General features: G+C 32.8%; 6 protein-coding genes across 9 annotated transcripts in view; 4 read left to right on the forward strand and 2 right to left on the reverse strand.

The window, feature by feature from the left end:
- Positions 1–6,157: 6,157 nt before the first annotated feature.
- Positions 6,158–12,839, reverse strand: LOC131622660 (uncharacterized). The gene is made up of 6 exons (XM_058893695.1): positions 12,320–12,839; positions 11,547–11,620; positions 10,767–10,916; positions 10,242–10,527; positions 7,073–7,306; positions 6,158–6,925 (listed from the first exon to the last, which is right to left on the reverse strand). Exons 1-6 carry the CDS (start codon positions 12,473–12,475, stop codon positions 6,560–6,562), a joined length of 1,266 nt encoding a protein of 421 aa, XP_058749678.1. The 5' UTR covers positions 12,476–12,839; the 3' UTR covers positions 6,158–6,559.
- A 9,949-nt stretch (positions 12,840–22,788) lies between these two features.
- On the forward strand, positions 22,789–28,327 carry LOC131622661 (DEAD-box ATP-dependent RNA helicase 3, chloroplastic-like). Of its 2 annotated transcripts, XM_058893697.1 has the most exons (11): positions 22,789–23,317; positions 23,395–23,540; positions 23,762–24,167; positions 24,445–24,543; positions 25,040–25,264; positions 25,842–26,219; positions 26,775–26,918; positions 27,049–27,144; positions 27,312–27,486; positions 27,529–27,676; positions 27,798–28,327. In XM_058893697.1, the coding sequence occupies exons 1-11, from the start codon at positions 22,898–22,900 to the stop codon at positions 27,880–27,882; spliced, it is 2,322 nt and encodes a 773-aa protein (XP_058749680.1). In that variant the 5' UTR covers positions 22,789–22,897; the 3' UTR covers positions 27,883–28,327. The 2 variants fall into 2 exon arrangements, with proteins under 2 accessions (XP_058749680.1, XP_058749679.1); XM_058893696.1 differs by having other exon boundaries at positions 22,790–23,317; positions 27,312–27,676.
- A 1,227-nt stretch (positions 28,328–29,554) lies between these two features.
- Positions 29,555–31,670, forward strand: LOC131622656 (pentatricopeptide repeat-containing protein At5g08305-like). The gene has a single exon (XM_058893690.1). It carries the CDS (start codon positions 29,866–29,868, stop codon positions 31,147–31,149), a length of 1,284 nt encoding a protein of 427 aa, XP_058749673.1. The 5' UTR covers positions 29,555–29,865; the 3' UTR covers positions 31,150–31,670.
- Positions 31,671–35,272: 3,602 nt separating this feature from the next.
- LOC131622658 (anaphase-promoting complex subunit 13) lies at positions 35,273–37,460 on the forward strand. 3 transcript variants are annotated; one of them, XM_058893691.1, is made up of 4 exons: positions 35,273–35,371; positions 35,675–35,779; positions 36,483–36,536; positions 37,040–37,460. In XM_058893691.1, exons 2-4 carry the CDS (start codon positions 35,704–35,706, stop codon positions 37,099–37,101), a joined length of 192 nt encoding a protein of 63 aa, XP_058749674.1. In that variant the 5' UTR covers positions 35,273–35,371; positions 35,675–35,703; the 3' UTR covers positions 37,102–37,460. The 3 variants fall into 3 exon arrangements, with proteins under 3 accessions (XP_058749674.1, XP_058749675.1, XP_058749676.1); XM_058893692.1 differs by having other exon boundaries at positions 35,298–35,371; positions 35,668–35,779; XM_058893693.1 differs by having other exon boundaries at positions 35,309–35,335.
- A 2,788-nt stretch (positions 37,461–40,248) lies between these two features.
- LOC131622662 (uncharacterized) lies at positions 40,249–55,475 on the reverse strand. The gene is made up of 21 exons (XM_058893699.1): positions 54,898–55,475; positions 54,740–54,824; positions 53,810–53,849; positions 53,482–53,724; positions 51,520–51,619; positions 51,379–51,453; positions 50,908–51,006; positions 50,485–50,601; positions 50,276–50,391; positions 50,058–50,157; positions 49,343–49,701; positions 48,522–48,846; positions 47,709–47,923; positions 45,503–45,721; positions 44,333–44,519; positions 43,443–43,690; positions 42,410–42,502; positions 42,222–42,323; positions 41,749–42,127; positions 41,142–41,279; positions 40,249–41,067 (listed from the first exon to the last, which is right to left on the reverse strand). Exons 1-21 carry the CDS (start codon positions 55,027–55,029, stop codon positions 40,450–40,452), a joined length of 3,990 nt encoding a protein of 1,329 aa, XP_058749682.1. The 5' UTR covers positions 55,030–55,475; the 3' UTR covers positions 40,249–40,449.
- Positions 55,476–68,980: 13,505 nt separating this feature from the next.
- LOC131622663 (cathepsin B-like protease 2) overlaps positions 68,981–72,089 on the forward strand; it is a 4,315-nt gene continuing 1,206 nt past the window's right edge. The window contains exons 1-8 of the mRNA XM_058893700.1: positions 68,981–69,130; positions 69,251–69,310; positions 69,445–69,525; positions 70,654–70,810; positions 70,941–70,945; positions 71,056–71,130; positions 71,502–71,627; positions 71,713–71,931. Coding sequence (XP_058749683.1) covers positions 69,068–69,130; positions 69,251–69,310; positions 69,445–69,525; positions 70,654–70,810; positions 70,941–70,945; positions 71,056–71,130; positions 71,502–71,627; positions 71,713–71,931 — 786 coding nt within the window. The 5' untranslated portion in view covers positions 68,981–69,067. The remainder of the gene's footprint in view (positions 69,131–69,250; positions 69,311–69,444; positions 69,526–70,653; positions 70,811–70,940; positions 70,946–71,055; positions 71,131–71,501; positions 71,628–71,712; positions 71,932–72,089) is intronic.

Below are 72,089 nucleotides of genomic sequence, written 5' to 3' on the forward strand. Positions count from 1 at the left end.
TCTTCATATTCCTAGAAATCTTCCCAACTTCCAAGATTTCATCTAACATATCTCAACCATTGTTCAACATACAAATATATTTTGTCATATTGTCAAGCTTGGAATTTAACAGAGTAACTTATTCTTCCAGACTATTGATGATTGAAACAAATTTCTATTTTTCCTGATATAGAGCACTTATAGTTCTATTATGTTTATCTCTTTCCATGCAAGCTTCCTTCCATTTACTGTACAAAATTTTGTATGTTTCAACTAACTCTTCATCATTGATTTCTTCAACATCACTACCAGAATCATATTTTCCAATGAAAGCCATCACCTTATTAGTTGTTTCTTATTCACTTTCACCATTAGAATCGGACTAAGTGATTGACATTCCCTTTTTCTACTTCTTTAAAAACGTAGTACATTCAGCTTTAATGTGGATAAAACTTTCGCATTCATAACATTGAGCTCATTTGCCTTTATTTGGTTTGTATTCATATTTTCTTTTACGTTGATGACCAATGTCTGACACTTTGTCTTGTACATTTGTCCTCCATCTTCTATAACGTTTCTACAAGGATTTGGTATACTTTCTACCAAGAAGAGCTATAACATTTGATAAACTATCTTCACTCACACCTTGATCATCGTCCTTTTTAGAATTGAATACAAAGGCTATACTCTTGTTCTTTTTTTCAGACCTCGCATTTATAGCCACCTCAAAGGTTTGTAGAGAACCAATGAGTTCATCTTTGATACTGCTTTAGTTTAGGCTTCTTCAATAGTTGTGACCTTCATATCAAACTTCGTATAAAATATTTGAAAAATGTCTTGAAATTATGCCAGGTGACTTAGGAGATGTGAAAATGGCTAGAGAGAAAATTTTGTCTTGTCTAATTGACTATGACTTTGATATAATCGATTAGATCTACTCAAACTTATTCCCTAATTCATTTAGACTGAACCATAAATATATGCAACTGCTCTATATCAAAACCTTCCTTTTTGGGCATCTCAACGGTCATATTTAGAGTAATTAATTAGGCTAATCAATTAGATAATTAATTTGGTCCATGGATCTTTTCATATTTGGTTGATCCCAACTACTTTATAAAGGGAGGTCTCCCCCACTTGAAACCACGCCACTTTCCAACAATTTTCTATTTCTTTGGTATTTTTCTCTCTCCTAATATTTTTCTATTTCATTGTTGGTTGCCTAAGTGCTATTGAGCGAAACTCTATCTATGAGGAGAATATTTTTGTAAGTGGTTGTGGTGATCATTTATAGTCTTAAGGGTGTGATACCTTTAAGAGATTCAGTATTGGTTCTTGAGATCGACCATAAATCTCTGTTATTGATCTATTAAGCTTTTCCATAAAAATATTTGCTTTGATTAAAGAGATCAACCATAAATATTTGATTGTCTCGATAAAATAAGTCGGGGTAAAAGTCGTCTTTAGGTTGGGGATAAGCATGTTCACAATCTCAATATCAAATTATATTAAGGTTTGTGGGCATAACCTTTGAAATCTCAAAAGTCTATAGTAAAAAATTTCAAAAAGACCTCTTGGGGACAAGACTAGGCCACCGTTCGGTCAAACCTGGATAACTCTTTGGTGCAATATTTCTATCCTTATCCTCTTTATTTTCAGCAATATACTTTCTTATACTTTACTTCTACAACGCTTACTCACTTATAAACTTACTAACGTGATCTTAATTAAGAAAGGTTAAAATTAATCATGTTTTTAAATAGCACAATTCACCCCCTCTTCTGGGGTTTCCCATCCTCCCACACAACCTCGTTGCGGACAATATCCTAACTTGGAACCTTGTTATGCTTAACGGGGGCACCATCCTGCTCAGTAGGAATGAACGCCTCTTGACAAGTGGTGATCGTCCTTGAGGACCTTGCACCTTCTTCGTCCATGACGTAGCCACCCCGGACCATCTTGAATAAATCAAGTCACTCATGTCCATGTTGGGATAGAAGAAGGCCACATGTTCTTTTTCCCTCTCAAAGCATCGGTCGGAAGTGTCCACCAACTCATCCTTGTAGAAGGACAAGTCCTCCTCCCATTTCTTTTTGAAAATGAGGTCAACCTCAAGATATTTCTTCATACTAGTTTTCAGTAAAGGGAGGTTTGGCGCTTGTCTTCCTCTTTTTAATGCTTCCTTGAGTTTTGTTTCAAAGCGCTTCAACACATTAAGCGTTTTAATCAAATTATTTACTGACTTCTGCTCCTGAGCCAATGCCCCCTTAGTGGTGATCTATTTGGCCTGCCGATTATTAGCATACTTGTCTTCCTGATCATGAGCCTCGAACAGCATGTGCTCCAACATAAGTCCCCTCAAATGGTGACTTTACAACATGTTAGAAAAGTACTCGGCTCCTGTCCGACTGATGACCTAATACTCATTGAAGAAGTCTTCAGCACGGAACATTTTGTCCCATAGTGAAGATGGCACAGAACTCTCCGAGAGGACCTGAGGGGCCTCATCTTTTATGGGAGATCCAGTACGGTCATCACCCCATCTTTGTCTTCTAGATGGACTGTAACTTTTTTTACTTATGGTCGAGTTTTTCTCTTATAAGCTAGAATAGATGACATACTTTCTGTAAACAAAATAAAAAGAAGATGGTGTAGTAAGTGATGGGTAATTAAAAGAGTCCTAACCAAGAAAGCTTAAAGAAGTTAAACTTATGAAGATAATCATCAATTTTGTTATCCTCTCTCGATCAGTTCCACCATCTCTCTAGAGCTCATGATGGAAAACTCGTCCAGGAGGTCAATCAATTCCCTTTCAGTAATAGTGAGGTAATCATAATTAATTTAATAATAGTTAATAAGAACGGGTGGAGTAATTCAATTGACATGTGTTAGTTTAATTCATATGTGTAAGATATAATTACTTCAGGAGTCCTTTAAGTTATTTTATTGTAACAGGTTGGTCCTTTAAGTTTTTTTTGTATTAAGTTGGTCCTTTGAGTTTTTTTTTTTTTTGTTGAATTAGCTAGGATCTGACTTTATATTTTTTTTATGCTACTTTATGTATTTAGGATGCTAATATATGCATTTTGTTGCAACTTTATATATTTTGGGTGATTGGTTTAATCAACGATTGAAAAAAAAAGTAAAAAAGGTAACCTCAGACATATTTATCCCTATGTGTAAATTGAGTTAAATAGATCTGGAAATATTAATTTAAAATTTAATTGATAAACAAATTAATTTATTCAATAAATTTGTAAAATAATATAAGATAGATATAAAATTAATAAAATGCAATGTTTATTAAGCATAATAATTTGTTTTCTCATCAAATATTAATTGAAAATTTGAAATGGAAAAAATATTCTATGTCCTATTTTTCTTTAGACTTCCCTTCCTCTAAACTTATCAAAACAACACATGGCAACTAATAAACGAATGTTTATATGAGACAAGTTTCTGTTCACAAGAGTGATGGCAAATCTCAAAGTCCATACAATAGAATAGCATTCATCTAAACAAAGACTACAATTTGAGGCAAATAATACCAAATTACCATTAACAATATCACTTTTACAACTAAGTGCTCAAATCATAAAATAAAAAAATGACAAAATAAATAAATCTTTCACAATTCTCTCACGAGATATGAGAGATGGTGAGTAACAAACCTACCCTAACACTAACACATACACACTTTCAATTGAGTATCCAATGTAACCGATAAATGTGAATACATTCTATCGACATTTCCTTAACATAAACACGAGGAGTAGTTGCTTTTGATATACTTGTTCCTATATCTTCGGTTATAGAAACCACATTTGATACTCTTGAGTTTCTTAGCAGATCGTAATACAACTCTCTTGACACGAATCAAACACCTTTTGATTCTCTCGGGAAAGCTCTTTTTTCGTGTGAATTGATAGCTTCTAAGAAACAGTTGCCTCTTCTCCATCAATGTGTAGTTTTGCTGCTCGTGAGGGTTGCAGCAGTAATGAGAATAATAGCCAAACGAATCACTCTTAAACAACGGATTAATACTCATATTCATGTTGCTGTTGCTGTTGATGCTGTTGTTGTTGTTGTTGCTACGCTTCTTGTTCTGAATTAGAGTAATTTTCATGGCGTGAGAGTGAGACACTGCTATAAAGATATAACAGAAATAAAAATTTATGAGTGTAATTATGAAATTGAATGGTATTAAATAGTGGTAGATAGAAGAAACGGTTTGGTGAGAGATGAAGTGTTGCATGAGATGTTATAGAATGGAAGAGGAGAAAGGGGAATGAACATTATTATAAGTTATGCATATACACGAACCTTAATGTTACGTATTCTTGTTTTGGTTTGTTTCATACGCGACCAGACCTGTGTTGTGCTGTGCGCCGCCGCAATGGCTAAGACATTGTCCTGTTTCTTTTTATGGTTTCTCTACTCTATTGTACACTGTATTTATCGCTTAAATATATTGTTGCAGAAAAAACACTAAAGTAATGAAACTGATTAGTAATAAATTATAAATAAAATAAGTAGTTAATATATATTTGTGTGGTTAATTATGTAATGAGGTTGATTAATGATTTAATCTTATACTCCTATTATAAAATAATTATTTATATTTTTTGAAAAAATATTTTTCTTATAAATAATTTTTTTTTTTGAAAAAAAATACTTTTAACCGTATAAATAATATTCTGTAAATATTTGGTGTAAAATGTTGTCTCATTTTAGTAATAATAATTCTAACATTTTCCCTACACATGCAATATTTCACTAATCACTATTTTCTATTACTTTTATTATTATTGCCATCCATAGGAGTAATTTTTTTCTCTATGCATAAGTATAACCATGGTTTCATGCGTGAGTGCTCATTAAGACAATCACATGGTTGTAACATTTTTTTTGTTGCCTTTTCATGATTTCCGAATGGTTTGGTTTGGTAGTGTTATTGTCCAAAGGGGTATGGTATTGTTTCTCTCATCCTGTGGGGTCAAATTGCTTTTGTAATGTTAGAAACGGTCTAACCTTAACCAAACTCGTGTTACAATAAATACAATCAAGACAAATGTGTATATCCATGATGTTTGTAACGAAATAGCTTTAAAAATAATGCCTTTGATTATACTCAATTGCATTGATGATCAGTGTATTGTTATAGAAAGAACAATGATAATTTATTTTGTAAGTAAGCGAGGTACGCAACTTGGGTGGCGTATGAATATAACGGTGTGCTTGTGCAAAAAGTTAGATAATCAAATTTGAGATCAGTTATCTCTTTGGATTGGATTGGTTACATAGGTACAGCTAACTTTCTACATTAACTGCAACTTCAAGCATTCTTATGAACCTCTCCATTCGGCTCTTTCCTCCATATTTATAAAATATCAAATTGTTGGTTTCAAGTTTTATGAGGTGCCGTTTTTTATCAGTCTTATTTATACAACTTAAGTCTTTTTTTCTAAACATAAACTTAAGTCATAAACATTCATTTACGGTTTCAACATCAAACTAAAATTAAATTTGTATTAATTTTACTATTGAAATGTCAACCTAATGAGATCTTTTCATAGCAATATCAATAAAATCACAAAATTTTACTTATACTTATCTCTCTTTTCTCACTCATTTATATATGGTGAACATAATGGTACTTTTGAATTTAGTTGAATAGAAATCCACCATCAAATCAAAAGTTCTTTTTTTAACTTAGTTGAATAGAAACCCATCATCCAACCAAAACACGCCTTTACACTAAAAAATATGGATATAGGTCAATTTTGCTTGTCCTAGTTCGAGTATGCTCTTCGGAGCATAAAAGTAATCTGGTTCGTAACATGGAGATTGAAACCTAACATTTAAACACAAACTTATCGGCGCCTTAGATTAAATTTGAAAAACAGAAGTTAACTAAATAATGGGCAAATTAGAGGATTGTAGCATGTGTACCAAGTATGGCAAACAAAGCTGGCTTTTGTCTTGGCAGTTTATAGTTTTCAAAAGTCATCTTTCAGGAGAAGAAAATTGCCAAAATATGATGAAAAACTGTAAGAGTTAGAGCACAAATATTAGTAATAATGTGCTTGAGAGGGGGGTTATCAATAATATATGTAAATATCAAAACATAAATACAACAAGATGCCAAAGGTGTAAATAACGACAGGAACCCTATTAATAACACATAGAAGAAAAGAATCAATAAATTAATACTAAGTCAAATCTCTTGAGAATCAGTCGAGTTTGCAATTCTTGTATGTCAACAAACAAGTTCTGTATCTACAATTGCACATAGGTGATAGGACACAACCAACACAGACAATTACAGAATGAAGACCAATACCAATAACAAGGACTATTTTGTTTGCTTGGGAATGGATCTGACAACGGATTTTTTAATATAGATGGACACGCCCGTGTATGGTGGCAAACGGTCTGCTTAAATCCTTTCCTGGAATGTAAAAAACCACACTAGGATCATAGTTCACTCCGGGTCAAAAAAAATTGTTGGATGCACATACCCTCTCTATTGCAATAACATTTACCCAACCAACTTAGTTCTCAATGTTCCTTATGATCATCACCTAGCATCAGCTTTATCAGCTGCAGGAACTTTTTCAGGGTAACTAGATACATCCAAGTCAATAAGTGTCAGATCATATGGTATGGACCCAGAACTGGAGACGTCCAGTAGCAGGGAAGATTTGAGTACATCGGTGTTTGAAGCATCAGGCAATGAGACAGAATTTGAGGGAGTACTACTAGCAGAAGATAAGCTCACCAGCTGTATGTCATCTACCTTATTGCCAATTATATGCTTATTTTTTCTCACATTATCCATCTCTGGGCCAATTGGAACAAATGTTCTTGACCTGTACTTCCTTGTTCCTTCCTCCCCCCCTTCACTGTGGTTATAGAGAACATAATCATGATATGTTGGTGCGAACTGCCACAAAGTTGAGTGATATCAGATTATTAATTGGAAGAGAAAAACAAGGTCACAACTTTCAACAACTCAAGGCACTATAAATGTGTTGCTAACAACTCTACAAAATATGGACAGAAGTCACAGAACATAGGAAGTGAGACTCACCTGGTGGACTGTGTCGTGGTAAAAGTCATTCAACTTCACAGCATGCCCAAGGCTAGCAGAAAAACCACGGGATCCCCCTATGTTAGCCCCGGCGTATTCTTTGTACGGAAATGCATAAAAGTGGCCCACAGCAGCAATAAGCATCTCAACACAAATGATAAAATTTTGAAGTAGAGCAGCTTCATCAGCATCCTTGATGAATCCCGACTTTGCAGCAAGAAAGAATAGCACCCCCTAAGAAATGAAAAACAAAGAGTCATGTTACTTCAAACCTCTAGTGTAAAAAGCAAATACAATAAAATAAGCAACAAGCTAACACATAGGCCATCTTCAAAATTTTAAATTAGATCCCATCACATATGAAGGTCAACTTTCCTTTTATTATTTACTACTATGACTCTAAATAAGCTTAGAATTTTAAATAAAATTAGGAAAGTAAAAAATCTTGAAAGTGTTGATGACAATAGTTGAGATGATAAAACTCACATGATCAAAGTGTGTCAATCATCTGTGTAGTGCTCTGGCTAGTGTGTAAGAAGAAATGGTAAAAAAGGTCATTGAAAAATTCAGAGTTGGCCAACTAATGAGAATGATATAATCCAAATCTGAGGGAGCGAAGAGATTTGACGAATGCCACGGTTTTAACTTTTGAACTACTTATAAGTGTAACAATATGTGAAGTTTTAATGGAAGATAAGTTTGATAGAGGAAGGACGCCAACAAAATGATCTTAGGATACAAGAGTCCAAAACCCAAGATCTAGAAATTTAAAAAAAAAAAAAAAGAATAAACAAAATGAGGATTTACTATAGTGGGACATTGAGTAAGAGACACTACTTCAGCAGGCAGCCTTTAACTTGAGGTACTAATACTCATTATTGAAAATTTTATTTTCTTGATGAATATCATCATTCTTTTTGACATCCAACGCTTGAGTTAACATGTTTGTATGTTTTCCTATAAAACCATGCAAGGATTACATCAATATTGAATGTGTCCTATTCTTTTGCAAAAAAAAAAAGGATTGTGGCTGATTACCAACCATGAACACCCCCCATTTCCATGTCCACGGTGTCCTCATCCTTCATCTACATAAAACTACTTAAGAGGCAGACTTGGCAGATTTTTTAGTCAATAGAACTCAAAAAAAACAGTCAGGCAGCTCCTCCACTGTATTAAAATTCAGTTTGCCAAGAACTTGATTTCTCACATTTTTTAAATCCTTATGCATGCCATGAAAAAGAAGGAAAAAAAAAACAAAACAAAAAAACATGTGCATTTGATCTAACTTATTCGACACCTTTCAAGGGTCATTCGTCAATCATAATCATCTTCACTTGCTGGACGGCAAACAAAGCTTTGTTCAACCAGGAGATTTGAATCATGACAGTGCATTTGAAGAATTTTCTAATTAGTAATTATGGACAGCATCAGAGGTTGGACATCATTAGCATAAATATTCTTATCCTTTCTCCGATGTTCATAAGATTCTATGAAGCACAGACACCTCTAGAAGTAGGCGTGTCACGGTGTCTGACACTTGTATGACACGCGTACGACACATGTCGGAAAAGTCAAATAAGTGTCCCCAAAAATTGGGTTTTTTTCTTTGTTTCGACACATTTTGAATCGGTGTCTGACACCCATATGACACTCATACAACGCATGTCCAATAATTCAGACAAGTTTTCTTTAAAAAGATTGTGTTTTTCTTTTCCCCAACACACTATCAATTTCTAGACAAATCTCACGCTCAATTAAAAGGGTTAAACATGTATTTAATCAATGTTATCAATGAAGAATTAAAGATATTAATTTTGATTAGAATATTTTTAACTCTTTTTGATATTAGATGAGTAAATGAAACTCAAATACTATGACATATATAGCGGTGGCGGTGTCCTATGTTTTTGACATATGTCGGAGTGTCTGTGTCTATGTCATGTCGCGTGTCCGTGTCGGAGTTTGTGCTTCATAGATAAGATTAATAAGAACAGTGGTGAACCAAGAGAGATGGATCAATACATGCCAAAAGAATGTTATAAAGTGACGATCAACTTATTGCCACACCCTTTAATGAGGCCGGGGTTGTCAAATGATAAAATTTACAGACCCGGCAATCAGGCTTTTATATCAGAGCACGGGTTCATAATAATTAATTTCCATTTAGCCTTTTAGATGCAACAGAAAGAGATAGGACCCTTTTTACTCCTATCAGACCATCCCATGAAAAAGGGACTAGACAAAAAGTTGCACATAATAGGGGAGTAGCATCAAAATACTAAGACCCACTGCTCAAACCAGAGAAACATGAGACCCAAAACAGACCCAAAGGCAGACAAGTGATGGGATGGCAATAGATGGTATTCACACCGTGACTTCTGAAAACTTCTATAAATTGAGAGGCACTCCTAAGTAATGATGGTCTATTAACGGTTGAAAAATCACTGGATGGAAGTAGACAGCAGGAAGAAAATAGATATACTGGAATGCGGACAAAGGAACACAACTGAGGCTTTGCCTTATCAGAGATAGGTAGAGAGATTTAGAACAGAGGCCAGCCTTGATGAGGCTGAACTTTACAACATAAGTGAAAATGAGATGCAGGATCAAACCCACTTTTGAGCGTTGAAATGAAAACAGTCAGCTGAAAGATATTTATATACAAAAATTAAAAATTAAAAAAATAATCACAAAAAAAGTAGATATGCCAACTCAAATTCCTAGCATACAATGATTTCTAGCAATACTTGGATAGTGGAATAATAATTCATATATAGTATTTATAACAGTTCCAAACAAGATACTGATCATCTTAAGATCAAATAAAACATAAATAAAAAAATACAATTCACATGAAAAGTAAATAAGCTAACTCCAATTCCTAACATACAATGATTTCCAACACTACTTAGATAGTGGAAAAATAATTCATATATTCTATTTCCAACAGCTCCGAATAAGTTATTGATCATCTTAAGATCAAATAAGTCATCCTCATAGAAGAGTAGTATTCATTTTACATGACATTAACATTAAGATCATTTTCTATGTTAACACTAATATCCTTTTCCTGTTCATCTAGCATCACATTACAACCAGTAACAAGATAGTGCCGTAAATATGAGAAAAGAATAGACCATAAAAATTAAAGATGTATATAAATTACCTGCCAATAAGTCAAGAATACAACAGACTTTATGATAACAAACTTTGGTACTGGATTGAATGGCTGAAGAAGATCCTTGCATGCCACGTAAAACAGTGCAAGAGCATAGAGGGCCATTGTATACGAGAACGTATAGATGATTGTAAGATACAAGTATGACTGCTTTGGATTGAAAATTCCATCCTTGTATTTCCCTTTCGCATAAAGAATAAGTGTAACAACAACCAGAATGGGCTTCAAGATCACAAACTGCAAACACCCTTGCTTGCATTTACGAATGAAACGCCTACAATAGAAGTTGAAGAAATGAAAAACTAGAATTAGTTATGATATGACGATCATGCCAATATGCTACAAGTATGTATCACAATATGTTGTGTAGGTGATTTTCCAATAATCTATAAAAACAAATTTCCATGTTGTGGGCCACATATGTCATTCTAACCTCTTACCGTTTTTGTAAACAAAAAAAAGGTTATCCAAAAAACCTGCGTAAAAAGACCAAAGGGTCAAATGTAAACTCACCCATCCAATGGTATGGGAGGAAAGCAACAAGTCATCAGACAAACTGATGGTTTCATAGCCCGGCCACTCAAACTAATAACAACTGATCCAGGACCACCAACCCATGCTAGACAAAGTGACAGGAAATTGTAAATGACCCAAGCTTCATAGCTGAAACAGTGAACAAGAGAAAATGCTTAACAAATTGAACTTGGTTAATCAATATAGATATCTGGGAATTCATAATTTTTAAATCTAGGACAAACAGTTAGCATGGTGAACTTAGATTTCAGAACTAAAAGTAAGCCGATTAGCAGAAGAAGATACAGAAGAGTGGAATCATATTAAATAGGAAATGAAGGGAGGAATCGCATTTCCATTCTTGTGATAGCTTCTTGCAACTCTAGCATAGCATAACATCTACTCACTATAAAGGTAAACATAAACATACCCATATTATAAATTTTCAGATATACTCCATGAAAAAACAATGAACTTGAAAGAGCATGGTACCAGACTACAGTGTTCAACATATACACTTCAAGGGATTTCTCAACAGAAAGAGACATCAAGAACCTTAAATATTCATGAAGTCGTGTGTTTTATAAGATGAAAATACAATCACTATATGATATATCACCGGTAATGGTAATCATTTAATCATCTAAATCACAACCAACGTACTAAGTGTTAACCATGAAACAGAAAGGAACAAAATATAATAGTCTGAAAGAATTATTCAGTCTAAATATCGTCAACAACGAAAGTAAACTGATAAATACGGAAACACAGAAAACTTACACTTCCCGGATTGAATTAAAATAGATTGAACTCCCCGGTAAAACAAGGGACATAAATGACATCAGCGCATAAACCTGCCAAAGAAAATTATATTAATGCTTAGTATACCTATTTGAAATGAATCATAAAAAGAAATGTCACAGAACAAAAAAAACTAAGAATATTCCCATTAATATTTATTTCAAGAACACTACGATATGAAAATGAAGACAAAAACAAAAGACCTAAAAGGAGAAATCAAAGAACAATGGAGAAACACACAAACCATACATGTGTGGGCATTTACATTCCATGAAGCACGGACACCAAAAACACACACCGCCACTGATGTCGGTAATAATTTGAAAAATGAATAAATTAAATGTAATCAGAAGTTACTGTCTCGATTTCGGACACGGAGACTGACACGGACACACCATTTTTAAGCATAGGTAAAACCTAGGTAAGTCACTCAATAAGCTTACAAAAAGTTCCATAATTAACAACTTTCTATTTTAAAATAAAAAACTCTGATCCAAATTCCTTCACCTCCTCTCGAGCTCTCAAGTTTACATATAAGAAGAAGTTTAAAAGCCTCAAAACTAAGTGAAAATAATGAAACTAACTTTACATTTCAACTGTGACACGTCTAGGGTCTAGGGTTAGCTTAATATCCAATTATCTTAATCACTCCAACTAATAGCATGCACCAATACAATTAGTCTTGTACAATTCGTTAAAAACATGAACAATTCAGAGTAAATGCGTGAGAAACGAAATCCCTAAAAACTCACCGGAACCATGAAAACGATCCGAACAATATACCGTTGGTAAGTAGGTTCAGTGTAATTGAGAAGATGCTTGTAAATATGAAGAATCGCCAAACCAACGGCTCCAACGGTGCAAAGGAAAGCGATAACATAGAAGAAAACCGGAACCAGTACCCCCATTCCGGCCACCAGATTTGAGATCAGCAAAACGCGTAAACCCTAGCCAGAAAAAGGGATGGCGAAAAATGGAGTAGATCCGGGAAAATTGAATGTGTGGATGGTGAGAGAAGAGAGAAGAGAGGTTGGGTGGTTGAGTGGCAAGAATAATGGCGAGTGATGGCTTCGGAGACAAGGAAGGGGAAATGGGGGTACAGTGCCAACGATGCCCTGAAATTGAAAATTGGTGCCTTTGTGTAACAGCTGTTGTTGGCTTCTACTTTTCGGAAACCACCACACGCTTGGTTTAAACGTGTGTGTTTTTGCAACTTCCACCCAATTTCACAATTTTTCTTTACATTCTTCTTATTCTTACCACTAACTTGGAATCCAAATAGGTTCTCGCCTCTTTCTTTTTCTTTTTCTTTTTTTTCTAAGATGTGGACTCCTTTAAAAAAAAAAAATATTAGTAGTATTGAATAAGGGCCAAACCATTAGTTGAGGAGAAATTCTCATTCTCATTCACATTTCATTTCTCTATTCTCTTTACAATTCAATTCTCTCTTAAATACATATATTTCTAAAGTTGAAATTTCTAAAGGATTTTTCTACACTTTTTATGGAATGGTCCTTTTCTAAAAAAAAACTAAACAAAACTTTATTAAGAGAAAATAGCTATAAAGGCTTTTAGTCAGTAATGTTAGCCGGACAAATTTATAGGCTTGAAGGTTATGAATTTGTTTATCATCGGTTTCATCCATAATTACACTTTGATGGAAAAGAGTGGAATGTAATGGAGCGGAATGGTATTAACTTATGTTCCATTGTTTGGATTGATTACAAACGGATGGAAGGGAGCGGAGTCGGATGGAATGCATTTCATCTCATTCCATCATTTTGCACCATTTTTTTATACCCTCTGATTTGGGAGGAATGACAAAATATTTATATTCCGTCATGAAATACCGAAACAATGGAACGCCATCTTTATTCCATTCTGCTCCACTCCATTCCGCTCCGTTCATTTTAGTCAATCCAAACAAAACCTAAAGGGAGAGTTGGAGGTTTAAAACGTCATACATTCATTCATTTCTCTCATTCCCTTCCCCCCTTTATCTTTATCTTTTTTTTCTTCATTCTTCTTCTCACAACAGAAGAAAAAACAAAAAAGATGGCTTCCATAACTGTAATTGGCGCTTCCTCCACATGCAAACTCCCCTCTCTTGAACTATACAAAAAGTATAAACTAACTTCCATTTCCACAGTTAAACTCCACTCTTTCAACGGTATCAAATCCCGCCACGTCACCAACAACCTCCTCCTTAGACATAACCGTCTCGCTAATTTCAATTCCTCCAATAGGTTTCTTCCTTCCGCTGTCGCGACTCCGAATTCCTCCTCCTCTTCTCTTCTTAGCGATGAAGCATTCCAAGGATTAGGCTCTGATTTCGACGGCGAAGAAGACGATAATTTTCCTTTCCGGACTGCTTCTCTTAACGCTGATGAACTTGACATTTCGAAACTTGATTTGCCTTCGCAACTTGTTAATTCGCTCCGTGAGAGAGGGATTACGCAACTTTTTCCTATTCAGGTGCGTCGATGAAACCTAGCATGCTAATTTGCTTAATATTAGTTTCGTAAATAGTTACTGATTTTTGTTTATTTGTTGTGTAATCTGAGAGCGGTGTTAGTGTCTGCACTTCAAGGTAGAGATACCATTGCTTGTGCAAAGACTGGAACAGCGAAGACATTTGCTTTTGGAATTCCTATTATTAATGGTCTCGATGATGGCGAGGATTCAGATCGTTACAGTAACAGGTAGTCGACACTTGTGATTATATTTAATTTATTCATTTATTCAAATTATTACTAGTGTTGATGTGTCAGTATCAATGTCGTGTTTGTACTTCATAGTAGATAAATTCAAATAAGCCAATACATTGATATTAATTTTATGTCATGTGCAATAGCTAGCGATACTAGTCTACTAGTTTTTTATTATATTTATCTATGATTCATATGTATGTAGTTGTTTCTTTGTTGGCAGGCGTCTTCCTAGAGCTTTGGTACTTGCACCTACCAGGGAGTTAGCGAAGCAAGTGGATAAGGAGTAAAAGAATATGCACCTTATCTCAAAATGGCATGTGCTTTGAAGCTCCTCTTTGCTCAATGTCGTGAGATCCTTTGATTCCTCAATCGCCACCACAATACTGTCAAATCTTGTCTTCATAGAATTCAAGATCTTCGACACAACATTCTGCTCAATAACAGTTTCTCTGCCTTGATTTGGTTCGTCAATCGAGTAATTCACATCACGTAATCATTGACTGTATCATTTTCTTCATTTTGAATCAATGAAAGCTAACGTTTGTGAGTTTGTAACCTCACCACCTTTGCTTTGTCAACTTCAGCATATGCCTTTTCCAAAATTTTCCATGTTCGCTTCGACGATTCGCAATCACCAACCTTTTCGAAGTTGTCACTGACCACACATTGGTGAATCAATAATAGCACCTTGAAGTCTTTCTTCTTCTCTTCCTTATGTGTTGCTCATTGTGCATCTGTTGCACCTTCGCTAAGGGACTTCACCATGTTATTGATCACTTCAAGAACATCCTAGTAGCCAAATAACACCTTCATTTTTTTTGCAACATTTGTCGTTGTTCTTCGCATCAAGGGTTGGTAGGTTTTTAGGGACTATGTCATTGGAGACAAAATTCATGTTCCACGCTATGAGTTTGGTGGATAGAATCAGGCTCTTGACGCCAAATGTTAGAACATTCAATCACAAGATTGGTAAATAATGGAGGATTTGAGTGTGTAGAGAAAGAGAAAGTGGGAGAGAAGAGAGTTAGAGAGAGATAATTGAGGGTGAGAATTTTCTATTTCATTCATTATCAAGTGTAGTATATAAGAGAAAAGGCAAAAAAATCGGTCTTATAACCGATTACACAAAACCTGTAACCGGTTACCGCTAACAAATACAGAAAAAACACTATCAGGAGTAGCTGGTTACTACGAATGTATAACCAGTTACAACAACTCCAAAAATATTTTTTCCAACTTATTTGATTTATTTTGATACCTATAACCGGTTACATGGTTGTGTTAACCAGTTAGAGCACTTAAGAAACTTTATGTCTCGGACCTCATCATAGAAAATAGTAAAAAGGTGAACATGATTGTGTTAACCAGTTGGAGCACTTAAGAAACTTTATGTCTCAGACCTCATCATAGAAAATAGTAAAAAGTTGAACGCTCACTTAATCAATATTATCGTTGATCTAATAAGTGCTGGTAAAATAACTAACACATCACTTTTTTTTACTTAGTTATAATTAACTAACACGTTTAAAAAGTTGAACCTTCTAGAGAGTAATCAGTAAGAAGTTCTTAACAAGAGATTATTTGCAATCTTATTGATACGAGTTTCTAAGATGGCTTATAACTAGCCATTCGTCTAAAATATATGTGTGCCTCCAAAAATCAAGAATATGATTATGTGAATTTGTAAAATTTCATTCCTACTCGTTATAGGTTACAATATAAAGGGGATAGTTTGCCAAGTAGAGCAAGACATCGATTAGTAGAATCAAGTGTAGTATATATATTTTTTTTCACATACCAATAATAAATAATACTTTTTTCACATACCAATAATAAACTACATTTAATTCTTAAAATATACCTTTAAAACACATGTTAGCATTTCTCATTAATCAATACACACATCACCCATGTACAAATAATCTCAATCAAAATTTCTCAACAAAATTTGCATATATATTTTGAAAACACCACTATAAAAATATAGACATTATTATGTCGCAAACACAGCATGCCTTATTTTCACAACTCAAACCATTATTAAAAAGGAAATTACTCTTTCCATCCTTATATGTGCTTATCAAACCATTGAAAACTCAAAATTGCCCCCCATGTATCCGGAGATGCATCTTTAGACGCACCAAAATTTCAACAAAATGTATTATTCTGAGGTCCGCCCCTTTTTGAACCAACATGGTCCGAAGATGTATCTTCAAATGTTATTTGGGTGTATCCGGAGATGCATATCTGAAATATTCTCTAAAGTCCTTTAAAAGGTGTTTGAAGAGTTATTTATTTTAGAAATGCATCTCCGAAAATTCCTCTAAATCATTTCATAGCAATTCCATTGTCCCAACCTCGTAATTTGTTGTGGCCAACTTATATTATAGTGAAATCAAAGTAAATCCAATGTAGAAAGTAGTTAAATGAGGAATAAAAAATCTTACATTAATCAAAATATAATCCAATACATAAAATTTGTCCGAAAATACAAAAAAAAGTAAAACATCCAAACATAAACTAACTATTAGGTATGTCTACCCCCTGCCTCCTCTGCCGCCTGTACTGTACAACATTCTGTAACTCGACAACCATGGTTTCCACGAGCAGTGGCGGAGCTAGGGAGTGACAAAGGAAGGCCACGGCCACCCCATTGTTCTTTTTTAAAAGTAAAATTCATATCTTCCTACAGTTGTCAGCTGGAAAATATAATGCATTAATTTTACACAAGTAGTACATTAAAAGTATTAATTAGTAAACACTGAATATTGAGATGTACTATCAGTTCTAATTATGTGTTATGGTCTCACACCATACACTATACTCACACACACACACATATATATATATATATATATATATATATATATATATATATATATATATATATATATATATATATATATATATATATATAAATAATACTTTTTTCACATACCAATAATAAACTACATTTAATTCTTAAAATATACCTTTAAAACACATGTTAGCATTTCTCATTAATCAATACACACATCACCCATGTACAAATAATCTCAATCAAAATTTCTCAACAAAATTTGCATATATATTTTGAAAACACCACTATAAAAATATAGACATTATTATGTCGCAAACACAGCATGCCTTATTTTCACAACTCAAACCATTATTAAAAAGGAAATTACTCTTTCCATCCTTATATGTGCTTATCAAACCATTGAAAACTCAAAATTGCCCTCCATGTATCCGGAGATGCATCTTCAGACACACCAAAATCTCAACAAAATGTATTATTCTGAGGTCCGCCCCTTTTTGAACCAACATGGTCCGAAGATGTATCTTCAAATGTTATTTGGATGTATCCGGAGATGCATATCTGAAATATTCTCTAAAGTCCTTTAAAAGGTGTTTGAAGAGTTATTTATTTTAGAAATGCATCTCCGAAAATTCCTCTAAATCATTTCATAGCAATTCCATTGTCCCAACCTCGTAATTTGTTGTGGCCAACTTATATTATAGTGAAATCAAAGTAAATCCAATGTAGAAAGTAGTTAAATGAGGAATAAAAAATCTTACATTAATCAAAATATAATCCAATACATAAAATTTGTCCGAAAATACAAAAAAAAGTAAAACATCCAAACATAAACTAACTATTAGGTATGTCTACCCCCTGCCTCCTCTGCCGCCTGTACTGTACAACATTCTGTAACTCGACAACCATGGTTTCCACGAGCAGTGGCGGAGCTAGGGAGTGACAAAGGAAGGCCACGGCCACCCCATTGTTCATTTTTAAAAGTAAAATTCATATCTTCCTACAGTTGTCAGCTGAAAAATATAATGCATTAATTTTACACGAGTAGTACATTAAAAGTATTAATTAGTAAACACTGAGTATTGAGATGTACTATCAGTTCTAATTAGGTGTTATGGTCTCACACCATACATTATACTCACACTCAAATATATATATATATATATATATATATATATATATATATATATATATATATATATATATATATATATATATATATATATATATATTTGACTCTATAAGTTACAACTCCACTCCCCATGTCAAAACTAACTATTATTATCATTATTAATTATTCAACTGAATTAATTATTTAAATTATTATTAATATTTTGCATTATTTTTTATAAGCTATATTTTGTCTAAAAAATATCTCAAATGCTCTATATAATTGGATTTTTTTTCATATCTTTCTCAATATTACGGTTTTGTAACAGGAATTACAAAATAATAATAATAATAATAATAATAATAATAATAATAATAATAAAAATAATAATAATAATTATTATTATTATAATAGTTGTGTATTATGTTAAAATACATTTTAATAATTATATAAAAAATTTAAATTCGTCTAAATATTTGATATGAAATTGAGACAAAATTTTATAAAAATAACTAAAATAAATAATAATTGCGTATTTTGTGAATTTTCATTTTAAAGACTCTTTGTAATTTTGTCTCAAATTCGTCTTAATATTTTACACAGATTTGAGATGAAATAGAAAAAATAATAAAATAAATAACAATTTTGCATTATGTCTAAAATTCATTTCAAATTCTATATATACAATGAGATTCTGTTTAAAATCCGTCTCAATATTTCACACGAATTTTAGATAAAATTTCTTTAAAAACTAATAAACAATTATGTATTTTCTATAAAATCTATCTTAAAAATCTCTATAATCGAAATTTGTCTCAAATCAGTCTTATTATATAGTTATGTTTATTAAATATATTATTAAATTTAATTATAATTTAAATGTTTTATATATTATCCTTTTCATATTTATTTATAATTTTTAGTTTACCTTAGCGGTCATCCCAAATTTTTTATTCTGGCTCCGCAACTGTCCACGAGGGTCAACTGAGGAATGCCATCCCTAAAGAGTCATGCCTCTATGGCTCCTCTATTCATCTCCGCAACATGTCGAGCTACCAGCTGCTCTTCTTGAACCTCAAATACTTTCAAGTTAGTTGGCCTAAGTGTGAGGATGACAAAAATATTCATATCCACATATATCAACGGATAAAATTTGTCACGGGTACGGGGCAGTAGTTTAATAGATATCTGCAGATAAAATAAAATGGATATTTAAGTACCTGTTAATTAATGGATATGGATGAGGTTTAATGTTACTCGTGCCCGCGAGTATCCATATCCGTTAATAAATTATAAAAATGACTTAAATATTATTAGTTTATTATACTATATCTTTTCATCTTGGGTTAATAGTAGTTTACCCTCCTGTAATATGAGCGTGTTACGGTTTACCCCCCACCGTTGCCAAAAGCAGGTTTTGGCAACAATTTTTTTGAAAAAACCATTGTCAAAAGGTTGGGAGGGGTGAAAAGCAAAATTCGCTAACATTACAGGGGGTGAACTACTATTAACCCTTTCATCTTCTAAAAAACTAAAAAACTAGTCTCCTACAAATCTTTATATTCCATACAAATCTTATCAGTCATTTCATATTTAACCTTCTTATATACTCCATATCTCATTCCAACAATTTCACCGTCCAACCAACCAGCATCGCTCTTTTCCCGTCCAACTAGTGTTATCTATTCTACTCCCCCATCATCCACCCCTCCACCATAACTCACAGTCATAATATCATTCTTTATTTTTTTGTTAACAATAAAATGTATGAATATTATGCTTTTGTGAAAATGAAGAAAATTAATGTGATGAAATTTTTGTTATTAAAATAAGAGAGGTTTGTATGAATGTTATGTAATAATAACATCCTGTGTCTTAAAAAGAAGCTGAAAATAATTTTTTCAAAACATAGTTTTAGAAAAATAGTGTTAACCATAAATATCTGTAAATATTTGCGGATACCTTAAAACCCGCAGGTGACCCGTTTAGCGGATATCCACTCAGATATGGGGCGAATATGAATATCATATATATACAATGGGACAGACAAAAATATCATACTATCCATCTTCATGGATATTCATTTACATCCCTATCTAGATGGTCCTCTAGGAGCGTTTGATGTCCTGATAAAGTGTGACACCGTATATAACCATGTCATGTAGCACTTAACATAAGCTCAGTGTACATGACGGGCTCTATATATAATCAAGATAGACTCTAAATGGCTCGTCAATGCCATTCCCTCTATAAAGAACAAATATGGTTGCACGTGGTCGGCCATTATCGTAGTGTGGCTCAACTTCCCACCCGGTGATGCAAGGAAAGTGGAAGATGATCCATCTTTGATATGGTTCAGATGCAATAATAATAATAACAATTGTAAGAAATGAATTATGAAAATATTAGTAATAATAAATTATTATAAGCACTGTGCAACTCCCTATCATCTGTTTTGTCTTGCAAAGACAATTCTCGCTCAGCTTCAAGTGTAGGTAGACCAAACAGGCGTCTCCTCAGTTCTATTCGTGAATCGTAGTAAGGTCAGTGAAGTACTTAAGGTAGATCACATCGACATAGATTTCACTTTTGTCCACAAACATGAACGTGCCAACCAGGAACAAGATGTAACACGTTAATGCGTAATGCAGGTGGTACTCAACCCGTACATCATTGCCTACGGCATCCAAGGCCCAATGCACATGGTTTCTATAAAGCTTTACCAGAAAATTAGACCTAGAATGAGTACCTATAGTGTTATGCGTCTCCTGTGCCACCTCAATTGGTTCAACCCCCAATTGGGTGACCATCAAGTTGGCACATTCCTTTCGACTGATCCTCTTGTGGTCCAGTAATCTCCCCTTGATTGGAAGATGTATGATGAAAGAGACGTCATCCAAGGCGATGGTCATCTCGCCTATAGATAGGTGGAAAAATGACATATTTGAGTACCACCTCTTTGGAAAAGTCGTCTGCATGTCGTGATTTATGGTCATGAATGCAACAACATATAAATCGGCAAGACCGAAATAATGAATAATTTCAACGAACCAAGCAACACTAAACTGTATTAACTCCAAAATCTTCTTGTTGTGGTCAATCATTTTCAAACAATCACACTCCTATAAAAAGAAAATACCATCATTATGGATTTAATTAATTGACAACATATGTATTGCAAAAGAAAAGAAACATACCTCTCCATACCAGACATGTCTAGCAGCATGCTATGCATAATGATGAAACAAAGAGGTGTCAAATGGTCCTCGTGGGTAACTCTCTAATGGGGCATCCGGATCGACAACGACTTCCTCCTAAGCTTTAGGGGCTTTAGGAATCTCAGATTCTGCTGCATCATATGCTTGAGATGCTTGATAAGGCCGACTACGAGAATCAGACGGTTGGGGCTGCCAAGTAGATGCACCATCAAATGAGTTATCAGTAACTTGTGGCCTATTGGTCCTCGCCGCAACACTCTCTCATTGTACCGACACCTTTTAAAACACACACCCAAGCCTAATTCGACCAACATTATTATCAACCATTGCACATGCGTTAGAAATAGAGGCATGTATAAACAACATGTCCAGATATATTCACAATTTCTACAAAAATATCCAATTTTTTCGTGAGTATAATCCGGAGATGTATCTCCAAAAATAATGTAGAGTAAATTCGAAGTTGCATCTCTGGACAAAACTGCAATTTTGCTCCGGCATAAACCCATTTTCTGCTCTACTATTCCGAAAAAAGCTTAATGCATGTTCTTCTAGCCAGCCTATTTCATTTACACTACTACCTAATGTACCTAAAACAACTAATGCAACTTAAAAACTAAATATAAATAAAAACTTAAAAAGAGACAAAATTTTGAAAAATTTACCAAATGATATTGATTGATGAGAAGGACAAGCTTGAATGTTATGAGATGTTAGAAAGAGTTCTAATGATATAAGTTTGATTGAATGAATGCTGATGTAAAATCGTTGTAGAGCTTAAATGATTATTTTTAGAACTTTTTAGAAAATGAATGAGGAAGAGAAAAAGGTCTCACGCGAGATATGTATCAAAAGTGTTTGGAGATACACTTCCAAACCATCCACAACTATCTACAACTGTTTGAATAAATGATGTTTATGGTGATACATATTCGGACATACTTTTAACATATACCGAATTGTATCTCCAAATTAAATTTTAACGTGAAAAAATATCTCTTCAATTTGGTCTAAAAAATGCTAAAAATAAATGTATCCAGAGTTGCATTCCTTCAAATTAAAAATATAAAAAAACTTTTGTTAGCCGAGTGATATAAGACATAAGGATAGAAAGACCCGTTAAAAACCCGCTTAGGATAATTGTCCATAGTGTGTGTTGTGGATGTGGTTGTGTACTTTCGGAGTCCTAAACTAATTAATGTCTCACGAAACTATTGCTCCTTATAAATTTTCACGATCTAGTATGAATTCACTCTATCTACAAACTAAGATAACAATCTAAAAGATCCAACATCGTAATAGTCCGGGTACATTAAACCCGACCCGAATCAAAATATCTAATTTACCATCGGTTTCATCCATAATCACACTGTAGGGCGAGTTGGAGGTTTAAAAGGCCATACATTCATTCTTTTCTCTCCTTCCCTTTCCCCCTTATCTTTATCTTTTTTTCTTCACTCTTCTTCTCTCAGCAGAAGAAGAAACAAAAAAAAATGGCTTCCATAACTGTAATTGGCGCTTCCTCAACATGCAAACTCCCCTCTCTCGAACTCTACAAAAAGTATAAACTAACCTCCATTTCCACCGTTAAACTCCACTCTTTCGACGGTAACAAATCCCGCCACGTCACCAACAACCTCCTCCTTAGACACAACCGTCTCGCCAATTTCAGTTCCTCCGATAGGTTTCTTCCTTCCGCCGTCGCGACTCCGAATTCCTCCTCCTCTTCGCTTCTCAGCGATGAAGCATTTCAAGGATTAGGCTCTGATTTCGAAGGTGATGAAGATGAGGATTTTCCTTCTCGAACTGCTTCGCTTAACGCCGATGAACTTGACATTTCGAAACTTGATTTGCCTTCGCAACTTGTTGATTCGCTCCGTGAGAGGGGGATTACGCAGCTTTTTCCTATTCAGGTGCGTCACTGAAACCTAGCATGCTAATTTGCCTAATATTGTTCTCGTTACTGATTTTTTATTTGTTGTGTAATTAGAGAGCGGTGTTAGTTCCTGCACTTCAAGGTAGAGATATCATTGCTCGTGCAAAGACTGGAACAGGGAAGACATTGGCTTTTGGAATTCCTATTATTAATGGTCTCGACGATGGCGAGGGTGAGGATTCAGGTCGTTACAGTAACAGGTAATCGACACTTGTGATTATATTTAATTTATTCATTTTTTTTTCCAAATTATTACTGGTGTTGATGTGTCGTGGTGTTTGTACTTTATTTAGAGTAGAGAAGTTCAAATAAGTCAATCTGAACAGCCCTAATTAATATTAATTTTATGTCATGTACATTTACTAGCGATACTATTCTACTAGTTTTGATTATATGTATGTGTTTGTTTCTTTATTGATAGGCGACTTCCTAGAGCTTTGGTACTTGCACCTACCAGGGAGTTAGCGAAGCAAGTGGAGAAGGAGATAAAAGAATCTGCACCTTATCTCAAAACGGTTTGTATTTATGGAGGTGTTTCTTATACTTCTCAGCAGGGTGCACTTTCACGTGGGGTTGATGTAGTTGTTGGAACGCCCGGTAGACTGATTGATCTCATCAACGGGAACACACTTAAGTTGAGCGAAGTTGAGTATTTGGTGCTTGATGAAGCTGATCAAATGCTTGCTGTTGGGTTTGAGGAGGCTGTGGAAGTCATTTTGGAAAAGCTTCCAGCTAAGAGACAGAGCATGCTTTTTTCTGCAACCATGCCTAGTTGGGTGAAGAAATTGGCCAGAAAATATTTGGACAATCCGTTGACAATTGATTTGGTATGTTGTTCTTACTTCAGGGTTCAGGTTTTTATCCTCCAAATATACATAGAATATAGCAAATTGATAACTGTTTGCTGGTAGATGCACCCCTCTTTTTTTTCTAGGTAGCCTTAATAACTTGTAGATTTCATGACCATATCATCAAATTATCTGTGCCATAATTGTGCATTACATTTATGGCATTTTATAATAAAAGTTGAATCATAATTATGATGCATTTTTAACCAGAAGCAATCGATTATAATCATGATGCTTTCCTTTTTCTTTTGAAAAGGTTGGTGATGAAGAAGAAAAGCTTGCTGAAGGGATAAAACTGTACGCTATATCAGCAACTACCACTTCTAAGAGAACAATTCTTTCTGATCTTATTACGGTAAGTTGCCAGTTAATTTTGCTTAGTCATTATATTGAGTATTATTGCATTCTTTTTTTTACTAGTTACTAGTTTCCGTGACCAAAAGTTTTAATATACTGTTAACAATTAAACGTTATGTCAATTAAGATTCAATGTTACTGTTGAGTATATTTATTTACATAGCTGATCTAATTTATTTTTGTTGACACTAGTTAAATCTTTCATTTTCATCTTGTGTTTATTTTAAAATTATATAATGCATTCTTAAGTAATAGTCTAGTTCTCTAAACTTATGTATTTTACACACACTCATAGCCATTCCTTCCTACATACTAACTAGCTTATGGTTGTGTACTCTTCTACAACTCACACAACTGTTGGAACTCATGAATATATTAAATCAATTAGTTTTATAAATGTGTTTCAAGCTATTATTTTCTGTCAGGTTGCTCCATTTGCTTTAAGGTACCTAGCTCACTAATTTTATTTAATGTTATGTTGCTATGTCTTGTAGGTTTATGCAAAGGGTGGGAAGACTATAGTTTTTACTCAGACAAAAAGAGATGCTGATGAAGTATCATTGGCATTAACAAATAGTATCACTTCTGAAGCACTGCATGGCGATATATCTCAGCATCAAAGAGAGAGAACATTGAATGGTTTCAGACAAGGAAAGTTTACAGTGCTTGTTGCCACTGATGTGGCATCTCGTGGACTTGATATCCCCAATGTTGATTTGGTACGTTCATAGGTTACTTTAGCTTGATATTCCATAATCTACGACTCCATTCCTAGTGTTGGTTCTATATATGTCCATTCAGTTTTATCCCAGTGCTGAGTTAATAGAGTGAACCACTTGGAGAATGGGGTTATTAGTTGGGGATTCCATATCTAACTTAAATTATTTTAGGGTTTTATAGTTTGAATTTTTCTGGTCATCTTATCCTCGATTGAGTTAGGACTTTATTGTCTACTCTAAGATATGATTTGTCGGCTTTTGAGAGTTTAGGTTGCTTGTCCTAGTAGAATTGAGGCTGCCTGTTTTATTGAGCAGATGTTTTCTACTCAATTCAACATTTTCTTCAATTTATTTTCGGTGTACATTGTCTCATTTGACATGAAAGTTTGGATTTTATATTTCAATAAATTGTGAACTGTGCACATAAATATATGTGAATTTTAAGGTCATTGTTTTGTCTTGATATTGTTATTCAAGATTATATTTGACTCGTAAGAGTCTTATTTATGCCTTGGTCAAGCATTGAAATGCAAATGCAATCTGTGATGAACTTATTGGTCTTACATGTTTCCTTCAGATTATCCATTACGAGCTTCCCAATGATCCTGAGACTTTTGTACATCGCTCTGGCCGTACTGGCCGTGCGGGAAAGCTAGGTTCTGCCATTCTGATGTATACGGGTAACCAGAGAAGAACAGTTAGATCCCTTGAGCGTGATGTAGGATGCAAATTTGAATTTGTTAACGCACCGTCTATGGAGGATGTTTTGGAGGCATCTGCCGATCAAGTTGTTGTCACACTTAATGGAGTCCATCCCGAGTCTATTGCATTTTTCACCCCTACTGCACAGAAACTGATCGAAGAAAAAGGAACAGATGCCCTTGCAGCTGCACTGGCACAGCTGAGTGGATTCTCCAAACCTCCGTCTTCCCGGTCTCTCATCACCCATGAACAGGTATGGAAGCTTGCATTTCTAATTAAAGTTATCCAGTCTAAATTTTTTTCTATCTGTTGCCTCTGTCTTAGCTGAATTAGGGGATGTCTGTTACAGATTTTGTAATGATAGAATTACTTTTAAAAATAAAAAGAATTTTTAAATGTTTTCATTTGTTTAGTACAGCTTTTAAAAAGATAGATTGTAAAACTGATTAAAATGGGTAGCTACTTTGAGTAGCTTCTCACAAAAATCACTTGGGATAGATGAGAGAGAATATAAGTTTGAAAAGGAGGAGTTACCTTTCTGTTTAGGCCCTCGATGAAATTCTAATATTCAAACATTTTCCTCCATTCCAAGTGCACAGCTCAAAGGCCATTTTCCTGCAGCCTTTTCATGCGCCAATCTCTCGCTGGAAACATGCCTCCTTTCTTTAGTCTCTCTTTGTCTCTCTCCTATTATCCACTGTTTTTTCTCCTTTCATGTGTGTCCGTTTTGTTTTTCTCTAGATTTTCTTTGTTTTAGTTAATGCATGTGCGTTGGTGTAAACCTAATTAAAACTATCTGGTATTGCAGGGATGGGTTACATTGCAATTAACCCGAGATTCAGAAAATTCTCAAAGATATTTTTCAGCAAGAGCAGTCACCGGGTTTCTTTCCGATGTATATTCCAAAGCTGCTGACAATGTTGGAAAAATACATTTAATTGCAGATGAAATGGTTTGTATCTATCCGAGTAAAATTCATTTTTGTGCATGTCTTTCTTGGAACTTAAGTGCTTTCGGGAATCCATCTACACTGTTCACAAATTGTTTGACAGTTTTTTTACATTGCCAATGCCTAATATCAGGTTCAAGGAGCTGTTTTTGATCTTCCAGACGACATTGCTAAAGAGTTACTTGAGAAGGACATACCATCTGGAAACACTCTTTCCAAAGTCGCTAAGGTGAATTACAATTTACAACATTTGCTAATATTTTATTTTGTAAACCTTTATGGATTGCATGTGTCATAACTGTTTTCTTCCCCAACCAAAATGTCTCAATTTGGCATCAATTCATTGCATTACTGATTATACTAAAATGCGTTACACATGTTACTTTGAATTGGCAGTTACCTCCTTTGCAAGATGATGGACCTCCAAGTGATTTCTACGGGAAGTTTTCCGATAGAGAACGAAGTAGCCGAAGAGGTTCAAGGGATGGTAGAGGTTTTAGATCCTCAAGGGGATGGGATGGAGGCCGAGGCTCTAGTGACGACTTTGGCGGCTCAAGGAGGGGTGGCAGAGGCTCTAATGATGACTTTGGTGACTCAAGGAGGGGTGGCAGAGGCTCTAATGATGACTTTGGTGACTCAAGGAGGGGTGGCAGAAGTAGTTTTAAATCTGGCAACAGCTGGTCCAAACCTGAAAGAAGCAGCCGGGATGATTGGCTAATTGGAGGCAGACAATCAAGCAGGTCTCCATCATCATCCAACAGGTTATATTAAATAATAATAATAACTGTTAATTCTCTACCTATTCTAGTTACATAATGAGCCTTATCTACTTAATTTGATGTTCCATGTTTAACCGATACGACATTTGAATCTGCATTGCAGAAGCTTTGAAGGGGCCTGTTTTAGTTGTGGGGAATCTGGGCACCGAGCGTCAGACTGTCCAAACAGGCTAGGCGGCTCTTTTTAATCCCATTGTCAATTTATTTTTGGGCACTGCTTTGTCCAATGAAGTGTGAGCTGAGGCCACTGCTTTGTCCAAAGATGTGTGAGCTGAGGTCACTGCTGTTAGCCTATTAGGGTAAGGAAAAATTCAAAGATGCATCCCAAATTATAACAACTAATATTTATCTGCATCTCTCGTGTTAGCGGAATATCCTCGCGCTCTCCTTTTTTCAGTCCCTGTGTTTTTCAGTCTTGATATAGAATTAGTAGTGTTGTATGAGAACAGTTAAAGTCATGGTTTTGTATTCTTTTTCGGAAAGGAAGAAGGGGAGGGAGGGGGTTGTATACTTGTATGGTCGTGTAATCTACTTAACAATGCTATCTAATTTATTTTCAATCTTAGCTATTTAGAGACAGATAGACGGTAATACCTTTAAATGAATGCAAAGTTGTAATTCTTATTAGTTTCACATCCATGGTGTACGGTTCTTATTTATGCTAATATTTCTTTCTTTCTTAGTGTTAGTATAAAACATCATGCTTTTGGTTATATAAAACACCTTGCTATAATAATAAAAAAATTCAGATTGATAAAATCAAATAATTATACTCAAGCAGTTAATAAATTTTACTTATATTCCGCGACTAAACTCGAGCCAAATGGTTAGAACAAAAAAGTTTGAAATAGAATAAAACCAAAAGCATGATGTTTTTGTTTTATACTAACACTAAGTAGCATAAAGAGATCCTGGGCACTGGTCAAACATTTCAAATAAAAAAATGTCTAAGCATCAAATATACACAATATTTTTTTTTAAAAATTAATTATTTGTATTTTCAATACATTAAATAAACATATTTTGGATAAAAAACTTATCTTTTTAATTTATTAAATAATAATCACTTACCTTTATCTTAATCAGTGTTTGAGACGTTATAAAAGTTTACAAAATTAAATTGATCTTCAATAATGATGTCATCATATTTTTATGAAGAGTTTGCAAAGGTTTTAATCATTAAATGACGAATTAAATCAATTTTAAAATCACATTAGGACAATGTGATTTTTCAAAAGTTATACCAAATTATAAAAGGTTTGTGTTGATTTTATTTCACTCTGAAACCTTCAAAACGCAACAATGGCGTCTGATCACTGTTGCAGAGGGTTAAAAACCTCTTTTTAATGGATTGATCGTCCATTTTATACTTGAAACAATACCTACATTATCTCTAAACCATATTTCTTACACTACTCAATCATTCCTACACCTAAAAATCGAATTCAATCTCTATTTCAAAAACTCTAAATAACTCGAAACGTCGAAAACTTATTGATTAAATGAAGTTTGTAACTTGTTGGAATGTATTGGTAGTTGATGTTGATGTTATCGGCCGAATTCAAGAGGAAGAAAACAATTTGTTTAAAAATTTGTGTTTAACAAGGTGTGTGAGATATACAAGAGTAATCAATCTATTAAAAAAGAGTTTTTAACCCTTTGCAATAGTAATCAGACGTTATTGTTGCGCTTTGGAAGATTTTAGAGTTAAATAAAATCAACACAAACCCTTTATAATTTGGTATAACTTTTGAAAAATCACATTGTCCTAATGTGATTTTAAAAATGATTTACAATTGGTATTGATTGATCTAATAGTCACCACCGGACCATTGCATTTTAGTATTATCAATTCCTTACCCGTATTTTCGGCCATACAGATTCGTGAAGTTAATAACATCTTCTTTCCTACCAACTTAACAATTTCAAACCAAAAAATGTCAAATTGGTCAAAAGATTGAGAAAATGACCGAACCGAAGGCAACAACGATGTGAACATAAACTAGTTTACGTTCTTCACATCATCCCCACACATACAAATAATTACACACTCCATCTTTTTCCCCTTATATCTCTCTCTTTTGAATTACCACTAGTATTATCATCACATTAAAACCCATTTACATTTTGAATCAAAGTTTAATTCCAAAACCTATGATATATGATATGAAATGAAACATCTACAATTTGTTAGAAGATGGAGTTCATGGGCTTTATCTATTAAAAAAGCCTCTTCATCATCACCATCAAAAGCTTTGCATCTCTACTCCAAAATGCATAGAAATGGTGTTCCTTTTGACTCTTTCTGCATTCTCTTCACCTTAAAATCTTCCACCCATTTACATAGCTTACCCATCATGCAGCAACTTCATACACATATCATCAAACTTGGTTTCATCTCTCAAATCCATGTTGCAAATTGTCTTTTAAATGGTTATGTTCTTCTCTCTTTCATTGATGCATGTGTACTGTTTGATGAAATGCCGCAGAGGCATACTGTCACGTGGAACACTATGATTTTGGGGTATTCGAGATTGGGCGATATGAATAAAGCACGTGAGTTGTTTGAAGAAATGCCGCAGAGAGATAGTGTTTCGTGGTCTTCTGTGATTTCGGGTTTTACAAAAGTTGGAAGTTATATGCAAAGTTTGTGTCTTTTTAGACGGATGTTGTTTGTTGAAGGAACGAAGCCGGATCAGGTGACTTGTGGTGCGGTTTTATCGGGTTGTGCTCACATGGGGTCTTTTGGATTGTTAGGTGGAAGATCTGTTCATGGTTTCATTGTGAAAAATGGGTGGGAGTTGAATGTTGAGATAGGTACTGCTTTGGTTAACATGTATGCCAAAGGTGGGGTTTTGAGAAATGCTGCTATGGTTTTTGAGTTGATAGATGAAAGGGATGTTATGGCTTGGACAGTGATGATTTGTGGAGTTGCTCGATGTGGGTTTAATAAAGAAGCATTGGTTGTGTTTGAGAAGATGCAAATGGTTGGAATCGAACCGAATGAATTGACTTTCACTGGGGTGCTTAATGCTTGTGCTCGTGGTGGATTTGTTGAGGAGGGAAGAAGGTATTTCAAGATGATTGAAGAATGTGGTTTGGAGCCAAGAGTTCAACATTATGCATGTTTGGTTTATTTGATTGGGAAAAGTGGGAATCTAGAGGAAGCTTATGAGATTATCAAAACAATGAGAGTGGAACCAAATGTTGTTGTTTTGGGTTCTTTCTTGTCAGCTTGTAAGGAGCATAAGCAATTCGAGATTGCTGAGAGGGTGATTGAGCAGGTCCTGAGGATGGCAAATCCAGAAAATGATAGAGGGCTTTATAACCTTATTGCTGATTTGTATGTCATTGGTGAGAAATTGGAAGAGGCTGAAAGGTTGAAGAAATCAATGGTTAATGAGCATGTGAGACAAGCAAAGGGGTTAAATTTTGACAGAAATGTATTTAGATAATCTTATCATATAGTATTTGTATTCTTTCATTTACAAATCATGGTTCTTTTATTGATGTTGACACCGTCTTTGGAGGTAGGGAAAGTTCTGTTCTAAGCCTATTCTTCTTCTGCTTGTATGTTGTAATTCTTTCATTTACAATCATTTAGATGGAAGAAATATTAGAGAGTGTTGAGTTTAGACAACCAAACTCTATCAATGTTCAATAAGTTTTGGTCCAGAAGTGTGTGACAAATCTGAGGGCTGGCAGTGACACTGCATCATTATGAGTTCAAGCCGCTGCTGTGTTCCAATTTTTACTAGAGCAGCATTTGTATGATTATCACTTGGTCTCTTAGGTGATTAGGATGTTACACGCTTGGATTTGTGACTATGGTAGACATTAAATTACCAAGCTTGATTTTAGCAATTAATTTTTGTATACTTTTTTGGGTATGAATTACCAGAGTTATATTGGACCTTGACTAATTCAAGTCGAGACAACTGGACTCAGAGCAATATGTTGTGCTAAGAATAATTGATGAATAAAAAGGGTTTCACTTTTTTACACCATTAACCTTTGTTTGGGAGTTTGAATGAGAAGAGAGGAAAAGGCTTTGGGAGTTTGGAGGGGAGGGGAGGGGAGGGGAGGGGAGGGAAGGGGAGGGTTTTGAAAAATAGGAAGAATTAGGTGAAAGGAATAAAAAGATTTTGGGTAAGAGGGTTTTGGAGGGTTTGATTTTATTCATAACACCAAAAACTCCATAAAATGAGGGAATTCAAAAATTGTATTGAAGTAGAGTTTTGGAGGGTTTTGGAGGGCTTACATAAATTTTTCAAATATCATTTAGGTTGTTATACTATTTTGAAAATTAACAATTTAATAATGATAATGACTCTTTTATCATTCTAAACAAAATCATTTTTTCAAAGTCAAATATTTTTCTATATTTTTTTTTTAAATTTCGTTTTCGGAAGCCTTTTCCCCCTCCCCTTCAAACATAGCCTAAAGAAAAGAGAAATGATTGAGTAGAAAAAATTAAGAGATTTGGATGAAAAGGATTTTAAGATATTCGATTTTATTCATAATATAAAATCTTTCTAATTTAAAGGAATTAAAAAATTGTCATGGTAAATATTTTATAGGGTTTAAAATTTAAATAAATATTCTGAATATGTATATGATTTGGAAAATTAAAAATATATTAATGATGAATATTTTTTATTGTTTTATACAAAAACACAGTCATAAAAAATATTAAATATTTTCTATTTTTCTCCAAATTATCTCCTCCATTCTTTTCGCTTCCAAACGTATAAGCATAAATGTATAAATTTTTTCAAAAGTTTAAATTTTTAGCCATTGCTCTTTGAAATTAACATTCCAACCCTCAAACTAAATCTATTTATTTGTTCTAACCCTTAAAATACAATTAAAACGATACTACCTAGCTTTGATGTGTCTTTTTTAAGCATTTGTTTAACGTCATTAATTTGACATCTTTTTTATCTAATTAAGAGGATAATTTATGTTAGAAGCAGTGTTTTAAAAACTGGACCGGTCATCGAATCGGTGAGGGTACTGGGTCACTGGTTTATTGGTCGAACCATTGGGTTACTGGTCGAACCGCACGACCAAACCGGATTAAACCGGATTAAATCGGATAACTCGGTTGAATAAACCTGTCATTATATAGGTATAAAACCGGTCGAACCGGATGATTCAGTCTCTAAAAAAATATAACTAGCTTTTAAATTTTTTAAAAATATCGTATCATACAATTCCATAACTTAAATTCAAATTTTAAACAAAGTATCACACATAACAAAATAGTAAAAAATTACAAAGTCTAATTGCAAACAAAATCTAATTACAACATAATTTAAACAAAGTCTAATTACAACATAATCTAATTGAATAGTTTATAACAAAATAACTCCAATGTGTACCAAATTTAATTCAAAATAGGATCCTCCTAAAAAGAAAATCAAATAAAATTCAATATATTTATACTATTTAAGAAAATTTATTAGCAAAGATAATAAATAGACAATAAAGTTTTTAATTTGTTACTAACGAAAAAACTATGTGAGAATGTTATTTAAGTAATGCACTATTAAATATATTTAAAAAAAAGTTTAAAAGAAATGTAAAAAAAAAAGTTTAAAAAAAAAAGTAAAAAAAAAAGTTTAAAAAAAAACAAAAAAAACAATTAAACCGCCGGTTTTCCGATTTTCCCGATTTTCACCGGTTTTCACCGGGTTGATGGCATATCCGATCCGACTATTGAACCAGACCGGTTACCTAGCCGATTCCCGATTCGACCGGTCGGTCCGGTCCTGTTTTTAAAACACTGGTTAGAACTGCCATAACCTTTCTTGAGTTAATCATGTTACCTTTAAGACCATTTACAATGGTTGTAAAACTCAACACCCACTTTTTCAACTCCTAACACTCCACATCATTTTCTCTTTCTTCCACCTAATAACTCAACACCCATTCAACTTTTACCCTCTCCAATGGTTTTTCACTCAACACCCTACCCCACCACTTTTTATTTTCATATTCTTATTTAAATTTTATTTTTATTTTTATGATTACATAAAATTACAATTATCGATTAAAATGGAAAATTAGCAGAATTTTGAGTGTTAAAATGATTATTGGGATCCATTTCACTAAAAAAAGACACTTAACTTCAAAATAAACACTAATAATAAAATTAAGATAGTGAAAAACTTGGTTTTTTTTTCGGTGTCCAAATCAAATGAACCAAGTCTCTATTTATAGAGAAAAAAAAATCATGAATTTTGGTAAAAAAAATAAAAAATAAAAAATTAATTTGCAACGAAATAATTGAGTTAAAAGTATTAAATGGATAAAAATCTGGCCAGCCAATCAAACACAGCCACGTGGCTCCACTTATCCCTTTTCTCTTTCTCTCTCTGCGTGGATTAAGCCCCACTCTCACACCAGGCGAGTGGACTGCACGCTCCTGAGGCAGACCAATGGAGCGCTGCCACGTCAGCCCCTCGGTCAGATTCATTGGTGTTGAGTTTTCTCAACATCTCTCTCCTCCAACACACACTCAACACCATACTACACACCCCATTGCACATGTTTTTGTAGTGTTGACTTCAAATAAATGATCCATTGCACATGGTCTAATCCTTACTTTAGTCTTTGCTGCCGATAATAAGGAACCTTTGGCCAATGCGAAAAAATTTGATTTAATTCTATTTTTTATTTCTTTATTTTCAACCTAAAGTCTATATACTCTTTTTTTTTTTAATTTCTTTATTTTCAACCTAAAGTCTCATTTGTATTTTTTCTCTGAATCAAAATAATTATTTTTTTATAATATTAATGTAGCATTTATTATTATTTTTTACTATTATATCCTTATTTATTAACATTCATTTTATTGAGCTGCTCTATTACCTATAATTAAAAGAAATATTTTAGTAAATGATATTAATTTTATCATTAAAATAAATACATCTACTCATTATCTTAAGAATTGCATATTGTTCAAATAAAATACTTTTTATGAGACAGATAGAGTAGTGCAATTGATTTTAGCATTTTAATAAATCTCTTAATAATAGGAAATTTCTTAATCCACCCTATGTGGTGGAAAAGAATCATATGAAAATTCGAAAGCGCCTCTCTATATTTTTTATATGAATTTTCAAACGCACCCACACACATACAATTCACTTGTTTTCGTAGGCCCTATTTTAAGTCTAAATTTATTACAAAAATAAATTTTTGGAAAGTTCTCGAAAAATTAGTCTTTACTGCGTAATTATAAAATTGGTGGAATGAGGTTGAGAAACTGACGAATATTGTTTTATCAAAATATATTTTAATCAATTTTCATTTATTTCATGAGTTTAATTATTATGCATAGTTGGTGTAAAATGTTTTACACCATTACTGCATCATCACCATTCAATTGTATTATTTTTTTAAAATTAAAATAAAAATTAAACATTATTAACTTATCAACCGTTGTGATTATCTGACAATGTAAAACTTCTTTAAACTTTCAGTTTATTTCAATTAAATCCTTATTTTATTAAAAATTCTTTTATAAAATATTTTAAAAATTACTTTTTCTAAAAAAATAACACAGTTTCATGTCTTTTTAAATTTTGAAAAAGAAAAAAAAGTATCCAACACAGTGGCAGTTGCAGTGACAAGGTTAGCATCGATTCCGATTCTCTCAGTCTCAGTCAGGTTCCTTCATTCGCTTCTCTCTATTCTCCAAAATGATTTTCTTTCATTCCTTACCACCTCACACAGCATTTCTCCAATTCTTATTATTTTCAACCGTTAGTTCTTTAGAAACCTAATTTTCGCATCTTCTCCGATAAATTCACAAATCTATGAGATATTACAAACTCCTATCAAATCTATAATAACCTTTCTTTTTGTTTCGTGTGGATGTTTGAATTAGAAATAGAATAAGAATTTTGATTTATTTAGTATCAATTTGTTCCTAGAATTGCATTGTTTATGTTAAATGTTAACACTGAATAGGAAATTAAGTTTGGTGGCAAAGTTAAGAAATGGCAGATCTGAGTTTGGGAGTTCTAATTGATATTGTTGATGAGGATTGGATGAGAGACACTCTCCCTGCTGATGGTATTTTTTTTCTTTACATTTTTGGTTTTGTTTTAATTTATTTTATTTGTGTAGATAGGTTTTAGCGCTAGTTTAATTTTCAAGATGAATCTTTTATGCATTTTGTTTAAGTAGAAAGAAGAAAGCTAAATTCTGTGGTAAGGAGAGTAAATAAGATAGAAATGAGTCAAATAGTTAGTGGTCGAGGAAGTCCTAAAAAAATTATAAATAAAATTATAAAGAAAGATCTCGAGATTAAACGGTATGGCATAAGTTGATTAATGTAGTCGTCCCCTCTTAGTGGGATAAATCTTGGTTGTTGTTTTTGTTGTAAGTTGTAAGTATAAACAAAATAACAATCAAGCCTTTCAATTGATGTTGTTCTTGTTGTGAATATGTTCAAGATGGTTTTTTTTTGCATTTTGTTTATATTGAAAAAATAAACAAATAGGAAGTTGAACTATATATTGAGAATCTTTTGTTCTATGAGATTAAGAGTCATAGACTATCAATATAAATTAGTCTTATATTGACATCCAATGAGAGTCATTTATCTTGCCCTAAATCGACGGGACAAAATGTTTGTGACTAAATCAACAAATACTGGTGGTTGGTCTATGTGATGGACGAAGCATGAAGAGGATGCATGTTTAGGGACAAAATTGGTGATATATAAATTTTTAACTTGATATCCATGTGTTAATCTGATGTGCTGTTTTTACAGATCTTCCACTACCTCCAACACTGGTTGTTCGGACGGATGATACTGAGGACTCAAGTATGTGTCTCAATTCACTTACAAAATCAATTAGATTTGTGGATAATATCTATCTGAAGCTTACTTTATTTAAGTATTGCTTCAATGAAGTTGTTAACTAGCTCCACACTTGTTGATTAAAACTTAATATTACCTGAGATTGAGAAGTTGCAATTTAGTAGATTCGCTTCACTGAAAACATGGTTGTGTAAAAGTAAATGTGTGTTTGGATGTACATCTGTACTCTTATAATTTATGAAGCACAAACACCGTCACTAAACGTATTGCTGACACTAACATGTACCGGTAATAATCTAAGAAAATTGAAGTGATTGAAGTGTTCATTTATGTGGGTATCAGGTATTAGTACATGTTGGATACTACAAATCTTCAGTATTAAGTGTCAATGCTATGTAACTTATGTTACTGGATAGATTATTGTTTGTGTGATGGGTCTTTTGTTGGAGGATTGTTTCTGGTTTTCTTGTTGAGTTTCTAACACCATGTGCTTTACTGTTGATCAGATCAGGAAGCGCAGCAAGTTAACGGGGAAGTTTGGCACGATCTTGCCCATGGCCAAGAGTAGAAGTTTCAATTAACTAGTCCCAGTGTATCATGCTTAGCAGTAAGTAGATGATATTGCTTCCAGTTACAGGACTAGGCACCTTTCTATGTATGTGATAGATATCAAGAATTTCGGGTTCATTTCTGGTTGTTTGCTGTCTTAAATGTACTCTTTTTATATTTGTGCTTTACATTCTAAAGGCAACATATGCGTAATGATCGATTTACTGTCGTGCATGTCAAATCTGCAATAGATTTTGTTACTAATGTTTATAGTGTGAGTAATGAAAGGAAGGAGATGGAGTTTAAATAATATCTGTAGTTTTTTTTCAGAAGTTTGAAGGAGTGACCCTCCAAATTGGGAGGAAAATGACTTACAAATTATAATTTACTATTTAGCATTATTATTTTAAAGAAAAATACTAGCAGTATTTATTTATTACAAAATTATAACAAAACAAATTTTGAAGAATCACCTCTTTTGATTGGTTATCTTAGTAACAAATAAATGCTACTTTTTGCTTAAAAATAAAATAAAATAGGATGGCTAGTTTTTAAATTTCAAAACTATCATTACATATATCACCTGTCAACACTTGGTGTTTACAATATTTCAACCTTATTCACTCACCTTGTAGAAGTCTCAATTTGTGAACCTCATTAGATTATTTAAAATCAAATTAATCAGTGTATGTTTGGGTCTAATTTCTTTCACCTATTATAATAGTTGATGCAAGTATTTATTTTCTACACTCCAATTTCTTTCAAGCAAATCAAAAAGATAATTTTAAGGTTTGGTAATTTTGTGAAAATGCTTTTATATGTTTTCACAAGAAAATTTCCATTCTGAATTATAAAAAAAATACTATATTCTGCTTTGGTTTTTTTTTCTAGCTCTGCTAATAGGTGAAGTACATATAAAAGCATACTTCCATCTTAATTATGACTAGGTATGAGATTTATTAAAAGAATTTAAAAAGATACATATGCTTAAGAGTATGGAATTACATGAGTTTGGAATTTGGATATACCTTTGTTTTGATGATCAAATTTGCATTATTATCAGCTGGCATCTAAGTTATTACTCAAGGTCTAAAATTGGTCTCGCATTCATAGCAGGGCCGGCCCCGTGCATGTGCAGAAAGTGCTATAACACAGGGCCTTAAATTTTGGAAGGCCCCAAATTTTTAAAAGGTCTAATTTTTTTCATAAATATTAATCGAAATAAACAAAATTTTATAATAAAAATCTAATAAATAAAAAAAAATACTATAATAAAAATTCAATGCATAAAAAAATTGAGATAAATCAAAACTCAAAATAATTATAATTAAATATATTATTGATTAATACATAAATGTAATTTTTATGTGTCTTTTTTAATTATTATAATTATACTTATATTTTAAATGTGGGCCCATTTTTAAAATTAGAACGGGGCCTCTAGGTTGATTGGGCAGGCCCTGATTCATAGTCGTCAATAGATTCAGCAGGCTCTCGGATGCACTAGCAATAAAAATTGGTGATAGTTTTCATTTCCCACGTTTTTAATTATTTTTTTAGAAATGAAATTGTCCAAAAGTGGACTTAAAAATGCGGGTTAAATATACGATTCTTCCTACTGTCATTACAGGGACTGCTTTGTTCTGTTTTAAAAATGAAGGACCAGATTCGTGAGTTGATCAAAATACGAGGACGAAAAGTGTTATTAAGCCTTAAGTTTTTTAAGATTTTATACCAGGAATAGGGGTCACTGAAGACATAATCTTTGTTTTATAAGGGATGAATTACAAAAAAATACTTCGGAAAAAACCAAAAGTCGCGCTAATGACAGAGGGGAATCGTATATTTAACCTTTAAAAATATAATGAGTTGTAACTCCAATATTTATGGACAGAAATAACCATCTATAATATTTTTTTTAATAAACAATTTAAACCTAACGGGTTTCAAACCTAAAACTTTGAGAGAAGCACACTCTCAAGACCCAAGCGTTTCACTGCTAGATCACACACAATAACCATCTATATTAAACACGCTAGTCACCTCTTTGTTTTTAAGTAAAATTAAAATTATTTTAAAAATATATTTCCAAAATAATTTCAAAAAATGTATTTCTAAAATCTGCTGAATGAATAAAAAGAAAGTGGCCAAGACTACCGGCAGGAGACGGTGATTAAGTGGTCATTTTCTTTGCTGTTACTATAGTCACTACTAACTACTCCCTCCGTTCCTTTTTAAGTGTCGTTTTAGAAGAATTTTTTTGTTCCTATTTAAGTGTCGTTTTATAATTTAATGTTATAATTTGTCATTTATACCCTTATTTTCTCAATAACTCCACCTCAAATTTTTCAATTAATTATTGGAAAAAGAGTGTATGATTGAATTTATTTAGAAAGACAAAAATAAATAGGGATATAATAGGAAAAATAACTCTAATAATCAACTATCTTGGTTGAAGAGCTTTTTGCTAAAACGACACTTAAAAAGGAACGGAGGGAGTATAATAGATTTATTTACAATATAATGCTTGTTTAGTTGCTTCCTATAATCAATTTTATATTTATAGGCAGAGAGTAATTTTCTTGTTGGATACTTATCTTTTTTTTTTTGTTTGAGAAAGATCAGGTTGTACTACTTATTAACCAGATGTATTATTTTCAATAGTTTTAGAAATACATTTCTAAAAAAAAATTGAAAATGCATTTTCGAAATAAATTTAGTCATAAATTTAAGACGTATCTTAAAAATAAATGAATTATATCTGTTTTTGGTGCGTCATCTCCAAAACCTAGGGGACTATTATATCTTTACGAGGTGTTTTTCCCCGTAAATATATGGAGATAGATATATATCAGAGCCATCAATACAAATACAGAAGAAAGCCATTAGCCAGGAGAATAGGAGATATCCAAATATCACTTGATCTCTCAAATAAAGAAACCAGCTCTCATGTCCAGCCATGAATGGCTAAAAAGAACACGACAAGAAAAGATTGCAGCTGATAGGTATAATTGTATATGCAACCACAAACTCTTAACAAATTAGAGACTGGCCTTTAACTTGTACAGTTTTAGAAAATCAGAAAATTTATACAGCCAAAAACAATTGAGTAGGAATTAAAAAACGCCACACTCATGTGTCCGGATATTACACAATCACAACAATATGAGAAAAGATATCACCTCGGAAAATTGAGAAAAAAAATAGGAAAACACATCTGCTAGGTACTATTGTACCACCAGAGTTACACTTGTTACAAACTAATATACTAGATTTCCTTTATATCTAAATTGATTTCTTTACAAATGTAAATAAATCTTGAATTGTAAATAAATTCATTTACGTCAACAGTGCGGAGCTATACCAATCATATGAACGGGTCGCCACTTGCAGGCACTGTAGTTGGATTTGGAGTATTAATCTCTGAAATCTCTGCTACTGGTGACGGGGCCTCAGGAGGTGCTGGGTCGCTTGTAGGCTCTGCCTGAACAGCTTCCGCATTAACATTTGGATTTTCGTCACTCACTGACGTTGGGGCAGGAACTCCATTATCTACAGAGGTTTCCCCAGAAGTTGATTCAGGTGGAGCAGCCTCAGGAGTTGGCGTGGAGTCTGATGGAGGTGGATCACTAACAGGTGCAGGTGCAGATTCGGGCTGCGGCGCGGAACTGTCTGGCGCTGCTGTGGTTGTAGGAGGTGCTTCCAGTGCCAATGGCTTGCCTGGTTGTGGTTGGGAATTCTGAGCAGCAGAAGCTGGTTTTTTCTGAAGGGAGATAGGTGCGTTCAGTGACATCATCCCCGGAGGTAGGATTTCAATAGGTGGTTTCTTCCCTGCATCTGCCAAACTCGTAAGCTTAGGCTCCTCAAGAGAAGCTAGAAATGCAGCTGTAGCATCTGTTTTTTGTGACGGAGTAGGCTCAACCTCTCTCTGTAGAACTTGGTTCCAGGCCTGAACCAAATTCTTCAGAGTTGGACGTCCATGTGCCTGAAAACAACAAGATCAGACTAGAAATGCTAAATAGAGTGGGAAACTAGTTGTACATAACTAACTGATCATACATGAGCATGAAGCACAGCCTCTGCCAGCATTCCAGTATCCTGCCATGCTTTCTCCATTAGAGCATTGTCACCCAAAACAGCAGCAGAAAATGCAGCTTCCCGTCCCAGGCCGAGCGTGATTAGGTTGTTTATCAGACCCTGTGGTGCATAACATAATTCTTTGTTTTAATTAAAACAAAAACTTCAAAATTGAAAAGCTAAAGAAGAATAACTGATCTCAAAAGGAAGTATATTATAAGACACTATCAAACAATCATTTTATTTAAAAAATAGTGTATTAAGTTTTAAAAAATAAATTCTTTAATCTAAATAATCACAAACTCTTCTCTCTCTCTCACAGGCTCACACAAACGGATGTTTACATGCACACACTTCTCGAAGTCTATAACGATAAGAATGAACACTTCTATAATTCCAGGGTGTTCATTTTTGTTTCTTGTATTTACCATTTCGATCTTAGTTCTCGGGATTGGGCTTTACTTGAATAAAATTCTAATTTATTAATTATGATCCAGCTCCATTAGATTGTTATGCCAAATTGTCAACATGCACCAAACAGACAGAAATCAGTGGGTTGGAAGAGCAAATATTAGGAAAGGTTGCTTACACTTAGCCGAGTCAACTCTCCATGATTTGCAAGGCGCAATGCTAATCCCCTCAACTCATGACCTTGTAAAGCACCTTTCACTGATCCAGCGGCAGCTAACCTCTTCAAAGCTTCACGGGCAATTTCACCCTGTGCTGTAGCATCTGCAGCATCAATAAGTTCCAAGAACTCTTTTGCGAATTTTACTATGCCCTGAACACCTTCAACTACATCTTGTTTTTTATCTGTTGCATCTTGTTTTTTATCTGTTAAATTAAGAATGTCATTCAAACCAAGTCCAGTACCATCATGTCCTATATCCCGGCTGTTACTCATGGTAAGAAGACAATGAAGAGCTCTCTTCAAATCACTACTCTTCATTGCCAAATCAAACTCCAACCTGCAAAACGTAAACAACCACCATAAGGAGTAAAGAAATGTCACCCAAATGTCAATTAAAATTGCAAGCTCTTAACTATAAGCATACAACACACCTCTTTGACAATCCAGGTAAATGAAGTGCTTCAGTAGCATATCCCATTCCTAGCATAAATTGTGCTAAATCATCATGGTGTTCTCTCCCAAGCCTACTTGCCCTGTTTGAAAAAGTATAATGTGAGATATCCATATATAATCTGAACTAGTGAGCAGTAAATATGAAATGAGAGAAGGAAATCAACACCATTTTACTGCACTAACAGCATCACCATATGCAGCAAGACATCGGCAACGAATACCGGGATGACTCAAGGATAAGGCGTGAGCTCGCATGTACCTACCACAAGCCAGGAATCAGTAGATCATTCTTGAAACCAATGAAAAACCTTAAATATGAATTCCATTTATAAATACAACATGCACGTGTTAGCTAACATTTTTTTCATGTTAGTTGTTACTTGGTTAGAGGGAGAAATTAAACTGATGACTTCCTTATCACTCCAACCCCTATGTTCCTCTCCCAAACCACCAACATCAAGTCAGCTTATCACTCCTTAAAGTCAACACTCAACTAAACACATTAAGTGCACCTCACATCCCTTTATAAGTGCTACTCGAACTCTGTTTCAAATACAATTGTTCCTAATCACATGGTTTCTTGAATTTCTGCTGACTGCTCATCCAGCACAACATTCATTCCTAACGAAGTGACATCAAAATAACACATTGATCCCCCCTCCAGTGTTAGACATTTACTCTCCTTTACATTTAAATCGGTATAGAAAGAGTATAGATACACAAAAGGTGTTAGTTTGTCTAGTAAAAAATAAATAATTTTTGAAATTTTAAGGGAATTAACCTAGAGGGAGATAATCATATAATAGCCTGATGTGAAAGCCATCACATTTGTTTCATGCACTATAGCAAAAGATAGAACAGAAAATCCAGGAAAAAATATATGTCGCGAGCTCTCACGTTGATTATGGATGTCTTGAACATTTAGCGGGGGTTATCTTGGAAATAGTATTTGATGTAATAGGACCATTAAATATTTACTGCTGGAAATAAAAATCAATAAGATTATATGTAGTATTGGAAATTTAGGATCATAGAAAATTCTCAAAACCAATTGTCCTTATATTTATTTTCTAACAAAAAATTTATATGCACTTAACTCAAATTTATTTTCTTAGGCTATTTTCTTGTTTTAAAACGTCCAATTGAAAGTAAGATGCCCCAACTAAAACGTCCAATTGAAAGTGAGAAGCCCAAACTACCTGTCAATTAGCCAAAGAACTCCATCCTTGACACCCACTACAACAAGAGGCCCAACTGGACGTTTTTGCTCTGTCGGAAAACGAGTAACTGCCACAGACACACCCCCGCCACCAACTGCTACTTCACTTGTCCTCCTCTCCTCTGCTTCTTTTGTCCAAGAGTCATCACCATCGACTCTAGACTGTTTTGGTAACGATAGAAAAGGTGGCACTGAAGGAGCATGCTGAAATGAAGCCAGTCGAACCACCTAGAATAGGAACAAGAAACATCTTCATATGTATGAAAAATTACAAGATCAAAGGATAAGGCACCCTCCAAGGAAACCAGCAATATATGTTTGTTCTTATTCGATGAGATGACAAAGTAACTAGTGGTGTGTTTGTGTAAACTACAACATGAGGATCGAAAACAAAAATTTCAATATTTAAAACAAGGAGATAAAGCAAACACTGGATGTAACCAATTCGAGAGCAATATTCTCTGCTCTCAAATTTCTCACAAGACGTAACTTTTAGAGAATAGTACAATATAAAACCAGAATCATAGACTTGAATTAAATTTAATCATCTCCAATGCAAAAATAACACAAAAACTCAGATGTGAAGCTCATATTCTTTCAGCCTTTAAAACTGAAGAAAACTAACAATTAATCAAAGATGTAGAATATATCAATGTCTTTAATAGAGGTACTATAGTTTTGAAAAGTAATGCTGGTTTCAAAGAAGAAATCTAATTACACAAACTTCCATACAAAATATTCTTTCAACTCACTCAAGCAACATATATCAAACATATCTCAAAATAAAATATTAAATCATGATGAAAGTGAAAATAGACCCTGAATGTCTGCAGTCATGTCCATATAACAAAAATTGAAAACATTTTTAACCTGCAGCATTGGTGGCCTCAATGGTATTCTTTCTTCTGTAGAAGATTGAGGACCTTCAACTGTAATTAGTGCTAACTCTCCATGCTCTGATATTGCTCTTGTCTGTGCTTCTTTCATTTTCTGCTCATCTTTCATCTTCTTAGTTTCAATGTCGATTTGTGTAACCCCAGCGTCCACAAAAACAACTCTGAAACCAAAGCATATACGTTAAATAACTTATAAATATTAGCTGTTGCAATTTAATACTTGAAAAAAAGAGAGAATTAATCTGATATTGCTTTTGTCTGTGCTTCTGTAGATTCTTTAGTGAAAATCTGGTGACTGGAAGAGTAAAAAACAAAGTGTGTCTGGATTTAGTGCTGAAGCAGAGTTCAGGGCAATGGCACCAGGGATATGCGAACTATTATGGCTGAAAATGATCTTCGAAAACTTAAAGATAATGAGTGATGAACCAATGAGACTTTATTGTGATAATAAGTCTACTATTAGCATAGCCCATAATCCAGTGCAACACTGATAGAACATAACATATTAAAGTGGATAGACACTTCATCAAAGAAAAATTAGATAGTTGTCTTATTTGCACTCCATAAGTTTCTTTCCAAGGCAACAAACCTTGCAGATCTGCTAACTAAGGGGCTAAACAACAATAACTTTGAAAAGATTGTTTCCAACCTAGGAATGATAAATATTCATTCAGTAGCTTGAGAGAGTGTGTTGTAAATAGTTTTTTTCACAGTAGTTATTTTTACTATTGTTAGTAGTTTGTATTTGGTCCTTTAGCCCATTAGTCAGACTCATTAGGTTAGAATAGTATACATGTAAAGAGATTAGTGGTTGTATTTATTCATATTTGAAGTATACTATTCAATTTTCACAATAATATCCAAACAGATGAGGGATGAAACTTTTGTAGAACTGCAGCTACACCAACAATGTTCAACGCTGGCATGGTTTAGCCATTACTATTTACTTCCTGACTAGATAAATGTTCGTCAGAATTTTCTAAATCATAACTCACCATTTTTCATAGGTCATTATGAATAGATGATATAGTTGGTCTCTTCATAAAAGGCCAGGGAATTAACATTGTAAATTATAGTTTCTCATTTCGACTCTCTAAACTAAAGTAAACTTACGAAAGGACCGAGTAATATGGTAGACACTTACTCTATAGTTGTTGGTGTCGCCACAAACAGTTGTCTCCGGTGCCAAACAGCACTGGTAGCATATGGAATTGAAACATCTCCCAAGTATCTATATTGTGGGCGCAGAGAAGATATGACTATGTATTGTTGGTATGCAAATGCACAATACTCGACGGTATGGTCCCAAGCAGTCCATTCTGGCTGAGGAAGTAGACCTCCCACAGGCTGAAATGTCTCCCAACTGAATCACAAACAAAATTAAATGCAATGTTAAATCTAAATGTTACGAAAATCGTGAACCTCTTACCCTCATTATAACTAAGACAAATTAAATACTGGCATTCAACTTTATATGAATGTGATTCAAATCAGGGGGTTAACAGGTTGTACAAAATTGGGAGGGAAGGGAAAAAAACGCCACGTAGTTTAGGCAAAATCCTTATTTCATATTTGAGGGTGAGGTGGCCCAGAAGCATGCATCAAACAAGGTGATTAAACCACCTATTATAGGTGGCAAGTGTAAAAGCACATGGTCGCAGCCTCTTAACATGTAAGAAACATCAGTACAGATAGTCTTACAAAGAGTATGAGTATGCAAAAGATTCTTCTTACTAATTGCCTGATTCTACTATTAAAGAAGAACACCTTTGATAGAGCTGAACCTCAACCTTTCATAGAGAAATTTTTTTATTTGGTATGGATAAAAGTTCTTCCTATGTTATACTCCCTCAGGTCTCATATGTAAGCAACAAAAAAAAAAAATTCAATGATCTTAATATAATCAAAAGTCTCCTAATATTATAACATTGAATGTTACTATTCAAAATTTACTCCTAATGTTTTTATTGCTTTCAGCAACTTCCAAAGCTAAATGTAAGTGTAAAATTGTAAATACTGTGTAACTTAAAGGAACTTTGACTGTTTTCTTTAAGGGTGAGCTTTTTTTTGCATTTTTGCTTACATATGAGACCGGTAGGAGTACTATTTAATTCTCGAAGATGAATTGTTGATTTAATAGCTCAGATATTGTCATTTGTGATATTGACCCGATCTGATAACATCGTGATAAAATTTATATCAGTGACATGGATAGAAGTTTTGAACAGTGGGGTTTCAAATAAACAACTAGAAAAAGGTTATGTACTACTGCTGGGTTGGGTTCAATTTATTTACACAAAAACAATATGTCTTTCTACTATAATCAAAATAGAACCATAAAAAAGCCGTTTAGCTAAGCAAGGTCAGCAACTTATCTTACATCAGTACCAAAAAGTGTAATTACTAGAGAGGAGAGACAATAAAGTGTTTGAAGCAGATACAGGGCTTGACGCAAAAAATGAGAGTGACTACCTAATCAGAGTGCAACAGTTCATTAAACATCCTTATCACATGACCATTTGGAGAAATGATCATATGAAAAGAACTGCATATAGCTAATAAATCCAGTAGGAAACTTACATGTGCAAAAAACATATAAATGGGTATAGGCTAAAGAAGGCAGGGGACAGAAAGAGAAATGGGCCAAGTAGAGTTAAAGCAACATGAATTATAGAGTTTAAGCAGGCAGAGCAAGGTCTGAAAGACATGCATGTTTGAAGTTCACTATTTAATAGAGAAATAGGGGTGTGTGGTAATGAATTGGACATACTAATCCACCTAACTAACATTCATTTGCTCCTGTGAGTATCCGTCCTTCAAATAATGTAAGTAAAAACATGGCATGAAATAGTAACCACTTTTTAACTATTTTTTTCCTTACCATGAGAAATAGTATTAGACGGAAAACAGGGGAAGTATAAATAGTGGGACATAAAAACATCTTTGATATAAAAAAAAATGAAAAAAGGGGATATAAAGAAAATGGGAGTAGGTGGCTTGGAGGAATGACATAGGAGTTGGAGTGATAAGGAAAATATAGGTTCAACTCCCACCACTAACAAAATACAACTTACATTTTGGCATTAAAATATATGTATTGCAGCAGGGCTGCCTGTCTCTCTGCATGTCAAAAAAGGAAATTTCCTCGAAACAGACATGACCATGTACAAAATATAATGATAAACGTAGACCTATCCTAAAGCAAAACTAGATTCAAAGTAGCCCCCTTATACATGTGAGCATTCTAATCTTAAAAGAGGCAATACTCTATTTAGAGGTCAGCTGTGGGGAAGAAAGGGAATTCTGAATTTATCACAGTTTTTTTACTGTACAACAATCACAAATTTCACCTGTATAGCTGGAAGTTTTGAGGTGCTGCCTCAGATGGAGATCTATGTGAAGAAAATCCATCATCGTAAGTGGAAAAAGAAGAAAGACCACTGCTTCCATAACCTGATAACGGCATAGACTGGATTGTCGAAATAGCAGTAGCAGCAATAGGACTGATTCTTCTAGATGTCCGATAGGCAACACCAAGCAGTGCCCCTCCATGCAAACCAATGACCTAAAACAGATACATTGATTCAAAAGGTACCCTAACATTCAAATTGTTGCTCCTGTTTTCAATAATACTCTCTTTGATAAATAACATGCAAAAGAGGTCATACTATCTTCGCATAGAAAAACAAACAGATTTATGACTCTTGGCAACAGGATAGAAGTGGATTTATTATAAAGAATTTTAAAATCTAAGACATGTTAAATACATTTTGGAACACCACCATTGTCAATTTCGAAAATATATTCACTACAATATTTTACAAGAAACAGTAAAACAAAAAAAAAATTCACCGACGAATTATCTGATAAATTAGTTTCTATAGCACCAAATTGGCAGTTGCATAGCAATAGCAACAATATATACCAAACATGGACTATCTAGAGCTAGTTATTCAATCAATTGATAATCATAATTTATCAGAGCCCTGATTAATCTAAGAAAAGAGTACATAATTTAGTAGCTATTAAGAAGGTGCCATTTACTTTAAAATTTTGCAGAAGTTTGATTTATAAGATAGAAGCATTGCCACCGGTAAAGCCGGAATCATCCAATCCAATATTATAACATTTACGGGCAATATTTGAGACTGAAAGAATCTTACTGGTTCACTGCGTGCACCAACAGACCTCATTAGTATATTTGATGTTCCGTCATCTAACACAATTCGCACTTGAACAGAAGCTGAAGAACCAGCAGCAGCTGCAGCTGCTGCTGCTTGTGCTGCAGCAGCTTCTTTTGCTCTTTTCGATGAACTACCCTTGGGAATTATAGGAATTCGGGGAGGTAATGTTGATTCCAGTATAGCAAATCTGTCACGACAAGTATCCCATGCGAGAAGCCTTGCACTGCCAGAATCAACAATTGACCAATCACTGACCTTGTAGACAGAGAAATAAGGAATATCTGGCCATACGATTGCTAAATACCTGCAAACATATGATACAGTAAGAAATGCTACAACATACAAAAACATGGTTAAGTTAATAATCTCAAGCTGTGACCTATAAGAGGAATATCAGAAGTTATAATTCTATGCATTGTACATCCGCATTTAAATTATATACTTCTTTGGCAAAAAAAAAACAATGTCCCTTTAATAAGTCTCTTTCCAAATTATTAGATGCATTAACTATTTTTTTTTATTAAAAAAAAAACCTAATGACTGAAATACTAGAGACAATAATTAATTTAGTGAAAAAATATGAGTCCCAATAATTGAAGGGCAATTTTGAAAAATCAATATACATTGTTGACAAATTTAATGTAAATAAGTAGATTAAATAATTTTCCTAATTCTTTGTGAATTGATGAAAGAGGGGCTTTATATAGGGACGAGGGTAGGTTTAAGAAAAAATGCTAGCTTTTAGTTACAGATACACTTTATGGGAAGAAATCCAATCGATGGTAATAAAAGTAACTTACTTTCCAGAACTGCTCACAGAAAGAACAGAGTATGAATCGTGAGGAACTGGTGTGCTAATGTGCTTCTTCCCCTGCTTGACAGACAGTGGTTCAAAAGAATCTCCCTGAGATCTTCCTGTTTCCGACAAGGCGCTGTTATTTCCGAGGGATGGATTTACAGAGTTGTTCAGTTGAAAATTTAATAGCTTTAGCTCCCTTTCAATTACAAATACAGCAGAATGCTCTCTGCTGTCTGGTGGGGTGGGTAGGGGAGCAACAGGTGGAAGAGATCTAGCATCAAACTCGCAGATGACAACACCAATATTGGTTCCAATAGCAACAAGGTGTGGCTGCAGCGTATGTGCAACCATACAATACACCTGCAGCAAAAATCAGCGGCGAAAAGTTTGACCAAATCCATTACCATGTAGAGTCAACAAAAAACAGTGGATTCAGCAGGAAGTAATATGGGCTTTAAGTCCAATTTATTTTCTATTAAAAAGGGATTTATTACCCTGGGGCATGATAACAATATTCTGAAGCGTACAAAAATTTATGAAGCATTGAAATATAGTTTTCAACAGATTCCATAACACTCAATCTTGATCTTATCCTAACCTCTTGTCTTGTCATCCATATCCTTGGAGTGTTTTAGAAGTTTCAAACCATAAAATAAGGAACAATACATTCTAAACCAAGTCAAAATTAACAAAATGGTAACTAGTTATCCACATACCCTCAGTTTTTTATTAGGAGCAAGAGCATGTGGAGGAATAACTGTTGTCAATTCGCACAATGGCCTAGTGAGAGCAGAATATGTGGGATGTTCAATTGCCCTAGCAAAAGTTCAAACAAAGAAGTCTTCAAATCTATAATGGATACAGTGCATCATCACACAATCTTGTAAAAAATTAAGATACTAAAAGCCACCACAAGAGAAAGAAAACTGCATACCATATGTGAGAATCTTTGACACAGGTTAAAATATCAAGGTTTGGAGCTCGAGGGTGGCACCAAGAAGCCACACTGTGGCAAGCCAATTTTGGAACTGGCTTTATACGCCGCAGCTCCTGAGAAATAAAAGCATGCTAATGCTAAGTCTTTCTAGTCGTGAAGGGGATTTTCACAGAATTAAGGTGAAGGCACTAGCTCCAAAAACATACCTTAAAGGAGATTGTGTCCCATATAGCTAATGTCTTATCTGCACCAATTGTAATTAGTTGAGGAGCACCTCCCATCACTCTGGAAAGCTCAACTGCCACAACCCCGCCATCATGAGCCTAGATGCATCATGTGATTCCATAAACAAGAATAATAGGGTAGAAAAATGACAAACAAAAAGAAATATAAGCTACATAAAATTGAGAAGAGATCAAAAGTTCGTTTTGTTCAACACAATCTATGTTTTCACTTCCACCTTTTGCCTGGACTTACTTGAACAGAGACGAAATAACAACTGAAATTTAGCAACAATAAACAATGTCTTGTCCATGTTTCAAAGCCATTTCAAGCGATACACATTTCATCTTTCATCAATTATTGAACTAATCAACAAAGTGGAGTAAGCATAAGGAAAAGAATGGTACTTTTAAACTCAGCTTGGGTACAAGTTCACGTGAATCTTGTCCATGATCAGCACTCCAAATTATGAGCAATCCATCACTAGCACCCGAAACCAGGAGAGCCTGAAATCAACCCATAACCCCACCCACAAAGAAAAATGGAATGAAGTGTCACAAGTATTCCACACATAAAAGTAACATCCAAGCGTACAAAAGCAGCACATGCATTCCCCATATTAACAAGCAATTGTAATTTCTCAATGAATTGTCCAGATGGACACTAAGCTGTCACAAAATGAAAGTTTCTGCAAATAAAGTTGGAATTGGAACTAATACAAGTTTTAGCCAATGCCTACAAATGCAGAATATATTAAAAGTGTGAGGGTTAATATTATTCTTTGTTAGAGCATAGGTAAAAGTATGAAGTTCCTGAAAACAATGCTAGTAAAATAAAATTATGTAGCATAAATTTATCCATGGGTAATCAAGATCTACCTCGCCTGAAGCTGCCATGAAGGACCTCAAGCAAGAGATTGTTCCTTTATGACCTCCAGTGTATCTTCTCGCAAGCTGCATGGAACAGGAGCATCATAACATGCTAATAGTTGAGACTAGATTATTATTTTGGTTACCAACCTTCCATGTAATCATTGAGAGAACTCTGATGACTCCATCAGATGCACCAAAAGCCACAAGAGGACCATCACCAACGCCAGATCTATAAAGAAACTCCATGCTGTAGTAGCAGAAAAAAATGGAAACTTGAAACAACTTGTGACATGTATGAAGATTGCAAAAGAAAAATACAAACATTCACTATAAAAACATTCATTCTTGACAATAAATTTATGATTTGAGGACTATACTAGATCGCATATGAAGCACGAAGGATCAATAATATGTGATACCAAATTATACCAAATTTCCATGAGTATAAGACAGAATAAAGTAGAAGTTTGGTGCATTCTTTTTGCAAGGTAGTGATTTTTCACACCAACGACTTTAATTTGTACAAATAACCAAAACAACAGCAAATACAACAACCAATTCTTATCCCACTAAGTGGAGTCAGCTACATGGATCAAATTACGCCATAAAGTTTTATCAAAGACCATGTTTCTGTCCAATTCATTAATCTCAAGATATTTCTTAATAGTTTTTCTTATAACTTTTCTAGGTGTTTCTCTACCTCTAGTTGTTTGACTCTTCTCTATCTAATCTACTCTCCTTACAATAGAATCTACAGGTCCTCTCTTTATATGCCCAAACCACCTAAGCCTATTGTCCACCACCTTTTCTACTATAGGGGCTACCCTAACACTCTCTAATAATATCATTTTTAATCTTATCTCGTCTAGTCTTACCACACATCCAACGCAACATTCTCATTTCTGCTACACTTATTTTATTCTTGTGTTGGTTTTATCCAACACAACATTCTCATTTCTGATACACTTACTTTATTTTTTCGTACAACTTCGCATAGCTTATTGTTGTCTAGTAAAATTTTCCCTTTAGTTTGAACGGTACTTTTGTGTCACATAAAATTCCTTAGGCACTCCTCTATTTCAACCAATCATAATAACAGAAAATAAGATGGCAAATGAACTATTGTCAAGCAAGATCTCCATATGGAATTTGGCAATATATCACTGCAAATGCTGAAATGCCCATCCAACCACTATTCAATTTGAATATGCATGTTTATTGGTTGTTGTATTTGTATTTGTTAATGAAAATTTGGGAGTGGGTAAGAGTTGTAACTCACATGCGAAATCTAAATCAGAGTAAGAGACTAAAAAGTAAATAACACGACAAGGACTTTTTAACGAAGATGGGTAAACTGTGCCTACGTCTCTGGGAGTACTACGACTGCCTCTTTGTATTATTTAGAATTGAATTAGGGTTACAACTCTGTTACATGATGTATTTATAATACAAATAACAAATCAACTCGTCCATCTCGCTCCGCTATGCTCTACTACAACATTTGACCACTTTTCAGACAATAGCCATTACAACAAAAAGGTAACAGGCCCAAACAATAGAGACCATTTAGAGAGGAATATATTATAGTTTATAAGTATATTAGTTTACTGAAAAACTAACAACGTTTAAAAATGATCAAATTTCAGGAATCTCTTATTATTTAATTCAAAGACATATAATCATGAAATGATTCCAGCCATATGAACCGGGAAAATGCATATATGTAAATATTGGCACAGTTTGATATATAACAAAAAAGCATTGCTGAAGTTGCTGATGTGTGAATAGATAGATCACATGTTCGAGTCTGAAATTAATCTCTTGCAAATGCAAGGTATGACTGATAAGTAATAGATTCACAATGGGTCCGACCCTTTTCTGAACGTCACATGGTGGGTGCTTCATAGCACCCTTTAAAAGCATTGCTTGAGTTGAAAAACATCAAAATTATATAAATGACAGCTACACAGTCATAATAGAAAGTGGAAAAAGGATGATTTGGGTAAGGATCAATACAAAACAAAAAGAAAACAGCCATAGGATGGTTAACATGTCTTGCCTTAATAGATAGTGTGTAGCAATTTTAACAATAGCATAATAAAAACTTACCAGTGTAGGGACTTGTTATCAAGCTCTTGCTTTGGTACATCGCGGCCACGCATCGTCACCAAGTCCAAAAATATAGCTTTGTTTAAACAACATATAACAAGAAAATGCCTCCCTTTTGTTGATGGGGCGGGAGAACTGAAAGTTGAAGTATGGACAGCTGTTGGTGCCTCTGCCGCTGCAGAGCGATTATGCCAAAGTTGCCAAAAGCGCACGTCGTCATCATAAAAATTCACCTGCTTAACACTTTAAGGCGGGTAAAAAGTCATTATAAGCAAACGAACCATGGAAGTCAAAAAATGATTTAAAAACACAAAGCAAGGTATATTACCTTCCTCCGCGAATAGCTTCTGTTGGTTTCCCTTTGGACTCTACCAAACAAAACAAAACAAAATATCTAGTTACAAAGTTCTGAAACTAGAACAACGCAGAAATATTAAAAGGTCGCAAAACATGCTTAAGAAATTGTTGTTTTCTGGGTGCATAAAAAGGAACTCATTTGTTACAGTTTACTTGATCCTAATAATGTCAGAGCATAACCAAACAGGAACAATAGTAAGCCCTATGATAATAAGTTAACATACTATTCAAGCTCACAAAGAAATTAACCTGATTTGAGGGTTTTCTCACTGGTAGCAATAAAACAAATTGACAAACTTAGATAAGTGATAACTAGTCAATTCCTCAAAATACAACAACAACAACCAAGCCTTATCCCACGAAGTGGGATCGGCTACATGGATCAACTTCTGCCATAATGTTCTATTCAAGACCATACTTCTATCCAAATCGTTAATCTCGAGATCTTTCTTAATAACTTCTCTTATAGTTTTCTAGATCTTTCTCTCCATCTGATTTACTCTCCTTACACAAAATCTACCGGTCTTTTCTCTACATGCCCAAACCACCTAAGTCTATTTTCCACAATCTTTTCTACAATAAGTGTTACCCTAACACTTTCCTTCATATTGTCATTTCTAATCAGAAATCTTTTCGTGTCTAGTCAATTCCTTAAAATAACATTGACAAATGACAATTACAATAAGAATGCTAAAGCCTAAAAATGAAAACAAATTCCTGTGGAGGAATGTTACTGAAAACTAGTATCATTATAATGTTCGCATAAAATGAGATTTATATTTCCAAATCAATCCAATGACAGCAAATGCCTGAAGTCTATAACAATTACGAACGCTACTTTTCGAGAATTCATTCATTTACATTCAATTTTTTTGAAAAAGTTACACCAGTAGAGTAAAACCTGTTTCTCCCTCAGCCAATTTCTCCAATTTTGCACCAACTAACCGTCGTTCATCGACTCCGCCAGCTTTCAACTCATAAATCACCTGAAAAACGCTTCAATCAAAACAAAGCAATAAAAAAAGGAAACCGAAACTAAAAATGAAAAATCAATTTCACCTGACGGTGCTCCCAGTTCCAAACAGATACTCGATCTGAATCATCGGCAGTTACCATCCATGGATGCGTCGGATGCAATTGGATCTTGACGATTTTATCGGTGGAAGGACGAAACGCTTTCAGTCGCAGCATTTCCTTCTATTTGCGTAGCTAAGAAAAGCGATTGTGGAGAAAATTGTTTCCAGAAGTTGTTGAGATCGGAATCGCGTTTTCAGATTCTGTTCAAATCTGGTGAAAATTCAAACTCCGTGAAGATTCCAGAAATGTGCGTTAACCGCACGGAGTTATGAATTTCTTCCGTCTTCAAGAACGATGCTTCTTAGGTGTATCTTGGTTTCTGATAAATGAAACGGAAATAACAGAAAAATTTTCTGTAAAGTATGAGAAGGTTTCTAACTGGTGACTGAGTGGTAAGCTTTGGAGGCTTGAATTGTAATTTCAGTAATTGTGGTTGTGTAGAGAAGCAACACGGTGATCCCTGCTTTTGCTTGATGCCTTCAAGCTTTTCCTTGATTTTGTTCTGTATTATGTTTCCTTCATTTTCTTCTTCTTTTCTTGCATTTTCTTTTCAGTTTTTTTTTTGTTTCGAATTTTTTTTGGGTGTGGTGAAGATGATGAAACAAGTGGAGTTACTATTTGCACCCTTTGTTTTCTAACACACCTCCCATTTTAAATATTTGGGTTAAATGTATTTTTTATACCTATAAATATCTCATTTTAAGTTTTTATTAAAAAAATAAACTTTAGTCTCTACAAAATTGTTATGCATGTAATTTTAGTCCATTTTCTTAAATCAATGTATATTTTTGAATGAATATTTTGAAGACATGTTTAAAACGTTATAAAAAAAAATTTTGAAAAAAAACTCAAAATTTGATTTCTAAGTCGAAGTTTTCATTATTTTTATTATTATTATTTAAAATTTTAAAAACTCATATTTAATTCTTTTATTTTAAAAAATTCTAAAATTTGATAAAGAATTATTTTATTGTATTTTAAACGTATCCCAAAAAAGTTATTCAAAAATTTGAAAGTTTAAGGGTAATTAAACATTTTTAAAATTTTAGAATATAGTAAGGACTAAAATTGCATGTATGAAATTTTTGTAGGGATTAAAATATATTATTTTTTTAATAAAGACTAAAAATGAAAGTTAAAATATTTATAGGGACCAAAAACATATTTAACCCTAAATATTTCTATTGAGGAATTGGATTTTATAACCCTCCCAAATCCAAATTCGGGAGTACATATTTAAGTGAGACACCTTATTTTTCTAAAAACTAATCTAGAACTATATCTTCAGACAAACCTTTTCAAATATTTTGTTATTTTATCAACTCAATAACAAATATAAAAATGTCGTTCTAGATTTGTCAAACGGAAATTTGAAAGGAAAAAAAAAACCATCTTGCATGTATTTTTTAATTTGGTGACTATTTTGAAAGTGGATTTTCGAAAATATCAAGCGAGAAATTTAATAAAACATCATCTTGCATGTTTAGATTGATCGTGATAAAAAACATCATTTCTCCTTTAAACCCTACTAAAACCTTCTTTCACGCTCATTCAACTTTTCTACTTCAAAACAACATTTGTTTGTTTTTTCACATTAAAATGAGCAAAAGAAGTTGGAATTTAAGGTAATGTACATGTATTTCCTTCCTCGTTACCTACATTAATCTGGTTTTGTGTCTGGAAAAAGAATGTTGCATCCGAAAATACATTTATGATTTTTTCTTGAATGTTATACGAAATTGTATTTCCGGATTAGTTCATAGTTAAATTTGATCAACTTTTTAATATTTTCTACTATGATTGGCCTTATAAATGGTGCATCCTAATGTTGTCCTTAAACCTATTGTGTATTTGAATGTCAAAATGGTACAAATGACCAATAGTTTGTTGTTTGTGGTCATATGCTCTAGTAGATCCGTACAAAGACTGCCAAATTAGGGTTCGAGGTTATAATCAAAAGGTCAAATAATGGTTCAAATAAAAGACATGCATTTGTGACACTAATATGCAAAAGAAATGGTAAGTACACAAATCATATCCAAAAGTTGAAACGGAATGCCACTTGTTGAAGGAAATGTGTGTCCTTTTAAATTGCATGGATAACTTATGGTGACTAATGCATGGAGATTTAATGTAATTTGTGGTAATACATACTCATGACATATGTCGCAAGTTAGCCAATCATTCCATTATATGTCACCTTAAGGTTAAAGAAAGAGAAATTGTTTCTTTCATAGCATTGAACATGGTACAACCCAAAAATATACTTGCAACTTTGAAACGGAAAAGTCCTCAAAATATCTCAAATATATAGCACATATAAAATGTTCATGCCCGAAACAATAAGGCGATAAGAAGTGACATAACTGAAATGCAATAATTATTGAAGCTTTTGGATGAAAATTATTATGTATCTATGTACAGAATGTGCGAGGATGGAGAAAATGTTTGAGATATATTTTGGAGTCATCTTGATTCTTTAAAGTTATTCAACACATTTCTCATTGTACTCATTATTGATTTAACATATAAAACCAACAAGTACAAACTTCCACTATTGGAAATTATAGGTGTTACTTCTATGAAAAAACTTTTTCGATTGGGTTTACATTTTTGGAAAGTGAAAAAGAAGACAGTGTTACTTGGGCTTTCAAAATGTGTTAAATTTTGTTGAAGGACCAAGAAAATGTTGTAAATTTTGAATATATTTCAAAAGTTTTAAATAATTTAATCTCATCTTTAATTGACAAATATAAGAAAATATTTTTATTATTAATTTTGTTTTGTGATGATTTTAAATTGGTCAAATAATTTAATAAGTTTGACTTGAGTGAGTTAAATCCATTACTCCAATTTTCTCTTTCTTATATAAAGTCACCTACCATTAACAAAAATGACACAGGAAAATAGAACGTAAAAAAATATTTTGTCTTCCCTTCCTTCTTTGTTTTTCTGGGTGCATCTCCTGGCCAATAATATTTCTTGTTGTTCTGATGCCTCAGAGTCTTATTAAGAATCTGAGAAGAACCTGTTGAATCCTGGGGGATTTGCGCTTATGAGGCGGATAAATCCTTAAGGACATTGTACTTACACGCCTCAGGTTTATATAATAACTTATTATTTTGCAGGTTCAATGGTTCTTATTCTGAGAAGAGATGATCGAGTTATAGTGGTGGTCAAATTTCTACAACAATCTTAAGGATTTTTTTTGCTAGTAGTAAAAACGATGACAAAAGGTTTGGAAGGGATTTTGTTTCGTGGGAGAAAAAGATGATAGCATAATGGAAAATTCCAATATTTGACTATGTAAAATCCAAATAAGTTTTTTTTTTCTACGATAATATTTTTGTTAGTTGCTTGTGAATTGTGTAAATGAAAAGTAAAATATTTATTATGTAAAAATTAACTAAATAAGATTATAGACAAATAAATTAATTTGTAGTTATTTTATATGTCATAGATCATGAAAATATATAATGAAATTTTGTCATATAAATGATTCACCTAATTTTATTGTTGTTGAGTATTATACATGTTCTCTTAGCACTATTTTTTAACATATATCTTTATCATTAACTTTATCATTGTTGTTTAATTATTATGTTAATCAAATAATAAGAGGAGTTATAAATAAAGAAACATATGCAAAATTCATGTTTAATTGGTTTAATTGGAACTAATTACAGTAATTTAATGGTATATATGTTATTGAGAAAAAATAAAAACATATTGTGAATTGTTGGTAATGATTATTTATTTATTTGGATGATATATGTGGTAACTAAAGTTAACGATATTTTTTTCTTAAGCATTTATTATAAAATTAGTTTGTGTCTTAATTATATGATATTATATTACTATTAAATTTTATTAAATTGAATGTTCTTTTACGTTAGCGATTATAGAGATTATGTGTTCTTTGATGCCGTTGGAAACGGTACGTTTAATACATACGTTAATACACCATTATTATAAATATTATTTTACCGCTATACATCTACCTTTATTTCACAAGAATGTTATTTGGGAATCTTTTTAAATATAAAATGTTGAAAATAAATACAACTTTTTATTGAAATTATATGGTTGCTAAAATATTAATTTTGGGAATACTTATATGAATTTTGTTATTATTTTAAAAATATTTGATGTTAATATTATCACCGGAGAATGAATAATATCACATTGTTATTATTATAACAATCCTGAAAAGTTTAGAAATAATTGATATTATTTATCTCAATAAATAATTGAGTTAAAAGTCTAGAATTGAAAAAAAAAATTATGACTCAAGTTTGTGTGAGTATATAATATATTGATATGTCATGTTTTAGAATATATTTTAATGTGGGGGTATATAATAGTTATATTATTATTATATGAGAATTTAATTTGACATTTTATATATATATATATATATATATATATATATATATATATATATATATATATATATATATATATATATATATATATATATATATATATATATATATATATATATATATATATTATAATATGAATGAGAGAATGAAGAAAAATAAATTAAACAAAAATGTGATTATTATTATTATTGTCTTATTTTAAAGAAGTTTATATGATATAATAATTAGAGAAACTTGAGATGATATTGTTCTTATTGTGAGAATTAATTTTTATATTATTGGAAAATTATTTATTTTTATTGAGTATTGTAAAAAATATTTATACGGTGAGTTTTAATCACATGAGATATTTTGAATCATAATTTAAATTGTGATATTTCTTATAGTGGATGATCCAATGTATTACAATAATACAGTGATGTTAATATATGATTCAAATGAGAATAAAATTAAATGTGAAACTATTTCTCATTGTGGGGGTGTTGTCATTTGAAAAACATTCAAACACACCTTTATAATAAAATCTTAAATAGATTTATGTTTATTTTTATTGAGAAATAATGATGTCGCTTATAAGTCATTTAAGTAGACCTGTATAAATTTAATTATGGAGACCAAGTTTAATATTCAAACTTGAGTAATATTTGAGATTCATTGACTTAGAGACGTCTTAGTCAGTATCTATAATATAAGAAAATTAGTGGTTCTGGTTTTTACAAAACTATCCATCCTTACTTTTTTTACACCTATTAAACTTGTTGGTTTTTTTGTCTATCTACACAATTGTCCATTATAATCTTAATATTTTATTCAACTATATTATAACTTACTTTAATCATTCTTTCTCTCTCTTCACCTTTTTAATTTTCCACCCTAACCTCTCTATACTCCATTTACTTTTTATAAGAAAAATGATATTTATGATCCAAAATTTAATTCAAAAATGGTATACGGGAAAAAATTTATTATTGATTTAAATATTTTTATATACGAAAATTTACTATATTGATCCATATATTTTTGTAAATGATACCTAAACATAAATAATATTTAAATACGGGAAAAATCTATTATTGATCTAAATATTTTCATATACAAAAAATGATATTTATGATCCAAATTATTTTTATCCAAAAATGGTATACGGAAAAAAATCTATTATTGATCTAAATATTTTTATATACAAAAATTTACTATTGAAATAGATATTTTTGTAAATGTTACCTAAACATAAATAATATTTGTATACAGGAAAAAAATATATAATTGATATAAATATTTTTCTATATGAAAAATGGTATTTATGATCCAAAAAATTTAATTCAAAAAGATATACGGGAAAAAAATCTATTATTTATCTAAATATTTTTATATACGAAAATTTACTATTGATCCAAATATTTTTGTAAATGATACTTAAACATAAATAATATTCGTATACGGGAAATAATCTTCTATTAATCTAAATATTTTTCTATATGAAAAATGGTATTTATGATCCAAAAAATTTAATTAAAAAATGATATACGGGAAAAAATATATTATTGATTTAAATATTTTTATATACCAAAATTTACTATTGATCCAGATATTTTTATAAATGATTCTTAAACATAAATAATACTTAAATACGGGAAAAATCTATTATTGATCTAAAAAAATTTATATACGAAAAATAGTATTTATGATCCTAAATTTTTTTATTCAAAAATGGGATACGGGAAAAAATCTATTATTGATCTAAATATTTTTATATACAAAAATTTACTATTGATCTAGATATTTTTGTAAACGTTACCTAAACATAAATAATATTTGTATACGGGAAAAATTCTATAATTGATCTAAATATTTTTCTATATAAAAAATAGTATTTATGATTTAAAAAAATTTAAAATTAAAAAATGGTATACACAAAAAAATCTATTATTGATCTAAATATTTTTATACACGAAAATTTATTATTAATCCAAATATTTTTGTAAACGATACATAAACATAAATAATATTTGTATACGGAAAAAAAACTTTTATTAATCTAAATATTTTTCTATATGAAAAATGGTATTTATGATCCAAATTTTTTTTCAAAAATGGTAAACGGAAAAAAATCTATTATTAATTTAAATATTTTTATATACGAAAATTTACTATTGATTTAAATATTTTTGTAAATGATACCTAAACATAAATAATATTTAAATACGAGAAAAATCTATTGTTGATCTAAATATTTTTATATATGAAAAATGATATTTATGATCCAAAAATTTTTGATTCAAAAATTGTATACGGGGAAAAATCTATTATTGATCTAAATATTTTTTATACGAAAATTTACTATTCATTCAAATATTTTTATAAATGAAATCTAAACAAAAATAATATTTGTATACGGATAAAATTTATTATTGATCTAAATATTTTTATATACGAAAAATGGTATTTATGATCCAAAATTTTTTTATTCAAAAATGATATACGGAAAAAAATCTACTATTAATCTAAATATTTTGATATACAAAAATTTACTATTGTTTCAAATATTTTTGTAGATGATATCTAAACATAAATAATATTTGAATACGAGAAAAAATATATTTTTGTCTATATATTTTTATATAAGAAAAGATGATATTTATGATCCAAGAATGATATAAGGAAAAAAAATTTATTGATCTAAATAATTTTATATACGAAAAATTTATTATTGATTTAAATATTTTTTATTTTTAAATGTTTTATTTAAACAAAATGTATTATGTAAACAAATGCGCGTATCAAAGCAGAACCCGTGCGTATGCACGGATTTGTTACTAGTTTTTTAGAAAGGAAAATAGTGACTTCCTCATTTGTGTATAAAAGTAGCTACTAAACGATGAGATAATATCGTCAATTTATGTGAAGTTAGATCAAAATGATTTCAGTTGTTCCTCTGACAAAATCCCTAGGAAGAAATTAATTTGTGACACATTGAGGGGAATTGGACTTAGCCAATTGAAATTAACAAGTGATGGAAACCCAACCTTTTTCATGGAATTGGAGATCCCATGAAAAAGGTTCATATGGGTAAGAACAAGTCACTTGTTAGTTCTGCTAGCACCAAAAATTATATAATTAATTTTTGCTTGCGTCCTTTTCCTATGGTGTAAATGAGAAAGTGCTAGACACTGCATTACTGAGAGGATAAGCTTATGTAGCTTATAATGAATTTCATATCCCTTATGGGTGGTGTATGATTTGCAGCATACACTTGATGAAATCACCTATATGAGTGTTAAGTGGGGCCGCTTATATGAGATCTTGGCAAAGTCTCTAGAGCACTCATGAAAATAACCAGGCACGCGCATGGCCTATTAGCGCACCACAGCGTCAACAACAAGAATTGTGGGGGTGTGATGTGGGTGGTAGACCTCTAACATACGTAAAGTGTTTTTGGTTCATATAGCTTGCTACACCAACTTCACTGTATGTTAAGTACTATCATTCTAGGACTAGTTCATATAGCTTGCTACACTAGTTTGACGCATCACATCCATGATGTTAAACCAGAAAATTCTTCTTTATTTTTCTTTTGAACTTTTGAAATATGTGGGGGATTGTTGTAAATTTTGAATATATTTCAAAAGTTTTAAATAATTTAATCTCATCTTTAATTGACAAATATAAGAAAATATTTTTATTATTAATTTTGTTTTGTGATGATTTTAAATTGGTCAAATAATTTAATAAGTTTGACTTGAATGAGTTAAATCCATTACTCCAATTTTCTCTTTCTTATATAAAGTCACCTACCATTAACAAAAATGACACAGAAAAATAGAACGTAAAAAAATATTTTGTCTTCCCTTCCTTCTTTGTTTTTCTGGGTGCATCTCCTGGCCAATAATATTTCTTGTTGTTCTGATGCCTCAGAGTCTTATTAAGAATCTGAGAAGAACATGTTGAATCCTGGGGGATTTGCGCTTATGAGGCGGATAAATCCTTAAGGACAGTGTACTTACACGCCTCAGGTTTATATAATAACTTATTATTTTGCAGGTTCAATGGTTCTTATTCTGAGAAGAGATGATCGAGTTATAGTGGTGGTCAAATTTCTACAACAGAAAACACGCCAAAGGTTATCGTTATTGATTGTGATATCGCACTAATGAATTCAGTTGAAAAAGTGTTTCCCACATCATATGCATTACTTTGTAGGTATTAACCATCATATAACAAAAAATGTGAAAAGTATAATTAAGTATGCGGTAGGGACAAAAAAATAAAGGGTGGAGATGGGAAAATTATCAAATCTACTGTGATATTCCAAATCATAATGGATGTCTGGAAAGATATAACAAATTCTTCTACAAATGAGTTATATGCTAATTATGTTATACATTTCAGGAAGGTGTGTGAAAAATATTTGTATTTCTTGAAATATGTTGAAAAGACATTTGCCCGCCAACAAATTATCAAAGAGTTAGAGGCGCATAAAGAATCATACACAATGATATACAAAAAAAAAAACATTTCGATGCAATACATGAATCTCTTATTCCTTGTGTTAACGGTTCGACACTGGAGGATAAATGTATGTGCTTCCCATAAATGGTTTATCTTATAGCAAGTGTATATAATAGGGCGTGTATTAATTTGACAAAATACAGGTTCTCAAAAATATTTGTTCCACTTCGGAGTGCTCCACCTCAAAATTCAACAGATTGTATTATGTGTATTGTGTCGTTTTCAAAATCACTATATTTTGTTCAAGTTTATTTGAAACTGGGACGCCTTATACCATTCACATCACTGAAGTGGACAAATCATTCAACAAAGGATGCTGAAACTTGGTCGAATCATTTTTGGATAGGATGAGAGAATTCACCAAGTTGAGGGAGGTTGAAATAAAATAAAATAAACAAAAGTCTAAGGCGGAACCACTCATAGATATAGATTAAGGGGTAACACACGTTTTGAATCATTTGTTTTTCTCTAACAGTGTATTTATATCGTTACACATGTTTTGGATGTAATGTTGGATCGATATTAACGATGCAAATTGTATACAATTTCACACACTTTAACGTATTAGCTATGAGCTACAGGTTTGTACTTTTTGTAATTATATATATATATATATATATATATATATATATTACTTGCTTTATTCAACACTCGTTTAAATGGCTCTTAATTTCAAATTAAATCTTGGCCAAATTATATCATCTACTACGGTGCAAGAGACTGCTAATAGATTAATTTATGTAACAACTTTTCGTACTGTCAATGGTTACACACTTAAGCATTTGTCTAATGTAATGGTTCCTCTCATCTCAACGAAAATGCTTGTAAAAAGGAGACCTTTGAATGTAAGCAACACTGAATCCTTCATATTTGTTAGGTTTTCCCTCCTATTTAGAGAGGCCCAAATAGATGTGGGTTGGTGACTCATGTGTATGTGTAAGCCTTTGTTATTACCCAATAAAGAGAATTAGGTTGGGTTTTCCCTCCTATTTGGAGAGGCCCAAATGGATATGGGTTAGTGACCCATGTATGCGTAAGCCTTTGTTATTATCCAAAAAATAGAATTTGGATATTCATTCATTATGTGAGAGAAACGACAAGAAAAGCTAGAGAGAAAATACTATTCCTACAGCCCTTTTTTCTACACAAATCAGTTCTAGAAAATCAAAGCTTGCGCAAAATCCAACGGTTGGATCGTCCTGAAATGTTGGCACAGTGTTCATGACTCATAAGAGCGAATTATGAATGGTGGAGATTGAATTCTGAGCATTGTAAGTCAGTCTGTCAAGTGAATCTTTTAAGTAATAATTTCTTGGTGTTTTTGGATTGTTTTGTCTCTATTGGGTCTTGTTGTATTCTAAGATTGATTGTAAATCTTGTTGATGTTGATGTATGCCTTTAACTATTGTTAGAGAGAACCTTGTTTTTACCCATTGTTAATTATAGTTGAGATTTTAAGTGGTCTACGAGTCCGTGGTTTTTTACTCTTAGTTAATGGAGTTTTTTCCACGATAAAATTGTGTTGTGTTGTTTGATGTGCTTTTTGTTGATTGTTGCTGTATGTGATATTTGGGAGAGTTTATGTTGTTGAATTTTTCCGTTGCATTTTTTATTTCCTCCCAACAAGTGATATCTAGAGTCGTAGTTTGATTTGAGTAACATTGGAGACAAACACATCTATGATGGTAAGTTTGAATGGTTCCAATTATAATGTTTGGAAAGGAAAAATGGAAGATTTGTTTTATGTGAAAGGTTTTCTCTAATAAAAAACGATGTAAAAAGTGATGAAGAATGGACTTTGTTGCATAAACAAGTTTGTGGTTATATCAGCCAATGAGTGGATGATAATGTTTTGAATCACGTGAGCTCGGTGACCCATGCTCGCTCTCTTTGAACCAAACTTGAAGAGTTGTTTGCAATAAAGACGGGGAACAATAAGTTCTTCTTCTTTAAGCAATTAATGTCATTGAGGTATAATGATGGTTCACCAATGATCGATCACTTATCGGAGATGAATCTTACTTTTGATGAATATGATGATGAAATTCAAGGTTTGTGGCTTCTTGGAACTTTGCCTAATTCTTGGGAGACTTTTAGGACATTTTTGTCTAACTCCGCTCCGAATGATATCATCTCGATGAACTTGGTAAAAGTAGTGTATTGAATGAGGAGTTGAGGCGTAAGTCATAAGGTTGTTCTTCATATTTCGAGGTGTTAGTTACCGAATCAAGGGGGAGACATCAAAGTAGAGGTTCAAGTAATTGTGGTACTTCACGTGGTAAGTCACAAGGAGGCTCTAATAGATTCTCTCATATTGAGTGTCATCATTGTGGGAAAAGGGACACATAAAGAGGTCCTGTCGTAAGTTGAAAAGTAAAAACAAGAAGAAGAACTACAACAACGACAAAAAGGAAGGTAACAATAATGAAGATGTCGCTATTGTTGATGATTTCCTTATTGTTTGTGATAGTTGTGTAGAGAATTGCAATCTATCATGTGATGAGATGAATTGGGTGGTTGATAGTGGTGCTTCTACTAATGCAACCTCGAGACGTGGTCTTTTTTTAACTTATGAGATCAGTGACTTTGGGGTTGTTCGTATAGGAAATAATGGGCAAGCTAATGTCATCGAAATAATGGGACTACTCTAGTTCTCAAAATTGTGAAACACATTTCGAAACTTCGATTCAATCTTTTGTCCGTTGAAAAGTTGGATAATTAAGGATATGATAATTCTTTTTTGAGAAATGAATGGAAGTTAAAGAAAAGCTCAATGGTGGTTGTTAAAGGAAAAAGGAATTCAAACTTGTATGTCGTCCAACTTGGGGTTTCGAAGTGCTACATCAATACTTGTTGTTAGAACAAGAAATGTTCTAATCAATATTCTTAGTTTTGATGATAGCATTATATATGAATTTTGTATAAGAGAATGTGGTACTCTAATTATTCACGTTTTCCATTTCAGGAAAAGTATAAAAGAGTATGCACAAAATCAGCGCTCAGAGGCTCTGACCCAGAAGTTCTGGAGTGCTTCATCAGAACATGGTCTGGCAGACATCGGAAGATGGTCCTGCAGAGTCAGAACATGATCTGGAAAGCATCAGAAGATGGCAGTCAGAAGTAAAGCTCTGGAGATATGATGGTATCACGCTCAAAGCACTTCTAAAGTCTGAAGACAAAAGTTGCATCTGCACCAAAGCTGAAGACTCTGATATTCAAACGTTTTTTCTACACAATCTGAGTCCAGAAGAAAGTACAAGATGAAAAGGCTGTAACGTCAAATCTCTGACTGACAAAAAGAACGTTAGAAGCTACAAAAGACAAAGTCAGTCAAAGCAGCTGAAGCATGGCTCGAGGTAGTTGACAAAAGAGTGAAACATTAAATGCAACAGTGTACTATTCACGCAAAGCATTAAATACTCCCAACGGTCACATTTCCTCAACGCCTATATATAGAAGTTCTGATTTAGAAGCAGTAACGAACTCTTGCAAAAGAACCAAAACGCTGTCAAACTGAAATCACACAAAAGCAAAGAAGAACTTCATCTTCAACCTCACAACTTTGTAATATTTTAGTGAGTGTTAGAACTTAAACTTAAGAGAAAAATCACTTTGTGATTATAGCTTATTATGAAGCATTTGAATTTCTTGTAATAGTTATTTTACATTGATTGTAAAAGGAATTCCTAGAGTGATCAAGTTGTGATCAGAATACTCTAGAAGACTTAGAGGGTAACTAAGTGGACAACCAATTTAATCAGTTTGATTAGTGGATTAAATCCTCAGTTGAGGTAAATCACCTTGTCAGGGTTGGACTGAAGTAGTTTAGTTAACAACGAACCAGGATAAAAATAATTGTGTGATTTATTTTTATCTACCGTTTTTGGAAGAAACCCTTATTCAATCCCCCTTTCTAAGTGTTTTTCACTCCTTCACTTGTGACAATGATAGCTCATCCGACTTATGGCACAAACGTTTGGGTCATATGAGTGGAAATGTTTGAGTATTTTGGCTAAGAAGAATGTGTTGTATGGTGTTTGTGATACAAAATTGAGAAAGTGTTCACATTATTTGGCAGGTAAGCAAAGGAGAGTTTTATTTATGTCATCCGAACCAAGAGGAAATCGAAAGTGTTGGATTTAGTATATTCCGATGTGTGTGGTACGAGGAAACAAGAGAGGTTGTAATCATTTGCGAGTGATGCGACGTGTACTGCGCGAACAACCGTCTAATTGAACTGAACGATGATTAATATGTTAGAGGATTGAATCGTCTACTTCTAGTTAAAATGAAAGTCTACTTGTTCTATACACATATTTACTCAGAGTTTATTTTTAGACCTTATGTCATGAACTTTGTAGATGACTCAAAACCATTAATATTCAATGTTTAAAGTAATTGTCATCTTGTTTTTTTTATTTATAAAAAACTCATCGGGCAATGTGTGAATCAATGAGATTTAGATAGCATAATGATTCATTGGACAATGTGTGGATCAATGAGATTTAGATAACATAATGATGTATGCTTAAAATTAGGAAAATGATAACCAGTATCCTTAAGGTACTCTTTAAGTGATTAAAGTGATAGTTTTTTTAAAATATATGTATTTAATACATTGAAAATGCATTAAAAATTAAAATATTAACTTTTATATAAGATATTTTCTTTATTTAGTATATTTAAAGAGTATCATGAGAACACTCGTTAGCAAGAGTCTTAAAATTATTATAATAAAATATAAAATGAAATATATTTGCAACCCGATCTATTTTTGGAATTTGAATCCATGAAGTTTTATATTTTGTCCTCTAGCCTCTTTTTTGGGACTCATATCCTATCAACTTACTCCATTAGCTAAATCCCACGACTTTGGACACAAAGCGAATGCCACAAACAGACTTTTCAAGACATGGGGCTAAATTATTCAACATTTTGTCTTAAAAAATCCAAAAAAATGTCATGTAAAAATAGGAGTAGATATTTTTTAAAATAGTGGGAGCCACCCATATAGTCATGTGTTTGTTCTATTGATAATTCAGACGTTGCTTTCTTTGGAATTCAATTTCGTAGCGTTACTGATTACTTAGTTAATTAATCTATTTATTTAACACCGTAGGTGTTCTGCACCCATATAATACACGTTGCGTATGCCAAGATAATTACTTTATCCCACGACTAAAAAAATGATTAATTAATTAATGTAGTATAAATACAAACTCCCAGTTTCCTTTCTATCCACGACTCCATTGATCAAAATGGCTTCAACGTTTCTGCCCCTGGCAACTTTATTTCTAGCTTTCTCCGCTTCTTTACTCCAGGTATCTTTTTCTTCTTCAGATTAATTTCTACCTAGAATAATCACTTTTTTAAAGCTTTTTTTCCGAACTTTTTTGTTGTTAGACTGTTTAATTTTGAAATTACATAACCGTCGTTGACAGATCGGTGAAGCGGAAACGGATCAACTTACTGCACAAAAGCTTAATTCTCATATTCTTCAGGTAATTAACGATTACGCTAATTAATTTGGGATTATGAATATTTGAAGTTTGAATTTGAATTTACGGTTTATATCTATGCGATTGAATTGATGAATCTTGTTAACGTTTTCAATCATCTTTCAATCATCACGCAGGAGTCAATCGCTAAAGAGGTTAACGAAAACCCAGGGGCAGGATGGAAGGCCGCTATTAATCCTCGTTTCTCCAATTCCACGGTTTCACTTCAACTTTCTCTAATTCTAGTCTCTCAATTTTAGAGAATTTTGTTACATATTTTTGTCACTTATTTGAATTATTATATTATATAAATTAATTTTTTTAAAATTCCGAAAAAAAGTCCAACAAAAAAACAAAATAATAAAGATAAAAAATAGTATAAAAAGACTAAAAACAAATTTTTTATTTAAATTTTAAGACAGTTTGGATTGATTTATTTGAATTAGTTTATTAAATTGACTTATTTAAATTTATTTATAGAAGAAAATTTATGAAAATAACTTTCAACATGTTCAAATTATTTTCATACTTTCTATAAAATAGTTTATAAAAATATTTTATAATTTTGTTTGGCAAAAATAGTGGTCGGCTGATAAGTTAACTGATAGGTTATAGTTTATGACGGATGACTGATGATGGATAGCTTATAATTTGTAGTTTATGATGGATGACTGATAGCTAATAAGTTAATTGAAGTGTTTGATAAAATTAACGATTCAAAAAGAAATGATAAACTATTAAGTTATAAGCTAAAACTCTATTTGAAATATCGTCTGAAAAATAAGTCATAAGCTAATAAAATAAGCTATAAACTCATGATAAAAAATCATTACTAAACATCACATGGGTTTATAAGCTATAAACTCAAAAATATTTATGTCAAACAGATTCTATATCTAATATGAAAAAAATTTGACTTTATATTTCATTATACAAATAATTTGTGCATAAATACTTACATGAGAAACGCTCAACTGTGTGTCTTAAGGTAGATCAAATTACTTGTATTTATACTAGTAATGCAATAAATATATTGAAGTTTAATGAATAAGCATTATCTTAGTTAATGAATAAGCACTAACCTAACCTAAGAAGTTGTTTAGTCTGGGAATAATATTAATCACTCTAGAATATTAATTCTAACAGTGTTGAACCAATTAGGACTTAAAATCAAATAAAAAAGGTTAATAGGACAAAATTAATATATTTGTAAGTTTTCATGTTATTTATTGGCTTACTATATTTAAGTCTTAATTCATTACACTTTAAAGTGTATTTAAGTTTTTCATTTGCACATAGTTGCATGTTTTGAGAATGAAAGGTGTTGTGTTTGATGATGCATATAGGTTGGACAATTTAAGCGCCTTCTTGGAGTCAAACAAACACCTAGGAATCTACTGAGTAGTTTACCTGTTGTAACTCATCCAAAATCATCAAACTTGCCAAAGGAGTTTGATGCAAGGACAGCTTGGTCTCAGTGTAGCACTATTGGAAGAATTCTAGGTCATTTACTAGCTCCTTCTCCTTACTTTTTTCTTAATATAATTATACATTACATTTTGCAATAGGTGCTGACCCTTCTTTTTCATTATTGACAATAACATTGATTGCTCAACCAATTTCCTCACTAAAGATCAGGTAATTCTCTAATTATTTCCTCATTTTAGCAACTTTTCTTATGTTTAGGGTTCAGTGTGGTTCTTTGACCGTTAAGTTCTCTTCTGATCCTTGTCATGATTATGATTCAGGGTCACTGTGGTTCTTGTTGGGCATTTGGTGCTGTTGAATCATTATCCGACCGTTTTTGCATTCATTTTGGCTTGGTAAGTAATCTTCTTGCTGAAGCAAGTAGGAAACTCTTTCTTACAAGAATATGTTATGATTGACTTATTTGAACTTATCTACTAATATAAGAACTTGTGAAACTGTATGAGAGAATTTATGAAAATAAATTATGACATGTTCATAGTTCTCCATGATAGCTTATGAAAAAAACTTCAAGTTTATTCGAAAACAATTTAACTTCTTTTGTTATAGAAATAACTTATATATAAATACTTATATAATAAACGCGTATGCAATATGTGTAATTGTGAATGTTTACCCAAAAGTTCTAGACCTATCTCCCTATGCACACTCCTACTCGAGGGTCTTGACCTATTGAAAAACTAACATACTATATGCTCAATTGCAGGATGTACCCCTTTCTGTTAATGACCTTCTTGCATGTTGTGGATTTCTTTGTGGGTCTGGCTGTGATGGTGGGTATCCCATTGCTGCATGGCGATACTTAGCGCACCATGGCGTTGTCACTGAAGAGGTAACAAATTTTCATTCCCTTCATTGCTTAGAGACTAAAATCCTAGACTCTTATTTATGCTCTGTATTTTTTTTACGTATGATAGTGTGACCCATACTTTGATCAAATTGGATGTTCTCATCCCGGATGTGAGCCAGGATATCAAACTCCCAAGTGCGTTAAAAAGTGTGTAAAGGGAAACCAGCTTTGGAAGAAGTCAAAACACTATAGTGTCAAAGCATATAAGGTCAAGTCTGATCCCCAAAATATCATGGAAGAAGTTTATAAGAACGGGCCGGTTGAAGTTGCATTCAGTGTTTATGAGGTAAATGAAAGCTTTTGACATCTTTTTGTCTGCTTTTGCAAGTCAAATTTTGAAAGCACATCACCATCCTAGGCTAGTATGCTAAGAATTAAGAAATGACAAGCTGCAAGCATGGGCTGATATGTGTTCATCCACTTTGCTTCATTTCTTTGATAAAA

This window comes from Vicia villosa, unplaced genomic scaffold (genome assembly GCF_029867415.1).
Source record: "Vicia villosa cultivar HV-30 ecotype Madison, WI unplaced genomic scaffold, Vvil1.0 ctg.000037F_1_1_2_unsc, whole genome shotgun sequence".
NCBI lineage: Eukaryota > Viridiplantae > Streptophyta > Magnoliopsida > Fabales > Fabaceae > Vicia > Vicia villosa.

Bases quoted from the DNA above. Each gene is read 5' to 3' on its own strand.
- LOC131622660 (XM_058893695.1), bottom strand. From the start codon at position 12,475: ATGGGGGTACTGGTTCCGGTTTTCTTCTATGTTATCGCTTTCCTTTGC. The intron at 11,621-12,319 runs GTGAGTTTTTAG...TTTCTTTGGCAG, and splicing joins GGATCGTTTTCATGGTTCCG to GTTTATGCGCTGATGTCATT. The intron at 6,926-7,072 runs GTGAGTCTCACT...ACTTTGTGGCAG, and splicing joins ACCACGACACAGTCCACCAG to TTCGCACCAACATATCATGA.
- LOC131622661 (XM_058893696.1), top strand. From the start codon at position 22,898: ATGGCTTCCATAACTGTAATTGGCGCTTCCTCAACATGCAAACTCCCC. The intron at 23,318-23,394 runs GTGCGTCACTGA...TTGTGTAATTAG, and splicing joins CGCAGCTTTTTCCTATTCAG to AGAGCGGTGTTAGTTCCTGC. The intron at 25,265-25,841 runs GTACGTTCATAG...TGTTTCCTTCAG, and splicing joins ATATCCCCAATGTTGATTTG to ATTATCCATTACGAGCTTCC.
- LOC131622656 (XM_058893690.1), top strand. From the start codon at position 29,866: ATGAAACATCTACAATTTGTTAGAAGATGGAGTTCATGGGCTTTATCT.
- LOC131622658 (XM_058893691.1), top strand. From the start codon at position 35,704: ATGGCAGATCTGAGTTTGGGAGTTCTAATTGATATTGTTGATGAGGAT. The intron at 35,780-36,482 runs GTATTTTTTTTC...CTGTTTTTACAG, and splicing joins AGACACTCTCCCTGCTGATG to ATCTTCCACTACCTCCAACA. The intron at 36,537-37,039 runs GTATGTGTCTCA...ACTGTTGATCAG, and splicing joins GGATGATACTGAGGACTCAA to ATCAGGAAGCGCAGCAAGTT.
- LOC131622662 (XM_058893699.1), bottom strand. From the start codon at position 55,029: ATGCTGCGACTGAAAGCGTTTCGTCCTTCCACCGATAAAATCGTCAAG. The intron at 50,602-50,907 runs GTACCATTCTTT...TGATGCATCTAG, and splicing joins TACCCAAGCTGAGTTTAAAA to GCTCATGATGGCGGGGTTGT. The intron at 43,691-44,332 runs GTTAAAAATGTT...TTCCTATTCTAG, and splicing joins TGAGGCCACCAATGCTGCAG to GTGGTTCGACTGGCTTCATT.